Source organism: Tinamus guttatus, unplaced genomic scaffold, assembly GCF_059628265.1.
Source record: "Tinamus guttatus ecotype Peru unplaced genomic scaffold, ASM5962826v1 Tinamus_guttatus_pri_ptg000004l, whole genome shotgun sequence".
Lineage (NCBI taxonomy): Eukaryota > Metazoa > Chordata > Aves > Tinamiformes > Tinamidae > Tinamus > Tinamus guttatus.
Window position 1 is genome coordinate 1,201,183 of NW_028288538.1, and position 71,443 is coordinate 1,272,625.

Below are 71,443 nucleotides of genomic sequence, written 5' to 3' on the forward strand. Positions count from 1 at the left end.
AACTTCATAGGCAAAAGGTGGCCCTTGTCAATGCTCAAAGCAACTAGCTGCTATCAATAGTTTGGACATTAAAAATTCAGACAAGAATCTGCCTTTTTTTTTTTTTTGTATTCCTTACTATCTTTCCTGATAAACTTGTTACCTGCACTTTCAACCAGTTAAAAAAATATTTTTCACACCAGAGGAAATATTTACTCTCTCTGACATGGACTTTGGGACACAAGAGAATCACCTCCTTCTCTCCCCCTACTCTTAACTTTAAAGAATCTCCTGAAAAAATGCATTCCAGCTATTTACACAATTCACTCTTTAACAAGGATGGATCAGCCCAAATGACCCATCAGTTTAAAAAAAAAAAAAAAAAGAAGATTTTCCTATGTCATGCACAACTTCAAAAAATGAGAAAAGAAACCAGGAAGCAAGTATGACTCAAAGTTCAACATAAACATACTGCAAAACAGGGAAATCGATCAAAATACTTAAAAGGCCAAAAAGAAGAAACTGAATTTGAAACCCATTACTTCAGTAGGTAGAGATTCACCTCAGTGCATGGGCCCCGGCGCTGTTTTATCGGGTTGGTTTTTGGTTTAAGACACTCGCATTGAACACTAACTATTAACTTAGCTTTGATGAATGTGAAGTCAGGACCAGTAGTATCAGCTGCACAATCCATGCAATAGTACGTTGGCATCGCTATTTTCTTCCTTTTGTTGAACAAGTTCACTTTTAAGCAGAAATTGGATCTACTGCAACTAAAAGGAGGTTTTCCCAGACAGAAGAAGGAAGGCCTCAGTTCAATGGGCCGCTTACATACGCATGGCTAAATTTAAAGCACAAGCAGTTCCACAAATTTAAAACTGACACATGCTTAATATTTTGCTGATTAGGACCTTAAGTTATTTTAATAGGATTTCATAGTAAGTTATTAGAAACAAAAACCTACAGTCGAACGTGTCAATGCTTTTATTTGGGGCTAGAGCCTATAAAAATTCTCCGTCTTGTCTCGCACAAGTGCAGCCAAACAATTGCTCAGCCTAGGATTTTATTGAGTCTGGCCCACAAGGATAATTGGTGCACTAATGAGCTTACAACATGCTTGATTAAAGCATGTAATTAAAAAAAAAAAAAAGTCACTCCTGAAAGGGTATATGTCCTGCAAACAGAGGGAATGCTGTGGAACAGGGTAGGGTTTGTTCCACTTTAAGTGTAAAAAAAATCTGCACTAAAAATGGGATGGGGGAATTAGATTCCACCACCAAAGGTAAATGTCTCCGAGAGGAGAAAAAACCTCCTACAAGTTAGAACTTTAAAAGTTCAGTTCCTTTCCCATTTATGTTACACTGTGAAGAAAATAATGCCATTTGTGTCCACACTAAGGAAAGAAAAAAAAAGAAAAAAAAAAAAAAAAAGGAACTCACATGACAAATGCACAGGTGTAAAGTCTTCAGTGTCCATAAACTGAAGTTTCTTTTTTTGTTGTTTTTGTTATTTTTTGTTTTGTGATTTTTTTTTGTTATTTTTACCAGTGAGGCCATCTTAGGTTTATATACAAAAGTAAAACTGAAAATATAGTTTTGTTCTCTGTACACGTAAATTTTTTTCCCTAAAAAAGGAAAAAAACTTGTCTATGTTTCTAAACATAATAAGGTAAAACCAAGCACAAAGATCTCCTCTGACAAGTTCGTTCACTCCGAAACTCAGTCCAATGAAATAATGTCTGGTATGATACCAAAGATGGACGCGGTGTCCGTGCTGCTTCTACTTGCAACGGGGTGACCATGACTCTCTCGCAGGCTGTTGGAGGAAACAAGACTGCTGTTACTGCCACTATTGCTACCATTTGTGGCTGGCAGAGAACTGCTTCCTCCTGCATTTAGCTGATCGAGAAACATCTGAGATGAAGTGTAGGGGAAAAAACGAGAGTGTAAGAGTTCTTGATCATCTGATGCAGAAACTGCCGCAGCTGCAGCAGCAAGGAGGGAGGTGTTGTAATGCTGGGGGGGAAAAACAACATTTTCAAGTTACATTTGAGAAACCACCATTTTTCTTCAGAGCAGCACAAAGATATACTTGTAAGCTAAAGCTCTGCCAGCTTCTGGAGTTCACGCCAGCTTGTCTACTCAACCTTTCTGTAAGGTAAGCGACCGATGCAGTGAACTTTTACCTCTGCAGCCCCTGAGCTCTGAAGCCAAAAGAAATTGGAAATATTGGTATTAGTAAGAGCAAACACTAGAAAAGCAACAATATTGCAAGACATCCAAGTGGCAGGTAACAGTAACAAGCAGCATTCTTTTACCTCTTCAAAAAATTCCTTGGTGGAAAAATTCCCCCAAATTGAAAGCAACTTTCAGCTTTTCCTCTCCTCAAAAGTCACACAACCACCACAGCTGCTGAAGCTATGCGCTAATCACTGGTGGTGAAGGAAAGCATGATTTTGTAAAAAATGCATTTAGAAACAGCACGCTCGGTCCCATCGGGGGAAGCAAGGGTTGTCCCAAGTTATATTCTTTAAAGGACAGCCCCAAAAGGCAAGAACTGGCTCCCAAGAACCAGATTTTCTCCCTGTAATTTGTCTGCTATCACGAAACATCCGTGCAGGCTGGTTCTCTGTCTTACATGCACTAGCATAAAAATGCCCTCTCAGTGCAACACCACACTTGCATAACACTTGTTTCAGAGTATTCTCATACTTATGTTTTACTGAATATCAAGATAGCTTTTCTGAACCCAAATTCTACAGCACAGAGTCTGGGCTTAATTGTCACCTGAGAGTATCCTTCTGCACTCCGTGCAATTCTCCTACTTGAGACCGAGGAGCAGACACGAAGGGACACCGGGCAGACAAGCCACCCGGCTCCCTCTTTTCTTGGGGCACAGGAGGAGAAGGGATCAAGTGGGAGGGCTTGAGAACAACCAGTTTAGTTCATAGCATGGGAGAAGCCAGTAGCAAACTGGCCTCTTTCAGTAATTACTTACAAAAAAGTGGGAAGCATGGTATGAACAGGCACTTACTGATGCCAAGAAGAAACTGGGAAACTATGTTGGACAGGACCGAGCTTTCCTCCTCTTTGCAGCCTCAGAAAAAGAGCTTTCCCCGACTCTCAGAATTGCCCTGAGGTCTAGCAAGGGTCCCAGTGATGGGGCCCAGCACTGCTAGATGATCAAAGGTCGGAGCTCACCAAATTAAGGAGCTGGCAGCTGGACCTGTTGGGCCTTCTGCCGTGGCAAGGGATGCTCCCCAAGACTGAGCCTGGCCTTTGGAAATAAAGAGGTCATGCTCTGTTATACCCTTATCCTGCTCCCACATTTAGATAATGCTCCTGTTGGGTTACAGCGTTTTTATGTGTACAAACCAAGGCCGCAGCCTGCATTTACACCTGCACCGTATGTCCTTCCTTCCTTGCCCATACATCCAGGCCATTAAGTCTTTCTCAAAAAACAATTTCTGCCCTGTGCCTTGATTTGCTTTGACTTACCTGATTGTCTCCAGACAAGAAAGGGAAGAAGTCTAACCCTGCAAAAAGTCAAAGGAAAAAGTTAAGTTTTCAAAATAAACAAGCACCTCTTCATTCCTCCACCATTTTTTTAAATAAAAATTATTTTAACCAGCATGACTCTGATGAAATTTCAGATTCTCTTCACTGCTGGATTCTCTCACTTGAAAGGGAGATCAAGCTTTTAAAACATTAAGATACTAAGCTAAACTATTAAAAAAAATCTTAGCTTCCTATATCAAATATTTTGCATTGTTGCAGTGTCAAACAGCCGCACATTTAAATCTCTTTGTAGCAGTCATTACTGCTGTACTTAAAAATAAAATAAAATAAAATAAAATAAAATAAAATAAAATAAAATAAAATAAAATAAAATAAAATAAAATAAAATAAAATAAAATAAAATAGTTACCTTGCAAGTCATAAGGCATAGGTGTCATATGGAATGGATGCCTGTAGTCTTGAATAAGTGATGTATTGATGTAGCTTGTGTCAACAGCAGGAAGGCTTGGTGTTCTTGACACAGGAGATGCTTGGTGGGGTAAATTTAAAATGCTGAAAGAAACAAGGATCTGTTATAAGCTGCATAGCAAATTTCAGCCCAAAGAGCTAAAATTTATCAAAATTATAATCAAGGAGGAAAAAAATCTTAAACAATAGAAAATGATAGTTCTCCTTATAAATGTTATTAGGATCTCTGCTACATATATTTACAAATATTCTTAAGCAAGGACAAAATAATCCTAAAGGTATTTTATACAAAGAAAAAAAAATCCACAGAACAACAGATATTTGCATGTGCTCTACAAGGTAATTAGCAATGGAAGACAGCCAAAAAGGTCTTGAAGAGTTTTAAGTGATCACTGAGTAGTTTACATCCCTGAAGTAGTAATCAGTTCAACACGGGATCTCTAGCCTCAGTTTTCATCCTGGCGTGTTTATGTAAACAGGCTGCTATTAACAGCTTGGCTACTTATGTGTAATCAGGTTATTCTGGCATTCTTATTATCATGCTGCTGGCAGCAAGCACTGGCAAAGCCCACGCACTCCCACGCCACACCCAAGGATGTTTCTCATTGCTCTCCCTCCTGTGTGCTGCTGCTTTATTTTACTATGGAAAAAAACATTGCCAAAGCTACAAAAACATACTTTTAAGACACAGCTTCTGGCACTGCTTTGTACTTATTTCCACAAGATCCATTTTCAAAACCGTTTATAGAGTGTTACACATTTAGTACCCCCAAAATTTACTTTTCAAAAGCTATAAAACTATCATGGTCAGCTTTCTTTACATTTTGTATACATTTTATACATTAGTAACATATTTTGTATTCTGTCTAGTCATGCCTTGCAAGCTGAGATCAAACTAATTTGCTACAAACCATGCTACATTGGGATGTACTCTAAATACAGAACTTTCCAGATACAGTTTCTTCTGAAAGTCCTCAATACTCTCCCAAGTGAACATATTCTGTCTGCTTTGGATTACATGTTTTCTGTTTTTTTTTTTTTCTCCTCACCCCTTATTATTTAATGGTGACGCTGGCGATATGGAAGGACAGCTTCTCTTTGCAGATGGTTCCTCTTCCTCTTCATCTGACGAGCTGTCGATGGTTAAATCGATCACTTCTACTTTCTTATTTTTATTTGATTGTTGGTGAGAAGACACTTGGTGTTCCATGGAAGAGCTTATGCACCCTATACAAAGTCAGTCAACATTATAAGCTATAATTTGCAACACCAGAATCATATCACAGCTAGTATATGCGTTCATAAGCAATGCTTATAATTCAGAACAAAAGACAAAAAAAAAAAAATGGTTTCAAATAATCTTAAAAGCGCCATCAACCCCAAACAGGCACTTCTCAAGCCATCTTTTTTTGTAACTGATCAAAAAGGTATGAGCAACATGCAGACACGAGCACTTGCTATGGAGCAAGGAAGCTCCATAGGCAGCTCAGCATTCAGGCCAGGCATGGACTTACCATCAACTCCATTATAAGACGCAGTTACTTCCTGCACTTCCTTTTTCGATCTCATAGGAGCCCACAATCCATCCTCCTTAAACTGAATTTCATCACAATCTGTACAATACTTCAGGATTTCCATGAACAACCTGTCAATCAAAAACTTTTAGCATCAGTCCCCAGAAAGAGCTTAATTCAAACTTCTTTTCCAGTATCTTTGTTACTGGTCAATACAAGTTTAAATTATAGTGCTGAGAAAGACTTTAGTGAGAACTTTTGCTGTACTGCCCCTGCCTATCTTTTTCCTTACTAAGGAGGGGTTATTATCTAAAATAAAACCCTGCATATCCAGTTGAGAGGTAAAGATGTGGAATCATCTGGATCTTATGACATGAAATGGCCATTTCCCAAAACAAAGGAACAACACACATGAAAAATCCCTTATTTATCCACATTTACCTTTGGTAATAACTAATTGACAAAGGAAGCCCATACCCTAAAGGAGCTGACACATCTGAGCTGACACACTGAGACAAATAATTCCTGAAATCTCTTTTTTCCCCCCCATTTTCAACTAAAGCTTTGCCAAAGCTTTGCAATGCCAGTCTAAACTCAGAGCCTCTTCTCCTAAGACAAGGAACCTGGCACATCTCTCCCACTGGGAACTGCGGCTTTTGACCAAGACTATTCCTGTGGTTCTATGTAGGAAAGAGTTTTGCTTCAAAATAGTGAGAAAGTTCACTCTTTCCCAGACTGAAAGATTTTCTAGAAATAACTTTCTCTAAGAAATGCTTTAAATTTCTCACCTAATCTCTGACATCCACACCTGACAACACGGGAAGAAATAAGATTAATACGTTGTTTTGATTATTATCTCTGTTAGTCTATAATAATAATAGTTAGTTACTATTACTCTAATAATAGTTAGTTACTATTATTGACTGACACCTCAAACAAGCAAATGCAGTTCTTTATTCCAGCGCAAAGGACTTGTAAATCCATGAATCCAAAGTAACCTGTGCATACCCTAAGTATCTCCACCACAGATATTTTCTTAGGAGATCACAGAGAATTAGGACAATATCTTATACTTCACTGGCAGGTCACCAAAACGAAGCCCATATTCACTAAAAAAGACTAAGTGATTTATCTGAGGGAAACAGGGGGTGTTCTGACTCAGGTAAAATATTCTGGGCTCGTTCCCCTCCTTGATCAAGCTTTGGAGAGGAGGTTCCTATCTAAGGAACTAAAACACAAACACAGGAATTCAGACTTGACGTTTCTTCACAGAGACCAGTACTAGCTTTTTAAGTGCTCTGCAGGTAGGCAGTACCAGGGAATCAATCTCGCTGTCATCTCCTATATATAGAAACTCCCCAAGTGTGAAATTGTTCATGGAATTCAAAGTGCATCTGGGGGATGGCAATACTTATTTGATCTATCATGAGCATCCACTATAAAAACTAAGTCAGAGTTGTGCAGTAGTTCCTAGGGTTGGGATATGTGAGAGAAATGCTCCCGGGAGGATTAACTGGAATTTGAAGCAATACTTATTATTATTAATTCGCTTTATTACTATTAATTTTAACATCTGGAGATCACCACAACTCTTCCAGAATACAGAATGAACATGCACGTGGATTAAGAGTTTTTCCATCAACAAAACATCTAATGTCCAGGTAATTGAGATTTTAGAGGTATGCTCTGTATTCTCTACTGCACAAAACGGTAAGCAGAAAGGGTAAATTAGGTCTATCATTTAATTCAAACATTACTTACCCATCAATAATAAGATGCTCATAAGGAGCCTTCTTGTCACAGACAGGGCAAACCCAAGTTGGTTTCTTTTCATTCATTTGAATATATAAAGTGGCATCAAAACACTGCAGGTGTGAACAAGTCAGGGCCCTACATGGTATAGTTAGCCGCATTTTACCAAGCTTTAAAAGAAAAAAGAGAAAAAAAGGAAAAAGTTGGCATCATCTCAGTATTAAACAGGACTTTTGTGTCTGAAAAGAGACAGAGACGGGTCGTGTTCTACTCAGGAAAGAGCTAACAGAAACCCAAGTTTAGATTAGGCACAACATATACACAGTTCCACCCTTCCTCGTCTGTAGATGTGATCACAGTATTAACATGAGAGATGTTAACAACAGTCACATTCTGACTCCGTCCAATAAAGGGGAGCGTGGACAACACCCTTCGCTGCTCCCAAACCCAAACCAGAGCCTGCGGCCTCTCTCATGGGTCCGTTTCTGGGCCAGCCGGGAGGAAAAACGATCTCCTCCTGTGCTAGTATTTAAAAAGTTGATAAACACAGTTCATTCCTTTCCTAGCACTTAAACACACACTTACATCGTCTGTAAATGACTGTCCATGTTTCAGTCATCAGAACCGTTCTGTAACTGTTCAGTTGCTTAACTTGACCCTACAGACTGAGACACGTTTGCAAGACTCCGGCTCCTTTCCCGGTGTGCTTGCTTCTCCAGGATTTTCCCTGCTTTTCCCAAGGGGCCGTCAGGAAGTTACTCCTCAAGAAAAAGTCACATTTACCAACTGTGAAGACACTGAGCTATTCTCCTTTTGGTATACAGCTATGAGATGCCCTGAAATTCTGATTTTTTTTCCTTAGGTAAAATACAAATAGTTGGCTTTTCCCTGCAATACATGCTATCTTTTTAACCTTATAAAGAGCCAGCAAACGCTGCTGGAAGCTGGTGCAGGAGGGGAACACAGGGACCAGCCTCTCCAACGCTTGCAGAAGGGGCAAGGCAGCAGGTTTGGCAGGCCGAGAGTTTGACACAAATTGTAGCCAGGCTAATACAGACTTGGAGAGAATAAAAATCCTCGTGAGCACCTGGGCAGGGCAGCCCTGGACAGCTACATGGTGCAGTGTTTGGTCTGAGCTCTACCACGGGACTATCTTGATTTGGACTCGATAGCTCGGCACCGTAAAGCACTAACACACGATTATGGCAACTGCAAAATTGATTTTGACAGTCAAAAGCATTTTCATATGAACCTGCAGTAAGTGCGTTTCCTTTCCTCAAAAAACAAGGTTTTTCTGGCTAAGTACTTACGTTCTTATGCTGCAGTTTAGGAGGGGGGTTAATGACAGCAGCGAATGCACGAAGTAAGAGTTTCCTAAACAAGAACTTTCCCCCATAAAACCCAACCAAACAGGACAAACAGGAGGGGGAAAAAAAAGCACTTTATTGCTTTATTAGGAACAATTTGTACCAAGTATTTGAAGGGTGTTTTGGGTATTTTTCCCCCCCAAGTTGCATGTATTTAAACGAAAGCAGGTTGTGGGTCTGGCAGGAGGGCCCGTTTGCGGGCCGGCTGAGCAGGCGGTGCCGGTGCCGGTGCCGAGCGGCGGCAGTGTGGGCCGGGTGCCACAGGATGGCACTCACCTCGCAGCGTCACCAAACCAGAGCCGGGACCGGGAACAAAGGCTCCGCTCGGCCCGTGATGCCCTCGGCAACTTCCCGCTGTGGCACCGGGCGCCCTTCCCTATCCCCGGCCATCCGGGACTGTCCGGAATCCGCCAGCCAGCGGGATGGGAGCTCGGGACCTGGTGGAGATCAGTGGGCAGGAGGCGCTCCAGGCGTGTGGACACCCTGTTCCGCTCCCAAATCCATGCGGAGCAGGTTATTCCTGCCACACACGCAGCTCCCAGGCTGTGTCCTTTGGGCACAAGATGTGTCCCCGGCTCAGGTGGGATCAGGGGCACCCAAGGAGGCAAAATGAAACCAAGGGGCAGACACGGTGCAGGAACAACATCCACACCCCATCTCCTAAGCAAAAAAGCACATTCGAACCTCAAATGGTTCCACAAGCTGTTGGTATCAAAGCCATGCCTGTAATTTCCATGCAGCATTTGGATTTATGAGGACACAAGCAGACAGCATCAGCACACACAGTGTTAACAGGTCCGTGTCTCCTTCCCGTTTTTGGCACAGAACACCCTGGATCAGCCCTGCCACACTGGCCAAGTGTCAACATGGACAAAAGAAAAGGGCATAAAAGGAGGGATGTGCCCAACTTCTGGGGAACAGGCTTTCCCGGCACTGTCACTGCTCTCATTCCTGCCTTTGGCAGCCAAAGAAACACTGCATTAATTTATTTTACAAGCTTCTAAAACATAGCCATGTTCTCAAGTTAAAAAAATGCACCCAAAACAGGAGTTCAGAATTTGTAAATGAAACTGCAAGCCTACAGTAAATGTCAGATTTGCAATTTTTGTTCAGCAATGTATTCTGTCCAGCTGCAGAGCCTGAGGATTTATTTTTAATTAAAAAAAATCATAAATTCAAGTGTCTTCCTGAAATACATCTTCGCTACATCCCGTCTGCCTATTCACTTGGGCAGATTCGGCCAAGGGTTAGAGACAGCTTTTTCTCCTACCACTTACTTGGTGTGGTTTTCTCCTTCTCCTACCACTTGCTGTGCTTCTCACCACACTTTTTTGGGGGCAAAATAAAGCTTATAAGCTGTGTTATTAAACCCACTCTCCCGAGGTGCATCCATGAGACCATCGCACCCATTATGCATGAGACTGGGGGAACAGCATCTTCACAGCATTAGATAGAGTAGCCTTTAATTTCCGATTCTGCTGTTGGTGTCTGAATAATCATTTGTACTTTCAAAGCATACACTGGCCAAGCATTTGAAATGAGGCACAAAATATTTATTTCAAAAGTTCTCCCTGAGCCAGAAGCTGACAAATTAGCAAGGGAAAATAGGGAGTTTATAGCAAAATAGAAATCAGAACTGAGGGCTGAACCTTCCTAGCGGCCTCCCATCACTGTCCTCCTGCTTAGGGGACAGTTTGCAAGGGGCAGTCCCTGTCCCAGGAAGCTTTTGCAATGGGGGACTGTTCTAGGAGCTGCAGTGAAACCAGAGAGCATCAAATGCTCAAAGTACTGGGGGAAGAGGAGGAAAAAATAAATCAGTCAAGTACGTATATTTTGCAGACATTATCAAAAGGACAAAGAAGCAAATGTGCCCAAAATAACCTGCTGTAGACATTGTTCTGTGTATTGATTAGTAAAGAACTAATTTAAGAGGAAATCTGAAAAAAGGCAGGGCTTCCTAAGAGCTAGTCAGATGGGTATTTCATTTTCTTCCCTGAAAAAGTTTGAGAAAACAAAATAATTTGACCTCTTTAGGGGACTGCAAGTTTACAAGCACCTGAAGAGGCTTTTAGAGTATCTTCCTCCTCTAGTATCAACTCATCTGAATCAGTCAGCTAGGAAAAAAGATGCATTGAAAAGCAGAGCTGAACAACCTTTATTGATGAGGGACATGATTAGGACAAGCAGGAGTATTCTGCCAGAAAACTCGCCTGGAAGGACCTATGAAGAAACATAACTGCCTTAACTGACAGCTTTCCCAAATCAAGTATTGAATCAAACATCTATAACTCCAGAAGATACACAACGATTATTTCAAGATAACGAATTAATACATATGGACTTCTACATTCTTACAGTCATTTAACTCCTACTAACGGATTACTATATTTTTCCTTTATTGGAATCTATTTAATTTTAAGTGGTAGGAATATTGTGCCTAGGGAGTAAGGAAAAAAAAAAAACAAACAAACAACCCCCAATAACAAGACTGTCATTGTACTGTCTGGAATAATGAAGTACTAACAACACCATAAGAATTCAGCTAGAACAACTCAGCAAAATAAGCTGCCAAGCGTCGACCTGGAATTCCTAAGTATTTCAACACTGCATAACTCTTGATGCAAGACATAGATTCATAAGATTATAGATCACCGGGTTATAGTTTTAAAGATCAGTATTTCTTTCTTTTTTTTTTTTTAATGTAGCCTCTGTACCTTCCCTGTAAACAAATAACTTCCTTACAAAAGCAGTATTATTTACAGTCAATATCAATACTGTTGTGGAGAAAATCAGAGATTGAAGATCACAAAAATACCACATTTGAAGACTTACAATAACCTGAAAAATACATGTACTTCTATTTAAAAAAAAAACCTGCAATCTCAGCTGCATATTCTGCAAAACAGAACTTTCATATCTAGAAGTTTACCACTACATTGCTGGAGGTTAAGCAGATATTCAGTAACTTGAAAAATAAGCTCTGATTTTGCCAGAACAAAGTCAGCTCTTTTCTTTAGGTTTCGAAACTGAAAGTTTCTTGTCAAGCATGAGCAGATTGAGCTAGACCAGGAAACAGATGCATCCTTAATCTTAACAAGAGGTCAAAAAGTTACGCTGCAATAAAGGCACCATGTCAATCAATGCAGAAAGCAAGTATTTTAAAGCAGTGTGAAATTTTAAGAAGTCCAAAGAAATAAAGAGTGCATAAAATATTAATACTGTGCAGTCCAGCCAATGACAATGTAAAGCCTGATAGAAAATAGTGCTTATTCCTGCATCTACCTGGTCAACAACGGATCAAGATACAACCAGTCCCTACAACTTCCACATTGGGTGGATCTGTATCTCGCACGCTGTTTGTCAGATAGAGTATTTGTGCCCTGTTACATCAATTTTAGCAACTTTTCTGTGTTCAAATTCAGCAATAATTTTGCTTGAACATCTTCTAAAACATTGCTTCATTTTCAAGCTGAGACCATAAACCACCCAAACTGCATACATGCATATAATCACCTTCAATTAAAAGATGTTCAATTATTTGGCTCCAGACACCAACTTAACAGGTATTTTTAGTAGAGAGATTCACCTACCTTACTGCTGAGAGTGGTTTTATCACAACCAAGCACCAAGGACCCAAGCTGCACAGACACTCACATGATCTAGTGACAGATTTAAATGCACGCTTACATATAGTTTTGAATCGCGTTTTCAAGTTAATGGATACTCATCTGGTCGGGGTAAAATACATGCTTAAAACACTGCTAAAAGACTTCAGCAGCAGATCCTTTCCCCAAAGTTAACAAGCAAATAAACACAAGCTAACTGCTACTCAAAACTTGTCCCAGAACAGCCATGTTTTTGTCAGAATCCATTTTGAGGGAATTAAAAATACTTACTGGACAAAGAAGAGAAACTCTTAGGCTTGTTGTTGCTATTTCACTATCTGGATCTGCAGTCAGTTTCTCTTTAACTGTTATTTGAAAGAAGAAAGCATTAATTTTATAGTTAATTTATGACACAAATTGAATGACAGAAGTAATACAGGCCTGAAATTACACATGCCAAACTTTTGCCATGTCTAACGGAAGCAAACAGCAGTGAGTATCTTCACACCACACGCTTCCCCAGTAAACATGTAATCTAAGCAGTCTTTACTCTCTGGGAAGATCATAAATTACAACATTTAAGCAAGCTAGAAATAGGAAAAGTTCATCTTAAACCAGGATCCCTAGAAAAAAATATTCATACAGAGATGGCTCTTTTCATATACATGCAATTACATACTTGAAAATTATTTTAAATATGTCAAGAAGATCAGCTAATGGCCTGAAGTTAATGGCAGATGAGAGTAGCAGCCACCAGGAAACTCATGGTTAGATTTTTGTGCACTGAAATCACCACATTACATTAATACAAAGCAATTAATACACTGGCTTTGCAGCACTGCATTTATTGGTGAGCGAATTTCATGCATTCTGCAGAGGGTCCTGTGCAGTGCACAGTGCACATGACCCGAGCGTCTCCCAGTCAGACGTTAAAGAGCGTGACCAGCAGCTGCCAGGTGCTTGTTTTTACATCCTCTCCCTGGAAAAGCAATGCTTGTGAAAAGCAAGCAGTGTTTGTTTGGATTTTTATTACATAAACTTATACCAGTGCGTACGTGTCAGGGAAATAACAAAGAAGGAAAGCCAGCACTGGGATCTGGGGGAAGGGAGGTATTAGCTAGACTGTCTCTCCAGGAGCTCATCCCCAGCACGGTGCCACAGGAGCAAAAATAAGTGGCAATGAGGCCTTTTCTCCAGCATTTTGCTATCACGGTGCAGTATCAGCCATTTAGTTTAGGTTCTTCAAGCCCTGAGTTATCAGTTAACTACATAAATATCGTTGCTCTGCTTAAAGAAGCACACCCAGAAGAACTGCACTGAAAGAGCCTCTTGCATTTTTCCCTTTGCAGAGTCAACAGGGTTCCTGGACTGGCTCCTAACACAAACAAAGCCTCCGAGTCTCCGAATTTCAGCTGAATACAAAGAGCAGCACTATCAGATTCTCAAAACCCAGAGAATTGAAGGAAGTCCAAACCTTGGTTAGCACAGTGCTGTTTCAAATTGCTTTTTACAAAAGCTCTTTTTCCTTTTCCCTAACAAGGATATCAGACATACTTAGTGCTCGCGAGTGGTCAGGATTCCGGATCCCTTTTGCTCGCAACCTCTGCAGCAGGACCGAGGAGGAGAGCTGCTTCACCAGATAGACTGCCATGGAGTAGTTCTGGAAACAGAACAAGGAGCAAAACAACATCAAAGGGCTTCAGTCAAAACATCACTTATTTTATACAATGCTCGTGCAATCTGCGTGCGTGCAGGACCTTGTGTTTCTGCAGTGACTGCAAGATGCGAACTGGTAAAGTTTTCAGGCTACAATTAAAGAGTTCAGGAGTTTGGTGGGGTACATTCATACATTTTTAAATCCTTCCCCCACTCAGGAATGTTCCCACAAAACAAAAACACAACCAAAGAACCCTGTGCACTTGTGACATTTACCACTTGTTATTTAGGATGCCACCAGAAGAGGAAAACAGGATTTCGGTAATTTACCTTACCATAAAAATCACACAAATTGAAATAGAATCAGAAACACCACATTTTATATATTTTATTCTTAAAATGAATGCTTCTCACATCATTAAAAAACACTACTGCTTTACTTGTTTGTTTAATGCCTCAATTAGTATAGAAGTTAGAAAAATGCTAATTAACATTGTGAAATTATTTACTGACAGCTTGAATCTACAAAGCTAGAAACTTGCCCAAGGCATCTTGTACAGAAGGCTTTTGAAACAGATTGTGTAAAAATCATAATTATGACTTCAGGAAAGGTAGAGTACAGCAGTTGAGAAAAGCAATTGACTCTTAAGGGAAGGGGAGATAGGGAATTCAAATTTGGTACTTTATGGGCACATCCAAAAATAAAATAATTTCTCGCATTTAACTGTCAAGATCTCAAAGAGGCAGATTAGGAAGCATTAGTCTCATGAGCAGGGATGTTCTGACTGATGTATTTGCAAGAAATGCACAAGAATTTGCCACTATCTTCAGTTTTGTGCTGTAAGTTAAAAGGTATCCAAAGGTTTTATATCTAAGAAGCCTGAGCAAACAGCTAGTTTTGCTACAGGGTAGCTCAGAGTCCACACACATTTTTTCACCGTGACATTTCTTCTCCCTAACTACTTGTCTGTTCTAAAGCCAAAGTGTGACACCGTTTTCACAGTGATAACCAGGATTCATCAACTTGCGTGCAAGCACTTCTGCACTGCAAACCAAAGTCAGTGGATTTTTAAATGAGTGTTTCAGATACCCGTACTTCTTGTTACATAAAGGATGACTTAAAAAAAGGTATTTAATAATTAGTTTCATATCTGGCTGTTGAGCACATTTAGACTATAAGCATTTTCCCACTTTGTTTCAAGAACCATGGCCTTTGTACACAGGCAAGTTCTTGGAAAAAAGTTTCATTTCAGGATAATTCTCATGGCTTCAAAGAACAAGTTAGTTGCAATCACAAAGCCACAATTTTTCAAGCATGTATTGATTTTGTAATGTATATATGTAGTTGTTTGCCATCAATGACAGCCAACGCGCTGATTCAAGGAACAACTTAGAGTGACTTGTTGCAGGCTGTTCCAGATCTAATTAGTCCATTTTATAATCCACTCAGAGACAAAAACAGATTATAAAAAGAAGACTTCTTTAATATTAAGTATGCTTAATATATGTATTGTTTAATATTAAGAGGTCACACTATGAAAAAATCTGAGTGGTCCTGATCTAGGGAAGCATGTCCTATCTGCCTGGCACAATGTAACAGAAACGCAATCCAAGGAAGGAGCAGCCTCTTTCTAAACCATGAAGCATTTTCTACACCGTTTAATTTGCTTCTCTCTCAAATCTTTCAAATATATGTCAAAGCCAAAATTGATAAGCTTAGGCAGCATTATGTGCCACAGAGTTACTTACTCTTCCGATTTCCGCAGTCCACGAAACCACGATTGTGTTTGGTACCGTTGTGGATAATCTGACGAGTGAGGTAATGTTGATTGGTCGGCTAGGTCGCTTTGGTTCAACACCATTTTTGGTTGGTGGAAGATAGCCCTGAAAATAAAAGGTTTTTTTTTTTTCAAAATCTCATTAAAAAAGGGGAAAAAAAAAAAAAAAAAGAAAGAAAAAAAAAAAGTGCCTTCCCTCTTCCCTCTCCTCAAACGCCTGCCCCAATGACAGCTCTGTCTGAAACCTGACTGAGGTGCTCTCTGCAATTTAAAAATACACGACAGACAGTACAACCCCGTGTATTTCACAAGTCCTTTTCCTCACACAACACCCTCCCGCTCCCCACGGGAATGCCGAGGGGCACCTTTGCCATCCCCCCTTTCTCTGCTGGCAATATTCCTATTGAACCTGCCTGGCTAAACCCACCCCACGCAACCCCCTGCAACAACCCAGCACTATGAAGTCAGTGTCTCTCTCCCGTCAGTGGCTGCTTTTCCTGTACCCGCAACCTCCAAAACAGGGTCCGATTCCAGGCAGATTCACCGGATGTTTCCAGAACATAAAAGTTTACTGTCACTCTGCTAGAAAATGAATCTCCCGGAGCTGTGGCTGGTCTCATGAGAAACAATTTATTTTGCTTTCTCATTCGTCTATCCACCCTCATTCAAGCACTCAAAATGTGAGAACCAAAGTTAGGACAAATGCTCAGGCACGTCTCTGACAAATAGTTCCTAACGATGCTACTCGATTACATAAACCCAAATAATAGCTTACTTACTGGAAGGCTGCACGGTTTCCCATTTACTTTCACGCACAGATTGGGTGGGAAGTGATCTTCCTGTGGACAACTGGTCTCTGATAAACAAAACCTGAATGCAAAGAGCTTCCGTTACCTTTCACTTCTAAAATGACATAAACCCACCCATTCCTAGAAGGATTTTTCTCCCACCAAGCTGTGAGGACATGCCAAATCCTTCTAACACAGTCCTGGAATTAGCTGTATGGCTCAATAAGCAGCAAAGACCCCCAAAATTACAGGTGTGGGTTAAGGTGGCCACAGGTTCCTCCTAAGGGGTCTCAGATTCCTCAGGTTGGGTCTCTCAGCAGGACTGTTCAGACAGGCAGGTTGCTGCTCCAGAAGCCGTTTGTACGGGGCTGTCCTGCTGCCTTCCCCTCACTCCTCACACAAACCACAGGATGAACCATCTGCTCCGAACCTCAGCAAACGGGCCAGCTCCCGAGCTGCAGCAGTGGTGCTCCATCAAGCCTCCTGCTTCAGCTCCACCAGTTTTTGCTGTTTCAAAGGCTCATTTGCTACAGAAACCAAAATAAGGCTGAGCCTCCCTCACCTCACCAACTGCTGACAGGCCCAAGGCTGCAGTAATATGCACTCAAAGGGCAGAGCTAGGGGACCTCCCAAATGCCCTGGATTTCCTCCAGGGATATGGAGACATCCCTTCACATCAGAGCACAGCGATTCCTTGCAGCGCAGCCCAACAGGTTGCTGCTCTCAAGAAAGGGAGTTACCTTCTCTCCCCGTTTTCTCTCCTTCCTTGCCCTCACCTTTCCTTCACCTGACCCATTCCCAGCAGAAGAGCCCTTGGGTTTGCGCAGCAAATACAGTGTGACACCTCTGTTAGGAAAAACAACCCTCCCCGTGCATGGAGTCTGAAGGCCAGGGCACCTGGACCCTGGGGGATAGGGAGATAGGGAGAGGAGCCTTCACACAAGCTACAACACTGAACTGAAGCAGATCAGTTGGCTGGAGCAGGCAGTACATGCAGAGCTGACACACCAGATACGGGGCCACCAGGAGCTTCAGGAAAGCTGCACGTGACAGAGACACGCAGTTCAGTCTGCCCATTCCGAAGCAGCCAGCAGCTGAAATCTTTTTTCTCAAGATAACAGACAATAAGATGAAACTCTCCTCCACAAAGGTAAGACAGACTTTCTGAGGGAGCATACATTGCATTTCCAAAATATTTTTTAAAAGCAGCAGCAGCAAGAACAGACTATATGAACACATACCTTAGCTGGACCTGTACTGTGAAGTCACATTTGGTCCCAGAAATATCCCTGGCAAAGACAAAACACAGGTTGTGATGTGTTACTTATACAGTAAGATCATTAATGATTTTCAGAGTTTGCTATAAATTGACCCTTGTGTATGGCAACCCTTTAGCAAACCACACTACCTCTTAGGACACACTAAACAGAAAAGGACTTTGTATTGTATTATAATAATATATTGATAATAAATATTGTATTATCGATAAAACTCACTTACATTGAACTGCTGATTTGCTGCACTTGTTGTGGTGTCAGTGCGAACGCAAAGCAGGTTTCTCGAAATCGCTGACTATTATCTGAGGCTGGAAGAAAACAAGAGAGCATCATTTTTAAAAAACAGCAAATAGAAAATAATCAGAGCTATACCCTTTCACTAAAGTGTCCACAAATATGTACACATTATGCACATATATAATTTTATAGCAAACAACAATATGACACGTCTGTTTCTACAAACAATCCCAAAACCCACCATTTGAGCCTTCTGTAAATAAAAATAAAATAAACAAGCTATATATTTATACATAAAGTATATATTAAAAAGTGATACAGACAACAGTGAAGCAGAGACAAATCAGCTTAAGACTCTCCATCAGTCATGGCAACTTAACTGTAAATGTTCTATGATATTAAATTAAAAAATGCTTAGAGATCCTCATCAATAACTTTTTTTGCTTCCTTTAACACACAAGATCGTGGATTAGCCTGTAAAAGCAAACAGAGTGACTAGAGGTACAAACACCACTCCTCGAGGTGCTTCCAGAAGACAGTATTCTCTAGTCAAATGCAACAAGTATGCAAGGGCATGCAGCAGCTCATGAGATGCACACAACTGAGACAGAAACTTCATCTTGGTGCTACAGAACTTGAACAGATCAAACTGTACTTAACAATTATCGCATCTGCTGAAAGCCAAAAAAAATTAAAACATCCCCCAATTACCATGTTGTGTATTAAATAACAGGTTTATCATTTTTTGTTTTACTATAGTACACTTCCCAACTCAACCCTGAGTGACAGACGAGTGAATTCTTTGGTGTTTCACTAGAAAGCACTGTGTGATAGGTCAGAAACAACCACAGAACAGACACTGCCTGAGTGTAAATATTAGCAGCAGCAACTCCAAGTTACATATTCTTCTTATAAGCTAATGCTACAAGACATGTGAATGTTATTATACTGTATGCAGCAATCATATGCAGTTAATTTGTTAGTTACTGTGTGGAGCAATTCCTGCATGCAAAATAAACCAAGAGCCACTGGGTGATCTGCAGCTCCCTCTTGGTCATCCAGATTGTGGGCACGTCACCACTGGCATTACGTGGGCAAGAATAAACAACCTCAGCTGCATGACATCCTTGGCAAAAATACTGGCAGCAGTAAATATTTTTAAAAGAATTACAATTTCTTCATTGTTGTTTCTATTTCCTTCCCATGAATTGTTTGCTTGAGCTTAGAAATTTCAGTTCTGCTTTTGCTAGTGAAGTTTTGGGCAGGCTTGGGAATGTTTGCTGTGAACTCCAACACCTTTAATTGTAGGACAAGGCTGCCGAATGCTTAACCAAAGGTACCTTAATTAAGGGCTTAATCACTCAGACAAGTTTAATAGCAGTTAACAACCACAAGAACAATCTAAAACCAAGTCTCCCCAGTCATCTTCTCCCCTCTCAGCTGCTCAGAGTTTGAACAAAACAAGTAGCAAAAGAGACTCCACGCTCAGTTCCTCCCTGCGTTATTAATTCACCACTTACTTCTGCTATATAACAATCTGTGATCTTGGAAAACGAGTCTGAAGTTTCTACACTCAGTTTCATGGTGCTTTTGACACGGGCCGGATTAAAGGATTAGGTGCTGGTCAGGCAGGAAATGCCAGGGTGCATTCTCCAGTGCTGACCTGGAAGCCTTCATAATTCACGTTTCCTTCATGAGCTGTATTTCCAGCACATCAACAAGGCATTAAATATCCTCTGCTTGAACCAAGCTTTTTAGCAGCTGAAACTGCCAGTGCAAACTCACAACTTCAAAATAAATAAATAACCGCAGAAAGCCACGAATTAGTAAGAACTGGGTTGTGTGCTCTATAGCCAATGCATTTGTTCCTACCTAGAATTCACCTAGTCTGAAAAAGGGAAGCAGGAAGGCTGCGGTGGGGTTTTTTGCTTGTTTGTTTTCAAATATTGTCCATTTAACTCAAAAACTGAAGGCCTGCTCCATTTCTTCTTTTGTTTGACTATTAACTTCTTAGGAGCTCATCTTAATAACTGTAAGCAAAAGTCTCTGAGCTGACAGATCGATGGTCCCCAGTGATCACAGCTCCACTTCATCACACGCTGCTTGATCTCTTCTTAGCTGCAAAACAGCGTTAACACACCCAGGCAGCGTTTTCAACGCACTGCTTTTGTGTACAAGCAATCATCGTGATTACCCGTGGCAACACAGCCAAATTGCAGAGAGGGAATAACTTGTTAATTAGAGAAAGATGATGCAGAAGCCCGTCATAAGAAGATTTGAAAACTCTTGACGTGCTGAGCGGCGAAGAAAGAGGGAAAAGCTGCCCCAGCCCTCGCGAAGCCCCATTGCACCCAAGGGAGCTACGGCCAGACTCCAACTAGCCTGAGGATGCAATTCTGCCTCTGGAAGCAAACTGCCTGCCCCAAAAAGAGCAAATCTGAACCCAAAGTGCACGGCACAGCGTGTGCTACCACGAGGACGTGTAGCCTGTGCTTTTTTACCATATTCTAAAACCAACTGCCCATTTCTGTTGGGACTCCTGTCCCATTGCAAAGCAACTTGCATATATTCTTCTCACTGTCTTTCCACTCTCTGTGTGATATTTCTAGATGTACTTACCCTACAAATGATGCTGAACATGTTAAACTGAGCTAATTCAGCAGCTTCCCATTGAAGACTGGGCTTCTGAGCCCATCAAACTGCCTCAAACTCTCCCCTTTTGCAAGGAAGAGCTAGTGGAAGCCTGAAATTTAAGAGCAGGCAAAAGCAAACAGACTTTTCTTAATCCATCTGGCATTTCTGAGGGGTTTAGAAGCAGTGAATGGGTCCCGGTAAGCGAAACACAGTCTGCTTTTAAAGATCCAGAGTGTGATTAAAACCAGAATTATGCATATATAGAGATATAATTTTGCACAAGAAAATCATTTTGATGGCTCAAGATGGCAGCCATGCCCTGCAAACAACCATTATTATTTAACAAAGGAAAGGCAAAAATAGACCTCCAGCTGAAAACTGAGCAGATTAAAATAGAACATAGAATCTGATAAAGACGAGATCCAGCCAGGGCAGCAGGATTAATATGAACATTCCTAGGGAAGTTGCCAGGATCGTTTCTTCACAGCTATGAATTATTAAATTTTATACCCTTTCCTTTAGCAGCCTCTGAGAGGGGCAGAGTTTGGAGGATTAGTTAGGAGAGGTCTCCAAAGAAACTAGAGAAAACAAACAATGCACGAGTGTCTTGTCTATTGTTATTTTTTACATATAAAGACAAAGGCTGAGTAATTTTAAAATATCACTAACTAAAAGTACCATTTTACCTTCTTGCTAAAGTTTCCTGAATAATTGAAATATCTGAAAGGGCAGATTTTGGCAAGTGGATAACAAAAAGCTTTCCAGGTTGGCTGTTTAACTAAGCAGGGTCAACAAGGACAGTTTCAGACGAGCCACTGCTAATAAATCCTCTTGTCCTACGGTTTTTGGTCCCTGGTTTTTGTGGGGTCGGGAGGTGCTCGAGGGCAGGGAGGGAATACAAACTCATTCACCATTCATCCAAGTTAGATCCAGGAAAAGGGCTGAGCAAACTCTGTATTCTCTTGTGAATACAGAGGCTTATTAAAACGGGCACAAGTTCATTTGCAGGTTCCTACCACTAGTGCAACACACTAAAAAGCATAAAACGTGCAGAAATACTAGAGTGGAGTCCTCCTTACCAGCTCACCATCACCACAGCTCTCCTGAATTATTCACGTTCTGCTCGTTCAAGTAATGCTCCCAGCAGCATATAGGAGAGGCATATATTAAATGAGAGTGACCCAATTATGCTTTGCTGGTTGTAAATTTTAACAAACGTTTTTAATGAGTAATAAGTTTGCAAAACTGAGGGGAAAACAGTCTTAATACATTAGATTACCATTCACAGGTGCAAAATATTTAACTCAAACTCTATGCACGCATGTGTATATACGCACACAAATCCTCCTGATTTTATTTGTGATTTTAAAAAGCTCCTATAGCACTAGAGTGAGGGGAGGAAAAAAGAACCCAGCTTGAGTGGCTGAATTTTCAACAGCTCTAAAAATATTCTGTTCCACCTCACCAGTACCCACGGCTAAAAATAGCCGCACAATCTTCCTGCAGTAAAATACCTCTTGCTGACTTGAGAAGCAGCAATTCTTTAAATTTCCATTCAAGAACAGATACCTTGAAATCTTTAATGAATCTGGTACTATCACATCGTTGGGCTTGTGGGCTGCTTCCCAAGGCAGCCTCAGGCTGCCGATAGATGAGGTTTATCCTCCCCATCTCTCATCGCAAGGGGCAGCTTATTAAAGAGGTGACAGAATATATGACCTTCTACCACTGAAATGTACTTGCACTAATATAACTTACTTTTTACGCTGCAAAAACTACGTTGCATCAGGACAAGAGAAAAAACATAACTGGGCTGGCCTATTACCAATGATTTCTAATAATAGTATGTTTATTCCTGTAGACAGAAATAGTTATGTTAAGTAAGAGTATCAGGAACATGGCAAATTTCTGCTAAATGCTGCGATATAAACATATGCCTAGTTGCTTATTGATCAAGCTGATACAGTACATAATTTTGATCAGTTAAATTTATCAGAACATTAATCCCAAAAAACTAACCATCATAGAAATTGTCACCAAACACTTAGGTAATTCCTGTATAAACACATCTTCCCCCTTGTTTTGTTACGACAGAGCCATTTTGCTTTTTTCTTGTTTTAATGCAGCAGAAGATGCTGCACTGAGTCACATCCAGTCCTCTTCTAAGCATTGCTACTGAAATGTTAAGATGCAGGTTGCAAGTTAAGACCAAATTCCTGCATCCTTTTAAGAAGTTACAATTTCAGACAGGCTTTGAATGATGGTAAACTGCAAGAGAAGCCAGTGAACTCGCAGTACAGTCCTAGACACACAGAGCTCTCGGTAACGGGGAGCTCAGAGACGGGTTCCTTTGCACGATGGCAAAGGAACGACGAGGCCGGAGGCCCCCGCGAGAGCTGCCCGGGCAGAGAGCCGCTGCTCCGGAGCCAACGCCATCCCAGGAGGGCATCAGTGCCCTTTTAAAGCCACCACCATTTAGGAAGTTCCAAGGTAACAAGTATTTCAGTGTCAACGTCGCCTTCCCACCGCCCCGGCCTCGCAGCCCCTGTTGTCACCCGCTTCCCTTGCGGCGGTGACTGGCTCCCGAGCGCTTCCCGGGGTGCAGGGGCACCCTGCACTGCCAGGGCGGCCCTCGAGACAGCTGAAAACCTCCATTGAGGTTCTCATCAGCCTATTGCAATTAATAAATGAGTTACACAAACGGGCTTGAACAGTTAGCGCTCCCAACTAACTGCATAGCTCTGCTACGGGTGGAAAAGGCAGGGAGCAAGGAGAAGGAAAAACGCTTATCTGAAATGGTGCCTAAACGTATATATAGGAAAATACCTTGGAAATACTCCAAGGGCTACAATTAATTCATAAATATTACGTATTTTATTACTCTTCATGATACACTATATAAACAGATCAAGTGGAAACAGTGCAACTGGACAGAAATTTATGTACTTGTTAAAAAAAAAAAAAAACGGGCAGCAGATTAGGGCATTTTGGAGCTCTGACCGTTTCTGAAGACCTGCAGTAAGGGCCAGCTCCCGGCCAACCGTTCCGGCCCGGGCTCTCCTGCTCCCTCCCTGTCTCAAGGTCCTGCCGGGGCTGCTCCGCCACGGGCATTCCCAGGCCTTTCCGCTATTCCCACAGCCCACATGGGTATGTGCTACCCACCACCGGGTACGGATACACTCCACGCTTCCACCCAGCACCTTTCCAGGTTAAACCGGACCATGGCCCTTGCACGACTTGCTGGCGGGGTGCAGAAACGTGTCCCTTGCGCCGTGCCGGTGCCACCTCCGAGCACTGAGCAGCGGCGGCCGAATGATCCGTCTAAACCATCATCCACTCGGACTCCCCTCCCAAGACTGCTACGTAGCACAGGGGGAAAAAATCCAAACAGAAGTAATGCAGTTAGGATCCCCAAGTCTTTCTTCAGCATCTAAACTTAAATAGCTTGGTTTTCCAGGAGCAGGGAGCCATTAGGAACCTCACAGAATGAAAAGGACCTGCAGCTACCCAGCATCCTCAAGTGAGTTAAGAACCATTTAATTTATTTAGACACCCAACTACACATCACGTAACTCAAGTGTTGCCATCCGGGCTTGAGGATTTTCGCTTCCATTCCTCGAAGCACAGAAGCACCTTGCACGAACAGCACTGAAAAGCTACGTCTCTGCAGGGGCACTCTGATAATAAGGCCCACAGTCATTTTAGTCTGCAAAAAGCGACGGGTTTAAAAATAGCAATGGCATCTTAAAATTGAAGCAAAAAAAAGGTTTAAATGTGCGATTGGATGGCAGAGTCCATACGAAGATCACTCCTGTGATCAGCATAACCCACACCGTAAAGGAAGCTGAAAGGCTCTGAAGTTACGAGTCTTCCCCACCCCAGCAGCCTTTCCAACACCTACGTGATATGAACGTCTCGGTTACATTTGGAAATCTGAAAAACAGGTATCACAACAGCCCTGAGGCCAGGCAGACACTGCGGCCATCCCCATGGGAAAGGGACGGTGCTCTTGAGCGCAGAGCGGTTCACTGGTCGCTAACTGCTTTGAGCCAAACACATCATTTTCCATAATTCCTTCTACTAAGGGCTCCAATCCTACCCCAGCTGGGTCCTGGGAAGCAGAGCTGCTGTCCAGACCGTTCACCGGAGCAGCTCTGTCTGAAAACGTCCGGACACCGCCGTGTCCTGGGATGCAGGGGACCTCAGTTCCAAGCAGCGGCAGCCTGTGCAATCTGCTAAAGTGAGCGGTAATAAATTATACTTCTTTTCTCGTAGCAAAACAGCTGCAGAGTTGGTTAAAACTACCTCATACTTAAGAGAAACAGGCTCAGGCCTATGGAAAATTTCTTCTTTATATGTGAATTTGAGGCGTACCGCATGCAAATAAAAGCTGCAGCCAAGCAGAGCAGCTCAGTTGCAGCCCGGGGCCGGAGCGGAGCTGAGAGTTCAGCTCGGTGTTGCACAACCCAAAGCTGCACAAGCGGAAGTGGGGGAGCTGAGCCCGAGCCCAGAACAGGGTTTTGTTGAACTTCCTCCCACAAAGTGCATTTAGAAAAACAAACACACAGTAAAAGCCTGACTTCCATATAAACCAGGGGGGGGACTGCGCAGAGCAATAGATCAGCTTGCTGCTATATGAAAGGGGAAAAGACCTGCCAAGCAAAACTTTTATAACTTCCAAACTAGATTTCCAAGTGCGTTGAATTAACTGTTTAATCGTCGTAACTCGAACTACGGTCGCCCTAAGGATTTTGGTCAGATTTGCTGCAAGATCAGACCAGACACGCGGCACGTCCACGTAACCCTGATGGATCCTGCTCGAGAAGGAAGCCTCAGGGGAGGTGCAGATCAGAAGCACAAACGTGGATTTGCAAGTGCGGAATTCTCTCAACCGTTTTCTTCATGACAGGCCCCAGAAATGAAACTCGGCTTTACTGGACATACCATTATCAGGGCCCACAGACTAGGAAATTAAATAAAAAATGTAAGTAGATCAAGACAAGCCTCAGTAGAACCACTGTAGACATCGCTTGGTGGAGAAGGACCCGGGGCCCGGCAACGCTTTCCGTATAAACGGTATTCCAGCTTCTTGGAAAGCCTGACTTTCCCCTCCTCTTTCCAGGAGGCTGCAGCACGTAGGTAGAAATCCTGATTTCCACAGCTCAGATCTAAGTTCCAATGAAGCATTAAACATCTCTTAACAACTGAAGCACAGCAAATTGCAGGATGAATATCCCTGCGCTGCTCAGGCAATTTTAAAAGAGCAGCATAGCCCCCGGCCTCTTTAACCTTTTAAATTGAAAAGGAAAGTTTAATTTCCAGTTACTAACAGGTAACCAAAGACCCGTAACCTAGTTACAATGTTTTTTGTAACAACTACATAGCTAAAGCAATTACAAATGACATATGCTGCATAACAAGAAGTATTTTAAAGGATGTTGTTTGAGTATCTAATGTCTCTTCCTTAATAAGCTGGCAGAATTTTGGACCTCAGTTAATCATCTCATAGTAAACACATTTCGTCGCACAAAAGAGATCTTATCTCTGTGTCAGGACTTACTTTTAGAAAATTGGCCCCAAGTTTAACAACCAGCTTGCAGAGTCCATATGCTGAAGACTGAAAACGGGAAGACTTTAAATGAAAGTTGTGGTTTTACTCAAGAAGCCAACAAACAATAATTCTCCTATCCAAAGGTGATACTATTAATAATAATATTTTTTAAGCAGCATTAGTAAGGTGGCGTTCACACATTGTTCGGTTTTGTCAGTAAGGCCAAATAGGAGACATTTTCTTTCAAAGAAAAAACTGAAGTGCTTTTAATAAACACACCCGCACTTCAAGGCACCGCTTGTCGTCAGAGCTGTGCAGATTTACCCACCAACTTACACCGAGGACACACACAGAGCTCTCCCGACTGACTCGTGTGCAAGAACATCCAATGCTGGTGCTTTGCAAGGCAGAAAGGCCAATAAAACAGGGATCAAGCTTCACAGCTCCACGGAGCCGGGACAGATTTCCCCAATGTTGCAGCTTCACGTTTTCCAGCGAGCCAAAGCAAGGCTCCTCAACAGGAATGGATGGCCCAAGCTCTGCGTGGCTTTCACCACTGCGCAGAGCTGTGTTTTGGGGAAACAAGTGCGAGAAGGTAACATCCATTTCCTCCTTTTGTTCTTGCCATTCAAAATAAGAGTTAGCAAATTTGTTTTCCTCAGCTGTTTTTCACATTAGCTGGGTACTATCAGCCTATGGAAATGTTTGGGTACAGAAGGCATGATCAAGGGCCCTGCTGTGCAGCTCCCTTCCCCAGAGGGTTCTCAAATTATTGCTTTTCTCCCCGATTGCTTCTCCCTCTCCCAATTTAGCAATTCCAGAGCCCACCAACAGGTTCTGCTTTAAGCTGGGAGGTCATCATTAAAACTCCCAGACAAGGGCATCAAGTTGTTCTGTTGGAGGGAAAGAGCGAAGCCCAAGTTTTGCATCCTCTGCGAGGGATCCGGGGAGGAAACGCAAGCGGGAGCCCCTCCGGGGCGGCCAGATGCCACGGAGAGGCTTGGAGGGGCTGCAGGATGCTCCAGCCATTTGAAAACAAAGTCGGAGAACCTGGAAGCTCGACGTTTAAATGCCAAACCCACACTGTCTGCAGCACAGAGCAGAATGCCCAAACCGTCCCAGGCAAATATTCAGCAAGGCCTTCAACACTGTTTTCAGTTTGAGTACCAGTAACTGCATCAATGGATAAATTTAACCAAAGCTTTTTCTTTGTATTCTGTAATTAGAGAAATAAGTCCACATTATTTACATTTAAAACTGTTGACCTGTATACAAAATTTCTTTAAGTTCTTTTGAAAGTATATAAAAAACTGCGTATTGTTGACTATTAATCCAATGTTGGATTTTTTTTTGTCCTTTTTTCATTAGCATCTACATTAATCACTTTAAAATATCCTCATAACATTTGTGTTTAGTGATTTTATACCCTGTACCAACATTACTTACCACTACAAAAAGAAATCAATACAGATGTTTGACTTGCATGGACACGGATGCTCTCTCTCCCACAACAAGCATATGAAAAATATGGTTTCAATAGTACTGCTACAGATAAGCAAAGCAAAAGGACAGCACAGGACACACACGTAAACCACGAACCCAAACGTATCCCTAAGTTACTAGCTTAAAGGACAAGCAGTGCTTAAATGCACCTGGAATTTCAGCTGCTTCTATTTTCTTACCCTGACAGTCTGTGAGTCCACAAAGGGGAAAAATATCCCACTGTATATAAACTTCTTAAGCAATAAGACATGATGGAGAGTGAATTATGATCTCATCATTTAGGACTGGTTTGTCAGGCGTGAAGCTGACAGCGAAGTGTTCTGACCACATCGAGGAATAACTGCATACCGTATTCCTGCCCCGGAATGTCTTACTGAAATTATACCTTTTTTAAAAAGTATTTATATTATAAAAGTGATGAGACACATGCTGAGTACCTAATTATCCTGAACCACCAGCACCACCTGGAATGCTTATTAATCAATTAGATTTTAGACTAAAGCTAAATACACATACTATAGCTCTTAAAGGAGTATCTGAGCCATAAGGGAGCGCAGCTTACTCGGGAGATTACGAGCTGCTCTCTCTTTTCCTTTTAACATCTCAATCTTAACACGTTAAAACAAACAAACAAAAAATATGCAGCCAACTGCTCAGGGGATCCCACTTGTGAGGCCTGCAGACCACCACGCACCCGTCGGGCCTCCTTCACCCCGCAGCAGTCCAGGCTATTAATGGAAATTATTTGCTCGGTTCCGTTTACAAGGCTCCTCTTTCCCAAAGCCCCGTCTCCTCGTTCACCCACCCGTATCTGCCCTTAAAAATACCCTCCTCCTGCTAGTCTCAAAGTGGCTCTTTTCCAGGGTTTCGGAACAGCAGAACCATCCAATGCGCAGGCAGCCCCTCCAGAAATCAACGGCACTATTGTATTTAAGCAGCATTTAAGAGCATTAAAAGTTAGCCACGCTCTTAAGTGCTATGCGGACTCAGAGCCAGAAAGATCACACGTTATTATATAACACTCAGTAAGCAGCAGAATATTCTCAGCAGCTACGCAAGTTTTTTTTTTATTATTTGTTAATACAAAAAGATAATTTAAAAGAGGAAAAAAATAGCCAAAACAGCAAAGAACCAGAAACGTTCCTAAACTCGGGCCATAAAGGATCACAGCAGACATCCAGCCTGACATTCTTTCATAGCATAGACAAAATTTCTTGGGTTTGCTTTATTATTTTTTTTATCATTATTATCATTAAATGCTGTGGTTTAACTGCCTGCTTTCAATAGTTTCTATTTTCACTAAAGCCTCATTTTCTGAAGTTTGGTTTGCTCCTTGTCAAACTCACCCCTCGAATACAGTGGAACTTTGAACCATACTTAGTAGCTCAGCTAGAGCAACTAATGAGTGTTACGTAAGATGTCTCTCCATGTGCTGTAGAACAATCTGTTCCAAAAGTTACCAAAAATAGCAATTCTCTAAACACTGGTATGATGCAATATTTAACTGGATAATACCAGGCTGCTGAAATTTATCCACCGCTCCTAAAAAGTTTTCAAAAATTGTTATCACAGCGCTTGTTGCCTTACCTAGGCTGGTAGGCTTTATCAGCTCATCCAACAAGTCATAAAAAGGTAATTTTTGAAGTTTGATGTCGGGATGGACAGGGTGGAGCGCAGACGTGAGATGGGGGAGTTCCAGTTCATGTTTAGGTCCCAGAAGCGAAACGGGAAGCAGCGGCGACGTCGCGGGGTGCCCGTCGTAGCCGAGCTGTGGAATGGTAGACGGAGACAAGGTTGCTGGCATGGAGCTCGAGTGCACGGCGGGGAGGGACAGGTCTGCGGGCGTCATGATCTTCTGCGGGAACCTTCGCCTATAGAGTTCTTTGATTTTCATTTGGACGGCGGGGCTGCAGCCAGCCTTTAACAAGTGCAGTGCTTTCGTGAGAAGTTCGTGCTTTCGGCCGTGCTTGTTCCTCCCCGCGTAACCCAGAAGCACTTGCAGTTCAGAAACTCTAAGGCTCATAACCATTTGCTTTAAAAGAAACAAAACGGGAAAATTAGTATTCGAGTTACAGCATCGTGAACGCTGACATCAAAACGTAGCTTGATCCTGGGGTAAGCACACGGTTTTGAAGGGCAAAGAGAAGTTTCTGCTCTTCTCCCATAAATTACCTGAAATGCAACATAAAATGGGATTTGTTCATGGAGAGGTATATTGACTGAGAAAGTCTAATGAGCATTTTTTAAGGAATTCCTTTTGCAATAGGTAATTCAGGACAGCAATGCTGGGGTAAAAATTAGCGACGAGGGCAAGTTGCCAGTACAAGACAGAAAGCTTTTAATGCAACAACGTTCTTAATAGATGCTCCACTAACACCCACAGTGTTAACGAGGTTTTGGGCTTCCAGCTAGAGGAATAAAGTCCCACATGGGCACTGTTCAGCCCCGGTACCTGCACTCAGCCTCGCGCGGGCGCTACGCCACACAGCCAAGTCCGCCTCGCTGCGCAGTGCGACTGCTCTGCACGGGTCCAAGGGAAGGCAGGGAAGCGACTGATGTAAAAACACCTAGGAAAACTGCAATCTGATTTTATTTTGCAATGCTATATGATCATTACTGGGTTAACGGAAACTTCTTTGGATTCAGTGTCCTACATACTGAAGCACTTTCCTTACTGATCCTTCTCCTCTCAGCCGCTTGTTCTGCTGTGGGTGAGGGCGCTGGGCTCTGCCTTCCGCTCCGTCCCGTGCGTTTCACACAGGCTTTACTGCCTCCTAACGAACCAAACTCCGAGGCATCTGGACCGTTTCCCTCCTTGAGCGACTGAGGAAAACAGACCTGTGCAAAGCAGAGAGACCAGCAATACATCTGTGTGCACTAAGTCCTCCCCGTGCTGCGCAGCCGGCCGGAGGGCGAGCGCCCAAGTCGCCTTCCAAGCCTCTTGCCGGGCTCGACAGTGACTTATTAGGCCCAATGGAGCCGGGGACATCAGCCGGAGTCGTCTTACTGGGGAGTCTGGGATTCCCAAGGAGTCACAGAAAGGATAAAATGCCCAGATGCCTCCTACCCCCCACCACAACCGGCTACCTGGGACTTCTGCAGGAAGCCATTTAGAAATGCTGAATATTTCTAGGCAATTCCAAAACAAATCCACACTGTATTTGCAGTGTATATTTGGGACAAACATTATAATTAGGCATAGCCAGGGTCTGTAGCTTCCTTGACACGGAAAGCAGTCTAAAGATTACTGTCTTCTATTTGCTGAATAACCAAAGCAGCACTTACATTTGAAAAAATAATCTTTTTAGAAGAGTACACATGCTCTCCAGTTCTCCAAGCTGCCTGAAATATTCAAGCATGTACATTACCAAGTGCTTCTACCATTAATTCCAAAGCATATAGCAATAATATTGGGAAGGACACTACCTCTGCATTAGCAAAAAGGAAGCATAAGCTCTTATCAGTTCCTCAACCTGTCAGCACCAGCAGATCTTCTGCAAAGGGGAATCTGCAACAGTCATCTCCCTACCCTGGAACAGACCAAGTTACCAAAGAAACTCCCAAACTAAGTGATTTATATATTTAATAAAGGATATAGCAGATTATTTTAACCAAATTTGCCACAAAACTTCTGCTCTGCTGAGTGTGCCACATGAACAGAACCAAACAACCTTGCGGTGAGTTTTTGATAGTCTGGATATAACACAATTCTGCCGAAATTTTTCCTCCGCGTGCTTCACACCTCCAGCCACAGGACTGCCACGGACCTACCAGCTAGAACAGGTATTTCATAAGGCAAGGAGGTGTCCTAAAAGACGAAGACGACACCTCAGCTGTGCTCTGGAGTGATGAGAGCGGAAAAGGAAAGCGAAACAAACACATGTGAAGCACCAACAGCAATGTTTATAACGCTTTGCAAATGTTTCTTCACTGCAACGTGTAGGCACAGCTGAAGGGCTCAGTGCCTGCTACGACCCTGCTAAAAGGCATCTCAACAGCCACAGGTTCAGGGCTTTGCTACAGCCCTATAGGCCCGGCTTCCAAAAACACAAACGAGCAAGAAGTAAACGAGCTAACTGGGAAGCTCCTGCTACACGTTGGACATTTTCCATTGTGAAGTTCCGGGCAAGCACAGAGAAAATCAGGTCTCTTCTATAAGCCAGGCTGGGGAACCAAAATAAAAATCCTCAGATTTTTCCCCCACTCTGAAAAATTCCTTATAAGGAAGAACAAGAAAAAAAAATTATTTGCAACATTACGGGCACTGATGCATCAATTAAAAATGCAGTCCTGAGAAGACAAAAAAGGGGAAGAAAAGGCAATAAAGTCTTGCTGTTTTATGTCAGCCTCCTGTTTTACTGAGGAGCCCTTCCCGCGCGCAGGAGCCCCCGGTGCCCGCGGCGGCTCCAGGCCCTGCCGGTTCGGAGCGCGACGCACGATCCCGACGCATGATCCCGACGCACGGCCGGGCCGGCAAGACCCTCTCCCATTGCTGCAGTGGGAACAGGAAGATTCTCCTCTCCTCCTCCAACATAGCTGCGCTTTATTTGAGGACACAATGCGGCCGTATCTGCAGCTGCCAAACACACAAAATAAATAGAATTTAAGAAATTTGCCCCCTTTTCTATCACGTCTCATCTCATCGCAATTCAGATGCTCCCTGGGCTTAGCGACGCTAGCAACTAGCACAGAAAGTGCTTTGCACCAGGGAAACTTGCTGCTTTTTCCCCCCCGGTGACCAGGGTAATAAGATCATCACTGACACCGGTACCGCTGCACCTACAGTCAGCCACAGAAGTCACCACCCAACGTCAGCCCCCAAGGGACAGCACAACACGGTCCTCAGCAGGAGCCACCCCAACATCTGGCTCTATCAAAACTGGCAAAATGTGTTTGCCCTTTTCTTTAATGCAAAAGGAAATTTTTTAAAAAATAAGGTTGGTTCAAATTACACGTAGATACATAAGGACAGAGTAAAGGACTATTTGCTAGCTGCACTTGCAGGTAAACCAGGTGTTCAGTTTTGCTCTCAGGTGCCAGGAAACACATGGCCCTCCGCGCATCACTTAGTGCTCAAATACTGAAGTCAGCGAGCTCAGAAAAGGGTAAATTACCCGTCGGTCAAACAATTTTGGTGTGAGAAACAGGCTGTGAATAGCAGATAAAGTAGCTTGTTTGGAGGGTGACGCACCTTTTGGTATGCCCTGCCATTGAGGCAACATCCTAAACATCTCTTCACGCACCTACTGCTCTCCTGAGTATCAGAAGGAAAGGACGCTCTACCTACAGCTCCTTCAGTAAAATAACTTTTCCTCTGAGCATTTTTTTTTCTAAATAACAGATTAAAAAAAAAAGTTTAAGGTATCCCAAACAAAAAATAGTGCCTAGCTGCACTTGAGATGAGGAAGAGCAAGAGGTTTGCCCAAGACTTTCACAACGGGATGGTGAAACAGGAACCGCCCAGCGGCAGGGCCCGTCGTGCCGCCCCGGGCACGCAACGTCAGCAGTCGTTTCCTTGGATTCCCTCCGCACAGAAAATAGCCCACATTTATTTTTAAAGGATTATTTTCCGCAGAAGCCATTCGAGTAGCGGAGGCGACACGGCCAGGCCTGGCCCGGCCACTTCCCGGCTAAGGAAACTGGCCAGGAGCACCGATTAACGGGTGACACCGGACAGGACATCAGTCACGAGCCAGACCTTTCCCTGCTCATCTGCGACAGCTGGTAGGTAAGGCTAAAAACAAACAAAATCTAAGCATTCATGCTTATGGATAAGAAACTCTACTGATAATCCTGTGTAGCTGGTCTAACTGGTCTCATGCAGAAAAAAATAGCTAAAACATAGCTAGATTCAGGCAGAGAACACCATTTCTAGACTAGAAAATAAGAGAGGGCTAAAAGAAAATGGCTTGAAGTGTAGGAGGACAAGCTACAAGTCCCAGTGCCCTCAAAAGGGCCAAATGCAGGTTATTTTTGCTGAGATCCTGAACTAGAAATGGCAGCTCCACGGAGCAGCAAGATGAATAATGTGGCAGAATTGGTGACAAGCACCGACTGCACAAGACCCCGTCTCCAAAACATCGGTGGCAACACTAACAGTCCCCCAAAGTAGCTGACTGCTTTCTAGAAAGGGTGTTTCTACATCTCCAGTAATCAGCCAAGGAATTTATCTAGAGCATTTAACAAGTTATTTCCGGATGCTTATGATAAATAGAAGCTATGAATAAGCTCCAAAATACATTCAAAACCCTTGCCAGAACGACAAGAAGTATTTGGCGAGGTACCACACCATGCTGTGCCTAGAGCTACGCAACAGGTCTGCCGGAATCGTGTCCCATTAACACGGGAGCAGGGGGGAAAATCCATCCCAAGCGCTAGTTAGAAAGTGGGAGAAGACAGGGAGAAGCGGGAGGCATCGGGCTCGGGCTGCGCCGTGCGCTCACTGCTTGGGCACGTTTAGCACTGGTGGAATTCAAAGACAAAAATGAAAAATGTCCCCTTATAAAACAAGTAACAAGTTACTAATCCAGGAACGCCACAATGCACTTCTATAACAGGGCTTAAAGAAAAAAAGAAGCCTTCAAAGTTGTTCTTTGTTTTCTACAGAAGCCACAAGGAAGCATTAGATTAGTATGGAAATGGTCTTGAATTCATCTCGGTGTACCTCCAGCATCCAGCTGTAAAAATACAGAGTTTCGCTGGAAGTTCCTGCACGCTCTGAACAGGCTCCTTAAAACAGAGCTATAAATCTCCTCGAGGAGCAAGCTGTGCACAGGCTGCAGCTGAGCCGGCAGCCTGAACTGCTGGAATCCTGGACACGCTTGGGATACGGGAAAACAGGAGACCGGGAGGGTAAAAGTGCTCCCCTTTCTACAAAGCCACATTCCCTAGTCCTAAATTTCCATCTGCAAGATTTATGCGAGGAAGCTACCAAGGTAAACTGTAAAACTGAGATCAGCCTCCTGAAAATCTGCACGAGGGGGTAAAACCACCAGCTCATGGAAGCTCAAGCCCCTCTGTGACAGGTTATAACTTCGTTTGTCCAAGGCAGCCACAACACTAAGAGGTTGAAGCCTCAGTAATTCAGTACGCAAGGGAGGCAGAAGCATGAAGAACAGTGATATATATACTCCATACAGCAACCTTTGAGGAGGAGACTGGTTTTCACAATAAAAAACACTGATCTCTTCTGCTGTGATACGTCCAATCTTTTAATGCTGCTCTACCTGCCAAAATAACAGGTACAAACATGATTTGCCTTTTATTACAAACATAAAAAGATAGAGTATTTCTTAACCAAAACACCTTTTATTTACACAGTGTATTTGTTCTCATAAAGAACTCTCCACAGTCATAGCATCACCAAACCTATGCATTTATCTAGCTGGCAATAAAAATAGATATTAATCAATTAAAATGATTTTCCCTAACATACTTCTTCCCATTCCAGCAGGGAAAGTTCGCTTCCAAGCTCAAGTGAGGTGCTATTCACTCCAGCACGTTCACAGAGGATACATTTCCTTGTTAACGATATGGTTGCATATCTTTTAATGTAAACAGTATGATCCTTGAACCAGCCTACCCAAATTGTGAAGCTCGGTTTCAAGCAGCTTCCAGCGCTATTTAATAGGAATCTCTGAAAAGGCCACCTAAAAATGTCATATTTCACTCTGAAAGAATTGTGTACAAACAGTCCTGCAATTAGCTCCTGTGGTCCTTCCGCACGCAGCTCCTGTGATAACTCCACGCGTCTCATAACCGGTTAACTCTTCAGTGAAATTCACAGATCGACTAGCACAAACAAGGATATTTTCCTTAGATGCTGTTGGCAAATACTGCTTGTTATCTCTGCTGTGCTGGCTGCCAAATACAACTCGATGCAGTACTCAAATCGGGTAAGTTGGGTCGGGCAATTCTGCTCCATACATGGATGGTAACGAACCTCAGCATTTCCCTCCAGCCCAGCAGGCCTCCTCTAATCCTGTATCAAGGCTGTTATTAAATTCTTTGGAGATGCCTGCTGCTTACCAGAGACAAGAAAACCCGCAGTGTTGCAAGCCAAAACTCAATATTCACAAGAGGAGGGGAAGAAAAAAAAGCCACTGAGGAGAGAAACAATATTGCAAAGAAAACAAGGCAGATCTGTCCTCACTGAACAGCAAGTGTTAAAGGTTCAGAATTTCTAATACTGTCTCCATGCGTCAGAAGTTGCTTTATGGTTTTTACGGTGAGCTGTGGTGTGTGCTATGGCATCACGAACGCAGATCCCGAGAGCTTGGCCATGTCCAGCCTGGCAAATGAGCACAAGTGACCAAGGCTTTAGTTACCACCCCCTCCACTGCCCCTCTGCACGGGGAATCAGCTGGGACTGCCCCTAACCCAGAAACCCCAGCTCTGCGCTTGAACCCTTCAATTACCAACCTCTTTCCTTCCTTTTTTGCTGCCTTTTTTTCCTCTTTTTTCCCCTTTTCTCACAGTCCAGAGCAGCGAGGTAGCAGCCCTCCCCGTGCCCTGCATTCCCGGCCCCACGTGCCCAGCTCGGCTGCAGGCTCTGCCGGAGACTTCAGCGAGCCCTGAATTGGGCTTGATTTAACGTAAGTCACATTTTATCTTAATCTGTAACAAAAGTTTCATGGTTCTCAAGAGATTTTATTCACTAGGTGAACTATATTATTGCTTTTGGTATTAAACAAGGCTGCTGACACACTAGTTATTATCTTTATTTTACTCCTTTAGGTGACTCCAATTTTTTTTAGCCATGCTCAGACTTAATTGCCCCTCGTGTATTTAGTTATGCAGATGGGAATCATTTTTGCACAGCTATCCGCTAGCATAATTTCCATGAAAAGTAATTGCAAAAATACTAATTTAGACGATCTCTGGACACAAAACAATGTGCCTCTGTAAAGACAAACAGCTAATAACGAAGACAATTATTTTCAGCTATTTGGGAGAGGGTCATTGCCACGCAAATTTACTTTTTATTAAGAATCTTCTTATCCTTAACTAAGCCTTTCAGCTAGCTGACAGAAAGCTTGATTCCTGCAGCCCAGGCAAGCACCAACAGCTGTGCAAAGAGCCCTCTAAATACACTGTGCTTTATTGTAATCTCTCTAATGCAGAATACTGAAAGTCTACATCAACAGAGCAAAATACTGAATGCTGCATAAGTTACGGTATTAGTCCGTAAGACTTCCCCTTACTACAAAAATTTTTTAAAAAATAAAACAAAACTAAGACATCTCTGCTTTGGGAAGCCACACAGGATGACAAACACGAATTTTTTTCCCCCCAGGTGATGTTAGGTTTTACAAAAAGAAAAAATGGATATGCCTTCACATGCAACTAAAACACAAAAACAACGATTACATAAATGTTTTGACTGATTTGGGACTTGCAAATAGTCCTTTTAGCCATATTTTTTCAGCAGCAGACTGGAGAATTAAGCTCCAGCCACTCTCTGAATATCTGAAGTATCTCAGTGAAGCAAAGCAACTTGCAAAAGCCGAATTTAAAGGGAAGCTGGACAAGAACGCACCTGGAATTCAATGAATGCACCCGTAGCACAACAAGGACAAAGAGAAGGCTTAAAGAACCTCTCCACAGCAGGCAATTCAAAGATTATTCCTACAATCAGTTCTGATGGTTGCCCGTAACAGTAAGTTAAATCCCCACTATGTCAACAGACATTATTTCTTCATATTTCTAGGCCAACTTAGGCAGCATTTGATTAATACATATATATATGTGTGTGTTGCCATAATATTAATGCTTGTCCTCTTCAGAAATAATAAGAAATAAAAAATAAAAGCACACACGCCAAGCCCACCCCCTCCCACCTTTCTCCTCCTGCACATCAGGGCGCTGCAAAGGGATCTGTTCTCCACATTCCACAGGTTCTCGTCAAGCACTGAAGTGTTTACATATCTGCCCTTCGCAAATAAACAGAGTTTTGCTATTTGCTTAGCTTCAAATGAGATAACACTTTAGGATACAAAATTATACAAGAAGATCAAAGTATTTTAGAATACATGCAGACTTTTTTCTTTCCTTGTTTGTCCTATTTTCTTAGGAAGAACAGGAGACAGACTGCATCATCATTGACTACCACTACTATCTAAAAATGTTTTAACTATTAAATTCACGTTAAATCCAAATCCTGATTTGTAAAGTACCGAACAGCAGGTTTAAGGCAGTGTATGATTAATTCTCTGTCTCTCAAAAGTAACCAATTGCTGCATTAATGCCTCAAGAGCAGGAAAACCAGAAAAAAAGTGAAATATTTGTTTGCAATTCTCTTGGGGAAAAAGAAAAAAAAAAAGAAAATAAGAAACAAAAAGGCAAGAGCCTTTGCAGAGGGTACCACTTCACGTGTCACCTGCACCGGCTCACGAGATGCAACACGATGATGACATCTGGCACTTTTATCTCTAACCACAAGCCTATAGAAAGGGCTGAAACAATAGTTAAAAAAAACACCTACAACAACAAGGGAGGAAAGTGGGGAGAGGAAAGGAGGGAGGAAGGGAGATGGACTGAAAGATTAAGAGATTTGGGCAAAACATCAGGTATGGGAAAAGCTCAATAATTTACTGTTAAAAGATTTCCCTTTTCCAAGCCAGAAATGCAACCCAAATGAAATAAATCTGCTGACAAGAAATACTTATGAAATACACTGGCCAAACACCCTGTTCCCTTCTAATGCTTATCCACTGAGAATAATAATTTATTACTACTAACAATTAGCCTTAATTGTTATGGCAGAAATACTTGATGGAGACAAAAGTTCCCACTGTGTCAATAAGCTGAAGAACAGTTTTCCATTAAGCAGTCATACTGACATCCCTATAGCCCTTTTTAAAAGGCCAGTCACTTGCTTATAACTTCTTTCTTTTAGAACGTTTCCATTACGAACCCCAGATTCTCTTAAACGTGCATAAGGAAGCCAAAGCACAGCGTTCTCTTAAAATGGTCATAAAGCAGAAACCCTTCAAAACGAACTAGAAGTTTGAACAATACCAAGAATTTTTCCTTTGCGTTACTGCCCCTCGGAGCATCAGGTAGGATGCACCACACAAATGAAATGTCACCTCTCCGGTTCCGCATAACACGGCGTGAAATCAAGGTAAGCCTCAAGTCACACGCATCAGCCCTCTTATAGCACCAATTAGCATCAAGTTTCCCTCTGTTCTTGGGATAAATAATGATTTCAAGCACTCAAAGCTCTAGAAACATTCCTTTAATACACTTTTCCATAAGTCTTTCTAAGTAAGGAGACCAGCAAGCGTTTTGTCCATTCAAGTCTTCCTCTTCTTTCAGCACGACACCCATTCTCTTGCCTTTCCTCTACTAATTTTTGAAACAAAGCCATTTTTAATGAAGCAGGGGAGATGGTCCAAGTTCTTTTCGTTCTGCTTGGTTAGCCCTAACCCTTCCTAGAAACAAAAACACAGACCTGGATATTTGCTGGAGACCAGAGCCAGCCAAACAGCCTTTTATCTGCTCTTTAGCGATTAAATATTTTCTTGTTTAAGCATCACCAGTTAGGAATCCCTCCTAGGAATGTGAATCCTAAGAGAGGAGCGGCTAGGAATCATTCCTCTGCTTTCCATGTTTCACCTATCAATAACGTAGCGACCATGACAACCTGAGGATGCAGGAGACAAGATTTGGAGAGCAGTAATACTTTTTATTACACTTAGAGAAAGAACTTGCCTATCTGAAACTTTCTTCAACCGTATTAGAGTTGGAATTATTATCCTTTGGTATTTTATAGAAACATCTGCACATGAACGAGTTCCAACTAAAAGCAAGTCCAAGAAACAGCATTCCCCTGTTTACACGACTAGCCCATGAACTTCAACAGGTTAGGAGGTAACTGCATGTGAAATTTCAAGTTACTAAACACAAAGCAGCAAGACACGGAGAAAAGCTGAATTTCTAATGTGTTTTACTATGCTGCCAATACATCAGTTCAGGAGAAAAACCTCAGGCATCACTACAGGCAGCTCTTCGTGCAGCTACAGTCAAATAAACAGATCTGCAGATAACCAGTAGGCTGAAAAACAGAGTGTTTTTCAGAACTGAAGGAGGAGCCGAAGATGGGAATCCAGAACCAAGAGCAATACGTATATCTCATCCTTTGGCTGTTCCAGAAAGTTTAAAAAAACAAAAACAGAAAACAGAATCAAAACACAAACTGCAAACCTCCGAAACCTGGGCAGAGGTGCAGATGTGGGCATAAATCCGGGAACCGTTCCTCGGGAGCACATGACAACCCACACCTATACGCACCTTGGGTTACAAACGCCACTAGATGGGAAAGCTCCCGAGCCAAATCCCGCTCATCCATCCCAACTCGTTTTATCCCTCAACAAGGTATGTGCAATGCAAGGAAGACACATTAACAGCACAGCACCAGCAAGAAAGCTACGCTTGAACCACATGTGGCCTTCTAATAACTCAAGAGTAGTTGATTTTTCAGACTTTGAAGAGCTTATCGTCTGTCAGAGCGCGCACAGTGGGGAGCCCTAATTATAGCTATGACCTCTGTTTATACAGATTAACGTACAACAAAACCTGATTTATTCCTAACTGAACAGACACAATAAAAATGGAATTACTCATCACACGCAACGATATGACATAGAATTCACATTCACATCAGATCTTGAGCTAGACTGATTTTAGAGGACCAAAATGCATTTATTAATACAGAAGAGGAGTCAGCAGCTGGGTACAAAATCCGCATTCTCAGATCTCACGGTCAGTATCAGGTGGGAACACTTGCAGTCGGGAGCCTGTCTCCTCTCTCCAAATCTCCCTGTGTTGCTACTCAATCCAGTTCCCACTGAGAAGGTCTCAGGATCCCAGGTCAGGCAAGTTAATGAGACATTGATGACTCCTTTGGCTGCTATTCAGGACACCAGAACCAAGATCGCTAAGAATCACACTGATTTCATTCCAAGTATCAGCGCAGCCTGGAAAAGGGAGCAGCGGGCGGCAGCAGTGCCAAGCACTGAATGCACATCCTGGGAAAGACATCTAAAAAGCAGCACGGGGACAAAGAAAGAGAAGGCAGGAAGCTAAGTTTTTCATATCGCCCACAATGATTGGTTTCTGCTTCCCACTATGTAAAAACAAAAGATGATGATGGAATAATAGGAGAGGAAGCCGACCTTCCTGCTTTTCTTCGGTATTCAAAGGAGGATAAAGACAAGGGTCTCAAATGACACGGGCCAGCAGAAGCAGCCACAGAAGGTGCCCATTATGCGAGGCCCAGAGTCAGGACAAAACAGTTCCCCAGCTCCCACTCCCACCCTCAGAATTTAGGCCACCCTTCCCAGGGCTGCCGGTGCCACCAAAACTAACCGCCTTGGGTCACCTGCAGGCCCAAGAGACAAGCGCTCAGTGCTTAGGAACCCCCAGGTTAGCAACGCTTAATCCCAGGACAAAACATTCAACCATGTGGTAGAAAGCTAATAATACATCCCCTGGGCTATATTTCCCGGGCTTGTGTAGAGCATAGGCCAGGCCTACAGAAAAAATTCCTTTAAAGTCACGACACACTCCAGGGAAGCTGCCTCTGTGGGAAGAGGCACATTGAATTTCCCAGTCCCCTCAGCCTGGCACCCCGTCCCCTTCCCCTGCAAGCCCACACTTCCAGCACTGCATTTAGCTTATAATCCAAATAAATCTGAATTTAATTAATGCACTCACCCTAGAACCCCTGCCTTGCATGGAAACAAATCGCTTGATGGAATCTAGATTTTACAGGCCAAGTTGCAGCCACACCTATGATTCAAAAAATATTAAAACCATTGCAAGTAAACCGCAAAAAAGATACTGCATTTAACTTGGCTTTAGTCACAAGAACAACTAGAATCGAAAGAGTTGCCTAAAAAAACTTAGATAGAAAAAGTCACAGCTTTCTATGGAAACGTTGACCAAGTGAAAAAGCAGCGAGCGTGAAATGTTTCTGCAGCAAAGTAAGCAACGCTCACACACGCTCCCCTAGTTTCCTTGCACTACGGAAAGGAAACGGCCCTCCGGATTCCCATCCCACTCGGAGGGCAGAAGGGAAGACGCTGTTTCAATCCCTGCTCCTTTTCATCTCTACTGACCAAACTATTGTCCCACCTCATTAACTGCCCTCCCAAATCTCGCTCTGAAGAGGGACATGCAAGGCTTTTGTCACCCAGTAATGTCACCCGAATGACTCTCGCATGTTTGTGGGTTTATCTTCCGCCTGTCCCTTTTTACACGTGCAGACAACAGCACTAAAGGCTCTTGCAATGAGGGGATTCGTTTCCTGGGTTTCAGTCCAGCATTTCAGAAGTCAAGTATCCCCCTCGCTGGTGTCTCTCGGTGTGTTCCACATACTCATCAATACATATACACGTCGTGTATACATACACCAACCATGCACAGGCCCAAGGAGCAAAGAAGCCAGTGCAGTTAATCACCTTTACTAAGCAATGTGAACATACTCTGAAACACAGGGGCACATTAAGAAAAAGAGAGAGAAAGAAAAACCGCACACAAAAAAATCTTTTCTAGTCAACTGAACCTAGGAAACGAGCCTCAGTACATGACTGCTTTCCCTGAAAACAGCTTGGCTCCACCTCAGAGCTCTAAGTACGTTTAAAAACTACAGAATAGCACAGGTTGGAGAAACTATGAAGTCCAGGCTGTACAAGCAAAACGATTATTCTGAAAAGATTAATAAACATTAAAAAAAAAAGTCCAGATACCCTTAACTTGCTGCTCAGTTAAAGTTCTCTTCTTATCAATCTGTCTGAACTGCCAAAACACCAAGCAGCAGAGGAAGGTCACGGTTGGGTTCTGCGGGACCTGTGCCAACACAGGCAGCTTTTTACCTATCCGTTAATGACCTCAAGAAGGATGCAAGCAGCAGGGTGACAAAGTTTGCTGACAATATGGCAAGGTTTTAAGGATGAGGACAGACTGAAGAATTGCAGACAGACCTCATTACGCTGAGTGACAAAGCAATTTGATATATGTAAGTGTAAAGTGATGCCCATGGGGAAAGGCAGACCTGGCTCCACATACAAAACGATGGGCTCTAGGATGACCTTCACCACCGCAGAGCGAGCTCGTGGCCGAGGATAAATAGATGCATGAAAACATCACCTCAGTAGCAGTAAAACATATAAACTAGCATCAGAAATTAAGGGAAAAGGATCAGAAAACAAATGAGAAATTGTTATATGCTGTATAAATAATCTCTGGTTCACACAGATCTGGAAGAACGGGTGATTTGGATCATCTTAAACAGAAAGATGCATGAGAGAGAGGTTCACAGAAGGATGCCAGAAATACAGCACAACTTCCCTGTTAAACAATGGCAATGGCTAGGACTCCTCTGCCTAGAAAATCGAGAATTTGGGAAGGATAAAACAGCAATATATAAAACTATGAACAGTGTAAAGAGAGCAGATAGAGATCACTGTTTCTTCTCACAAAAATGCAGCGATCATCATATGATGCTGGTAGGTGTCAGCCAGGTTCAAAACAAAATGAGGAGGCTCTTCATGCAGCAAACATCAGAAAACAGAAATCCCTAGGAAAACACGGTGAACAAAAGAAGTTCACAGAGGATCAAGCGGACCCTGGACAAGTGCTTGGCACAGGGATTCATTATGGCTTGTCTGGCTAGTAGCCCCTATCAGGTTCTGGGGACCTTTCAAGGGACTGAGCTGAAAATAGCTGGAGGCTGGGAGGGTGTCACAAGGAGGCCACCGTGTTTTTCATGCTTGTTTTTACTCTTCCCTGTGCACTCACTTCTAGGAGCTGTTGGAGACAGAACTGGGCCAATGTACTCTTGGCCTGGACCAGTATAGCTGCTCTCGTATTCTTAAGCTTCACTTTATAATACACATTGTTTATTTTTTTTTGCCATTTCCTCAAGCCCGGTGATTTTCTCAAGAGCGCTAATAAAAGCACTGCTTCTCAACTGAGCGTGTCAAATTTTATCAACAAAGCAGTGAAAGTGAAAATTAAAACCCAAATGAAAAAAATGGGTGTGCACCCTTTGGAAAAATATTATCTAAAATACTTATAATTCAAACTGACAGCACTTCTGATATTAGATTTTAAAAATTTGAAGTCCTGCCATCAAGCGGCCTCAGCAGATTCACTGATGAGATGCTGCTAAGTCAACATGGGTGCTAAGAACAGAACAGTTTTGTTTCTGCATCACTGCTGAAGTTTCTGCTGTTCTGAATTTGGAGCAATATACTTACAGGTGCACTAGTAACTTCAATAGCTTGAGCAGAGCTGTCTGCTCTCTTTCTGATACGCTGAAAATCTACCCAAATACTGGGGCTGTTTTGCAGATTCTTATTTCGCACCAGGGAAACAAGATACAACATCTGCACAAAAGTGAGATCATTTTGTCAAGGGAGCCTCAAGAAACAGTATTAGGAATGAATCTATTTGAAAACATTCTCATCCACACAATTTTCTACAACACACTCTCGTGTCTCAGATAATAAGAGTATTGCCTTACTGGATTTGATCTCTGTTTATCTATATTAAAAAAAAAAAAAGAAAAGCAAGAGAGAGAGCACAAGAGTTGCACCCATACTTAACTGCCAAGCAAAACTAGGTTTGCTACTTCCGTTTCCATCCTACGTTCTATTTTGCATGCTAACTAATTAGATCTTCTGTTCCAAAGCTGAACAAAGTGGCCTTGTCTAGTCCAGATTCCACCAAAGAAGGCAGGAAGAACATGGTGCAGGAGATTATAAACGGAGTAAGCAAGAAATTGCAGCTCTGAACGATTCTCAAGTGACTGTCCCACCTTAAAGAACACGAAGCGTCTTCATGTGGCTGGAAGTGAAATTAATCTACTTACAGAGCAAGCAGGCCGGGATGCGATTCCTTCTCCGGAGGAAGTTATCCGGGGTCACGTGCCCAAGACCAAGGCTGCAGGAACCCAGCTACTCACACCACAAACGTGCTCATGGACCGAAACAGCACTGGAAAGTTGGGGTAAAACTCAGACTATCACTTATTTGAAAAGATACATGTAGCTGCTTTCAATCCCAGAGGCAAATAGGGATAAATTCTTTTGCTATACTCTGTCTTTTGGCTCAGCTCCCAAAACCTGATCCCCTTTGTGAGCCTCCTTAAGAGCAGAGCAACGCCATCAAGCAAACGCGCTCAGAAGAGCCTCGATGAAGCTCGGTGCACCCAGCACACCCAATTTCAAACTGCCCCCCATCTCTGCAGCTCCACGTGGCAGATACAAGGAGAAGCGGCCCCAGAGCTGCTAGAAGTGAGTTCTAGGACACGGTGAGGCCGCTGCCTCAGCATGTGCCTCCTGGCAGACCTGCTCCAAATGCAACCCTTGGTGAGCAGCTCTGGCATAGCTAGAGCATTATGGAATTTTGCACTCGGTAATCGCTTAGAAGAGAATTCCTTTCCTCTCCTAGCCTATAGGCCTAGCCTAATAGCTTAGAAAATGAGTCCTCTAGGCTCAGCTCTGCCCAAAGATGATGACTCAATTCCCACCCAATGTGGGCTTCTGGAAACATCTATGATGTGTATCTGCACACTGAGAAAAAGCTGTGGCCACAAAAGATGCATCTCTAGAAAGTGAGGGCAGTATTGCAAAGGGGCAGGAGTTAGGCTGAGCTCAGCATTTTATCATACCTCTCACTGGGTTGTACAGCCTCCCTTCTTGGAGGTTTTCAAGATCAGACAGGAAAAAAAAAAAAAAAAAAAAAAAAAGGAAAAAAAAACCTGAATAACCAGGACAGAGCTCAGAGCTGACTGGGCTTTTCCTCTGCCCAGGTCTTGAACTTCGTGCTTGTTGACGGAGCGCTCCAGGATCCCTCCAGGATCCCTCAGGAGACAGGACACACCAGCAGACAGGGCAGCACATTACAGTCATCCCAAGCAGCAGAACAAGCAGATTGCTGAGAAAGTCCTGGACCAATAAAACTGCCTCCGATACAGGAATGTTGGCAAAAGAATAGGAAGAGAAACAGGAGCAAGGTCTTCAGCACAGCACACCAGGAACAAGATCGCGTTACCTACACTCTAGTTTGATTCTCATTCCCACTGACAACTTGGAAGATCTGAGCTTCAAGGCTTTACGTGTTCCCTCCCATGCACCCTCAACTCCATATAGTTTCTTTTTCAAATATTTAACATCTTCCGCTTTGTTGTAGCCCCAAAGCTACAGTGTTGATTTACTCTGAATTAGTCAAGTTCTACAGCAATTAGTGTAGGTGTTAAAAGCGGGCTTTTATAGACAGCATTGAGTAAAATTATGGAAGTAAACGCACTCTCGTAAGCCATGGAAGAAGCCTGGTTCTCCTCACTTCCCAGTACCTCAACTAGGAAGAGGCTCTGCTTTTAAAAAAGCATTTATTTTCATGAACAGATTCCACCTACGGTACAATTTCTGCATTAAAAAAAATCATCTTTATTTAAAGCAAACAAACCAGCATTCCCAGTACTTACTGGTCCACAAGGAGCTGGGATAGCAACAGGTAGCCCTGACAGGTCAGTCACACCAGTGGAAAAAAAAACTGATTAAGGGGACTTCGAAATTCAGCTGCTCAAACTTGTATCACCTGAAAAACTCATTTTCCCACTTCGCCCCTCAGGAACAGGAGCAACATTTCTGTGCGATTCTTGAGGCATATTTTTGTGTTAACCAGAAGAGAAATTCCTGTTTACAGAGGACAGCATTAGCTGCAGCATCAGGCCTGCAAAAGGCACACAAAGTACGTATTGACAGCTTCTTGACAAAAATAAAACATGTTTACATTCGCCACTGAACTCGTGACTTTCCCAAGACTTTTATTGAGGGCAGTAAACTAGAGTTTTCCATTAGAGGGGAAGCACCTGTAACATCTTTACTTGAAGTAAAAGTTCTAAAGGTTTCTAAACTGGAAGCATAGCATGAAAAGTAGAGAGATGTTTCTGAGACAACTTAATGTCTGTAGGCAGAATTCTCTCCTCAAGGAGCCAGGGGGCCAAGTGCACTCTGCAAGGTCAAAGGAAAGCAGCAAGAGACCCCGTTCATGTCCGGACCCGAGTCACAAATCCTCTAGGAGGCTGAGCAATATCGACACCCCATAAAATAACGCCTTTAAGAAAGGTACGATTACCCCAAATCCAGTATTTTCAGCACAGACCATGAGCCAAATGCCAGCGGAGTTCAGCAGTTGATTAACCTTGTGTTAGCCATGGATTCCCTCATAAGCATCACTGCAATCAACAGAGATTACAAGAGATGCTTAAGAGAAACACCGAGAACAGCACTCAGAGGAGAGGAGAGGGCTGGGGGTATCTCAGCACAATTACAGGGAGCACTTCAGCCTCAAGTGCCTGGAAGTTCTATTTTGTTTTTCACTATAATGGCACTACAGAGAGAAAAAAAAAAAGATGTTGAGTTCCACAAGAAGAGGGTACTGCAACTGAACCCCCCATGCCAAGCACACCACATTAGTGACAAGTTTGCACTTATCTCTGTGCTCTGTATGAATGCAGGTCAGAGCACAAAGCACGCTGAACAACTCCAATGTTATAAATAATCTCAGGACCTGAAGATATCTGAAATGCCTACAGCCTGTTTCAAGGGACATTTTTAACCATTTCTTTTACATATCTGATCCAGAGCCATTTTTAATCAATGGCCAAGCAGTCCTGAATATCTCTCCTCTCTAGGGTGATTTTTTTTTTGGTAGTGTTCCTAAGGAGTAAACCCAAATAAGATACAGCATCTACCTATTCATTTCTTAGCATCTCAGCTTTTTAGCAGTCATTTATAAACAACCTTGTAACAATAGAGAAATAGGCTGGAAACTCAGGAAGAATATGAAGAACTGGTTCTTACATCTTTCTTGCTCCTCACGAGCGGCCGTGAATAGAATTCCACTTGCACATACCTACAGATACTCCCAGGACGGTCCCTAATGTTTGTGTAGGGTTTATCCTCAAACTCTGCTGACACTACATTTATGTGTACACAACACACAATCTGTTCTTTATTGGCAATAAAAAAGTGTTATGGATTGGGACTTCGACAGTTAAACAGTGATGCACAGCTGCCAATTTTATTCATCTGATCTCTGCAATTCCAGTGCTGAAGACTAAAAGCTCCAAGAAAGATAGTCCAAAGTACAGTTTAAAATACTATTATCTTGGTATGCGCCAAATTACAGACATGAAAATAATGGGATCCATAGACTTGGACAACAATGAAAAATGGATCATGCTGACTTTAATCACAGAAACCGCAGCAACTTATAAAAGGATTAAGTAAAAATAGCTCATAGTACAGAAGAGTAAAAATTCTAATTGAACACTGAAATAGGTGGCTTATGCTCATTAGCATTGAGGATGCAATTTAACACAACTGCATTTCCATACCAGAGACCCACTTCTCACTATTATCAGCACCACCTGAAAGCCGTGCTACAAGCCTCTCCTTCTCCCAAAAAAAAGCTTCCCCCCATTTAGGAAAAGGGCATTTCCCAACTGATTTTTAATAGTTTGTTTTCATCATCATTGTGTGGAAATGCTATTATGTATTTTCATTCAAACTCCTACTTCACTTTTTTTTTTTTTTTTTTTTTGGTATAAATTGTGTCTAACAAGAAACACACCAGGGATCTCTTCAATCCCCAAAGGCACTTTCTTAAAAGCAGAGAGAACAAAGCAGAAAATCTCCCAGCATGTGCTTTCCAAACCAGCTTCTTAGGACAGTATCAAGAATGACAATACCAGAACATAAGCTTTTCTTTTTTATTCTTTGATCCATGTATAATTGAATTGATTATTGCAAACTATGTAATGATTTCCAGAAGACTTGAGTAGAAGGCAAAGATCACAACAATCTAATAACCAATTTAAAGAGATGTAAGAAATATTGAAGGAAAGATTTAATCACTCAAGTATACTCCTTCCAATTAGGAAGAGCTTTAAATAGCTTACCTTGAGATAAATTAGAGTCTGTATGCAATTATACAGGAATAGTAATTAAGATCAGGAAAATTCACATATGCCTTAGCCTACAGAGCTAGAGAAGCAATCCATAGAGTAAGAGTTTTAAGTTACCTTGTTTAATCAATAGAAATGAAAACATCCTACTTCAATTTATCAAAAATTGTGAGAGTACCTAAGAATTCAGTAACCTCACAAGCCTAGAATCTCCAAAGCATGTTTTACCTGAACTGATTTCCCCCCCGCAGTAGCACCTATATGAGGCTCCTATATGAGGCAGAAGAGCAAAATAATTCGATCAAAGTGAGAAAACACCTTACAAGGAGCTCTGATTCAAGATGTGGAAAAAAAAATAGCGACCACCAGTTTTCTTGGGGAAACAAAATCCTTAATCTTACTCTGCACATTTACTGCACATTTATTTTAATCTTACTCTGCACACTTGTGTCAAATCACCTACCCCATCTTCCCTGTTAACCCTGCAGGTCTCTGCATAGAAAGAAAAGAAAGTTTTAGACACAGAATAACATGGCCAAAGTTCTCTGCCAAACTTTTTTCTTACAAAGGCAGCAAGTAAATTACCCACCATGCAGCTCTTTGGTTTGATTTTAGTTTTTACAAGTCGCTAGTTCTGAAATCAATGCCACTTGTTAATTAATCAGAGGAGATGTAGAAAGATTTTACTTAAGAAAAAAATAAAAGGAATTCACTGTTTATTTTTCAAATAGCAGTGTCTGAGTCACAGATTCTCCCTCAGTTAAGTCTCCTTTCAACTTTCAAAAACAACAAAAAAAGTATGAATGTAAAAGTATGTTTTCTTGGAATGTATTCCTACTTAAAAATACCCACTGCACCCACCTTCGATATAAAACCTTTGGTTTTCCAAGGATTGCTCGCCTCACCCTGTCCCTAATAATCGAGTTGTACTACTTCTAGAAAAAAAAACAATGTGCGACACAGCTAAAACCTTAGGCAGAAATTTCACCCTCCCTCTTCTCTCTCCCTTCTTCCCAACAGACACACATACCCCTTTTGCTTTACATGATCTGGAGAGAAAAAAAAGAAAGATTTTTTTTTAAAAAAAGAGTATTCAAGCCCCTATATTGAAGGTTTCAAGGTATCAGTTAGAGAAGTAACTATTTTTTGTTCCTGAAGTTACATTGCCAAGCCTCCTTGCTCCCACAAAACCTCATTTTCAGAGGGGCTCCATCACCCGTCCCGGCTCACAGGTACCACGAGCGACCCCGAGCAGCAAAGGGAAATTGAAAACAGCCACTTTGACATTTTCCCTTCAGCTCCCTAAGGCAACAACAGCACTTAGAAGAAGGCGGGGGGGAAAGCATCATTTCTCTCTACTGATTCTGAAAAAAGAAACGCAGGTTTAAGAGGAGATCAATAAGAGACAGTCGGGATGACAAGCGGACGCAAATATATTTCTCCCTAATCCCTAACTGCGAAGCTGTGGGGAAGGGCAGGAGAGGCAGCTCCGACACGGAGGAGCACACGGAGCCGGGGGATCCGCAGCCCAGGGCGGGATCACTTCCCACTGCGGAGCTCCCAACATCAATAAGTTGTCAGTTTTAACAGTAAAGTCTCACCTTTTAATGCTGTCCTTTGACCACCATACTTAGCACACACGGAGAGGGAAGAAACTTTATTCCCTAGTTCTTTCTCTCCACATGAGTCAGTTTTGCTTACGTATATAAACACACCGCTGATTTTCAACTGCACATCCAAAAATCCTCGAGTCTGTTACCGAAACACACTAGGCCGTTTACTATGCTGAGATGAAGAGTTTAGCACTGGAATCAAATCCCAAGCAAAAGCTTGTGGGAAGCATAATATGATAAAATAAAATAAAATAAAAATAAAAGACTTGGGGGCAATATTGCTTGAACAATACCCCAAGCAAGATATCCTCGCAAACACGGGGCAGGGGAGGATTTAAAACACTGTTTGTCCTGACCTGGCAGACACAGACCCGAAGGGTTTGAAAACGCACAAAACACCGGAACTGTTCTGCATCCCGACAGCATCTCAAAACGAAAGCATGCAAAACGCTTGATGCGCGGGAGAGAAAAAACGGGGAAAAAGAAAAAAAAAAAAAAAAGATAAAGACAAAGGATTTCCCTAAACGCGCTTCACATATTTTATACTGCACACACTTGGGAGCTGGACACTTTCGGCGCTTCCTTGCCGACGGGCCGACCCTGCAGCAGCCGAGTTCCCAAAGTTTGGAGCGCGCGGCCGGGCTGGCACCTTCCACCCTGGCCCTGGCCAAGCTGCAGCGAGGGGCAGCGGGGGCTGCCCCAGGGCCCGGGGGGCTGCCCTGGGGTCCGGGGGGCTGCTCTGGGGTCCAGGGGGCTGCCCCGGGGCCGCCCTGGCACCGCCTGGGCTCTGTCACCCCCCAGACGCACCGCGAGGCTGAAGCTTCGCCCCCTCCTCCTCCCGAAACGCCACCAGCGCCCACCTGGAGAGGGGGGGAAAAACTTCCCTCCCCGCAGCCCGAAGGGCTGTTTTGGGGGTTGTTTTCGTGTTTTATTCCACAGGGCTCTGACAGCAGCGCCCTGGCGGAGGCCCGCGGCGGGGGCTGCCTCCCTCCCCCGCTGCCCCGGCCGGGGCGGCTCCGCGGCGCCTGTCACCGCGGCCGGGACCGGCCACGGGCTCCCCCCGCTGGAAACTCGCCGGGGCGGCGGAGAGGGGAGGGGAAAGAACCGGTAACGGCGGCGGCTCCCAGCGCAGCCGGCGCCGAGGGGAACCGCGGCCGCCCCCGACGCCGCGACAGCGCGGCCGCCACCCGCGGCGGCTCCGCGGGGAGGAAGAGGAGGGAGCCGAGCCCGGCGGAGCGCAGGGGAGGGAGGACAGCTCCGCTCCGCTCCGCGCCCCGTCCCGCTGCCCCCGCCGCCGCCGCGCAGGGGCTGGCGGAGCGCCGCGTCCCCGCTGCCCGCGGGGCTGGCGCCGCGGAGGAGGAGGAGGTAGAGGGGGAGGAGGAACGGGGGGAGGAAGGCGCGGGCCCCGCCGCGCGGCGCCGCGGAGGGAATTGGCGCTGCGCTGTACCTTTAGTTCCGCACTGTCCGCCATCTTGCGAGCCCGCGCGCAGGCGCAGTGAGCCCCGCCGCGGCGCCGCCTCCCCCGCCGCTCCCTCCCGCCCGGCGCGCGCAGCGTCTGAGGCGCGGCGCCATCTTGTCCCTCCCCTGGGCGCCGCTCCCGGGCGGCCCCCGCGGCTCCCCGGCGGCGCGGGAGGCCCCAGCCCGCCCCGCATCGCCGCCCTGCTCGGCCCGGCTCCCTCCGTGCGGGCAGCGGGAGGGAGGCGGCGGCTGCGGCGGCGGCAGCGCCCACCCGGTGCCGCCTGCTCCCTCCGGGGCCCCCTAGACGCGAGAGGAGGAGGCGGCCGCGCAGTTTCTCTGGGCATAAGTTGGCTAAAATACGAATTTATCGCCTGCTTCCTCATGCTTAAGTGGGCTCTGTGCTGAGGGACCCTGAAACCACTAGGAACTTCCCACTGGGTGCCTTTGGCTGCACCCCTCTTTCCCTGCCTCGCAAAAAGGGAGAAATAACCTTTTAATTACTATTCCTGAACTGCAGAGGCAACTCAATTCATTAACAAAATACCTTGCCTGTGTTCTTTTTTTTTGCCTTCCCATATACAGGCACAAAAGGCAAGATAAACGGCCCCATGTCTGTGTTCTGAGGGCCTGCAGAACCAGAGTGGAGCTCTTAGACCTCAAATTGCCCACTGCAGACCAGATCATGCAGAAGAGAGGAAAAAACATACCAAAAACACTAGGTGATAAGATTAGCATGTGGTGGTGAAGTTGTTGTCTGAAAAGTGAATTTGAAACAAGCCAATAGTCACACACACAGGAGAGAGGTTTGCTGGATTATTTCGGGAATGCGGAAATCTGGATGCTTGGTGGCATCCCACAATTGGAGCACATGGTCCCAACTTTCCAAACCATATTTATGCACTCAGTAGCTTCCCAAGTACATTCATCTTACGCTGGTTGGTTGGTAATTTACATAGAATTATAATATTGCTCACTTCATATGTCCACTATTAGGCATGCTCAGGGGAAGGGTCTTCACCTGGGCTGGAGGCTTCTTGAACTATGAGCATAAATTTTAGTATTCTAATAAAGACAGTTCACTTAAGGAGGATACACATGGATCCCAGGTTCTCTTTGCCAAGTTTGCAATGTGTGGGAAAAAAAAAAAAAAAAGATTTTAATGAGCAGCTCCAGGTTGTCCTTGGTTAAAGAACAGTGTCTATTCTACTTATAAGTTTCTCCCCATCCTACCAAGATGCGGGGACATCTGATCTACTTAATTTAAACAAGGTGAATCATCCTTCAGCAATGTCAGTCAACTTAAACATTAGTGTTTAAGTCATGCACCTTATCTTGATTCAGCCTCCTTGTACCTGTGAATTATTGTATAATTACAGATTTCCGTGGCACCTCTTCCACTTTTCCATTAAGGAAGGTGAGTATAGTACATCCTTTAAAGAGAGATAAAAAAATTGTCTTTTTTTTCTCCATGACCTTTCTATGGAATTCATCCATCATGGCACTTGCAGAAATGTTTGTAAAGCGCCTGCATTAGCTGCACTGCAAGATAAAATATCATTAATATCCCCACTCTCCCAATTAAAGAAAGCGTGCTTGAGGCCACACAGGGAATCGGCGGTAAAGAGATTACCGCTCATTATTATTACTGAATTACAATTTATGCCTCCCATGTGACCTGAAGAGTTTGCCACAATTTAGAATTAGATAGTTTCCATTGAGAGAAAAATGTGACGGCACCATCTAATATCTTTCCAGGAAGCAGCTTTTTGCTGCCAGCCCCGTTATTGGTAGGAATATGTATGAGGTCTTGTTTTCTGAGTGAACCAAACAGTCTGTTTCTCTTTCCCAACAGGGTTTCATTCAAAAAAAATTATCTATTTTCAGGCCAAATTGACAGAAAAACCCAGGTGTGCTTTTCAAGTCCTCTCTGTTCCCCCGCTTCTTCTCCAGGTCCTGGAAACATCCCGTTTCCATTGCAGAGATGCCGCGGATCCACTGTTCTCATTGATTCCTGTGACAGTTCTGAGCGCTCAGCCTCTGCGTATCAAATCGAGCGCTCAGAAAATGAGGAACAATTAGAAAAGACCGATAAGTAATATTAAGGCACTCCGGCTTAATACTGCGTGTAATGAAGAGTTATCACTGTGCCTAAAACACTGGGTGAGGAGGGAGGCGAGGCTGTAGGCAAGATGTCTAAAAAAAAAAAGTCAGATGACTACTCAGTCCACCCACATGTGCCATAATTAGCTCATCTATTTCGGTGGTCTGAACCAGCCCACTTTAGAATACTTTATTTTCAATGAGAAAATGTTTAATAGCCGTGATATAATACAATCTATTAGTTTGTTTCTATCAATTTTAAGTACTGGACAAAAAGATCTAAAATCAGATTAATGCATATATTTTATTTCAATGCCTCTTTTTTTTTTCCCCCTGAAAACAGCTTGCTGCACAGCGCAGAGGGTTTTTTTGCTTCTTCGCTTCCCTCCAAACTCAGTGGGATGTGGACATGTGTTTAAGTGCTTTGCTAAATCATGACATAACACTATCAAACCTGACACACGGCCATAAACCACAGCATCCCCTTGCAAAACTTGCTTTAAATAAAAAGCAGGCTGAAATTGTCTTCAAATACACTAAAATAAGGGAGCAAATTTAGTCAAAGGGTACAGAATATTCAGCTCAAAATGCTTCTCCCCCGATACTGTAAATATATTAAAGGTTGAGCTCGTGATAAAAGTAATCTTATGTTGCTGCTTTACTAATATGAGTTAATAAACCAAGAACTTTGCAAACCTTTCAGGACTATTGTAGCAATGGCAAAAAATAAATTGCAGCAGAGACTTTATCCTAGACAATGAAAATTTTTCGTTATTATACAGTGTCAAATTAAAGCACAACCCTTTGTAAGAAGACATGCAGCTGAACCATTAACATAACAAATCCCTGCTAGCACCAGTGTGTTCAGATTTGACATTTTTTTTTGGCTATGTGTACTTTTGCAGACAAAGCTAATACAGGCCCTCTGTTTTTCATTCCGGACTTCTGATAGTCCCTTCCTTTTTTAATGCAATATATACTTAAGAATGAAGCAGGAACTTAATGTGAAAAACAATCCGAGCATCTATTTTTAGACAAATATTTACATGTAATTAAATTTTGCTCCTGTCTGCTCCTCAGGCTTAGATGATGGTTTCATTGGCAAGAAAAGACTTTGTCAACACACAGTAATTTTCAAAGCTGCTCTCAGCTGCTCCAGCTCTGCTGCAGTTCTGTCCATGATAGCAACACTGAGACTTCTTTGTCAGACCTCTCCCTTCATTTCGGAAAGACACGGCCCTCCGGTAGCGCGATGGGCCTCTAAACGGAGCAGGAGAGAGCACCTCAGAAACAGCCTTCCAGGTGTTGCCTTCTCTGGGGTTTTTCTGAGCTAAAAATTCGATCTTTTTTTTTGTTTGTTTGTATTATAACGTTTTGTGGAGGAGCAGGAGGAAGGGAAAGAGAAATAAAAATAAAGATTAGGGATTTTCCTCAAACGTTGAAGTTTATGATATTTTCAATTCCCAGTTTTCTAGGGTTCATTTCTCCTTTTTTGCCAGATTGCAATAAAATAAATGACTTCCAGAATCTACCTTCCACCCTGATTTCTTCCATTTTCCTATTTTGTAACCATCCAAAAAAGCTATCGTGTCACGTAACTCATTTTCTGAAAACTGTGTTCAGACACAATAACATTTTTTAGCCCAGATATGCAGTTTTCACACTGACATGTTGTTTTCATTAGTTTTAAGACTTTCTCCTCTTTTTCTAGTAGTCCAAAGTTACTCTCTGCTCAAAAGCAAGCAGGGGGCAGGGCACTTTTGGTCCTGAGGATAAATATAAAGTTATTTAAAAATCTCATTCTCTCTCAATGAATCCATTTCCTGTTAGGAAAAAAAAAATCAAGCTGTTAAAAACATCTCTATTCTTGAGCTTATTGGAGGCATACAAAACATTTAGATGTTTTGAAATAGCTTTTCCTGGAACGTTTTAGTGAAAACTGTTTGGATGCATAGGAAGAAAATGGAGCAGCCGGTATGTTAGATAAACTAAGCCCATTCAATTCTTTATAGGCAATATACGTGTAATTGCTCAATATGATTTATAGTAAGCTTAATAATGTAGAATACCACTGAAGCCAGGCTAGTACATACAACTCCCCCTAAATTCACTTTCAAGTGCAACGTTATATTATATTACCATCATCTCTCAGACTGGGCCCGGAACAAAGCCTGCTACATATTTAGAGAAGGAATATTTATTGCGTTTTTGTTGCTTGTGTTATTAAAATTTACCGCAAGTGAGTTTATGAAATAAAACTCTAAATTGGGAAGAAATACTGGGCTATATTGTTAATGCCGCCTCTTTTACATCCTCACATCTCTTGGTATAACCACGTTATTGCAAACTGGAAAGTACATGTAAATGACTTACTATAATCTTTAATCACATATGCAGTGTTACATTCACGTAGTTCCTGGGTTCTCTGTTCCCAGACACCAACTTCTTTTATTCCTGAACACATTTGGGTGCAGTTTGTAACACCAAGCCCTCGAAACCTGCCTGTCTCACCGTGCAAACCCTTTCCTTCCCTACAGCCATTTCGATAACTCTTTTAAAGTGTTAGTTGTACTCGCTGCTATTTGAAGGACCTGTATGTTGTATTTCTTGCTTGGAATAACACATTCCAAGTGGAGCCCGGCTCCCTGTGTGCTCTGCTGCTAGACAAAGAGTTGCAGCTGCAAGACAATAGTAACGGGAACAACAATTAGCCCATTCTTCAGAACTATTTGCTTAGCCTTTTCCACCCTAATGTCAACGCACGACATGCGCTTGCTCATGTTGCTCCGATGTTCTTAAGGCCTCTCCTTCATAACTGAGCTCTTTTACATTTGGATTGTGTCAAAGGAAGCATCAGTTGTGTCAAGGTGAGACCCAGTTTGACAGTGAGGACAGGCACACTGAGGTCCCTGCATCTGGCCCCCCAGGGACCTCCGCGCTCATCCTGTTCTCGGCTGCTCCCAGCCATCGCTTTGTCCCATTCCTTTAGGTTTTGTACCTTTATGGAGCTCAGGGGCAAGAAAATGGAAGTGGTTGGTTTATCTGTGTTCAAATGAGAAGTATTTTGTGCAGAGCATGTTCATATGGCCTTAATTTGATACCTAATGACAGCAGTAAGGCAAAGCTGCTTTGCACCTGATCGATTTGATGTGGAATTGGGGCTGCTTTCTTTACCAAACCAATGTGGGTTGCGTAGAGATAGCGCTAGCTGGTACCAGGTAGCATCCTGCTGCTCTTACAGCTTCTAGATAACTTTTATCGCAGCAAAGCTGCCACTGTTGAATGGTTTTAGTTCTGTATGTGCCTTTGTTCATTTTTCTCTGCACTTTTATTTGAATTGTCACGTTCTTCTTTTGTTAATCGAGGCTAGAATAGTTTTTTTTTTCTTTCACCGAGAAGAAATAGCCATTCCTGAGATATTCATCTACACTTGTAAAACCATTTCCTTTGGCTGAGCTGAATCCAGATTTTTGTCAACAAAATTCCATTTCACTGAGTCGTAATTGTGATTTTTTTTATCATTAGCACCCATTTTCATAAAATGTAGATGCAGATCAAGCAGAAAAAGCAAAGCAACTGCAATAGGCCGTAGCCGATTCCTAGTGAGATGTGAAGTCCGAGGCGCTGTTTCAAAACCAAGTGACACCTCGAGCGCCGAATGGTTCAGAAGCTTGAAATGGGCCAAGGACAATGGAAACACAGGGACAGAAAACTACACAAAGTCACCTCTATCTTCAAACCATCTTCAGGGAAGTGAGGTGGGTTTTTAATGAAGTCATATGGACTTAAAACAGCAACAGAAGCAAGTTTTGTATGCGGCAAACTCATCTTGATTAATGAGTGATTTTACATAGCAGGAAAAGGTATAATGCTTGCTGCCTTCTGTAGATACTGAATAAATTCCTTCTACGGCAGAGCAATAAAATAAAATCAAGATACTACATTTTGCAGAACTGTGGTTCGGCACGAGTCCCTGATGTGACGTTATATGAAGGTCTCATATTCCCCATCCCTCTGTGCTCACGTGGTGGGCGGAAAATGCTGCCATTTTCACATGGCCCTATTTTGTGCAGATTTTCCTTGAGGTGTTAGTCCTATGCAGTGATCTAGAAGAAGGTGCAGAGTCCTCTTGCAGTTGGAATCTCTTTCCTCTTCCCTGTCCCTCAGCAACTTTTCCATGTTGCTGCTTCCATTAAGGACCACACACGTGAGTAATGCAGCATATATCGGAGCAGAGCGGGCATCGCGCCTCCCATTCCCGGGATTTCGGTGCCGTGTTGTCCCAAATGATTCAGAGCAGAGGTGGCTGTAACACTGGATAAAAAGCCAGCAGTGAAGCTCTGCCTATTGCTCAGAGCTGGTGTCTGCTACGGGAAACTCACTCTTCATTTTTAACATAACCCCTGTTTTTAAAGAATCACTTTACCCCTGGGAACGCTGTAAATAAAGCCGAGTTACAGTAGCAAGCAGGGCTGATTTCAGATGGCTCATATGAAAACAACAGAGCTAATTATACTCTAGTAATTACCTGAAAATTATATGTATGTTGTTGTTTTTCCACCAGTCAATACTGCTATTTCGGAGCTGTGCACTGGCTCATGGCTCGCAGGAGTCTCCCTGCCCCGGACGTCTCCGAGCTGCATCCAAGGCTTGGGAAGAGCGTTTCCAAAGGAGAGGAGCTGCAGAACAGGCACCCAGCGCAGCCTGGCCCGGCCCTCCTTTGAGGGAATAAAGCCTTTGGAAGGAATAAAGCCATTTGAATTAATAAAGCCCCAAACACGTGGCATTTTTGTTCCTGTTAGCAGCCCCTTTCCCACCGGCCATCACTGCAACGGCCACATTCCTAATGGACAGCTCAAACTTGTGGATCGCAGCGTCCCACCACGCTGACCTTGCGCCGAGGTGACGGATGGGACCCCAGCCCCGTCCTTCACGGGGCCACAAGCCAAATTCACCCTTCCTGCTCCACAGCACTAGCAACCGGGATAATTCCTCTTGGGAAGAGCTGGGTTTCCTCGCCCGTTCGGGTGTGCCGGGCTTGTTGTTGTCTATTTTTGTTTTGGGAGCGACCAAGCAAAGCACCTGACACAGGGAAGCCGAGCGCCGGCACACTCCCCATGCGGGAATGCTGTCTGGCAGCAAGAGCAGGGGAGCCAGGAATTTTTGGATCATTCCCAAGGAGACTCCCGCCTCCTTCCCTGATTTTGACCCAGCATGGAGTAAAACGCACTTAAAATGACTCCTTTATGAAATGGGGATAACAACAGGTATTTCCCTGGGCTCCTGAAAGAAAGTTAATCAGCATTTGGAAAGTGCTTTGAGATTCTGGGATGAAAGGCGATGGAGCTTGAATGGCAGGACCACTAAATAGTTGAAATAATCTTCATATTTATTGTGTACTCTGCTTTCATCTTCAAAGCACTTTACTAACATTAATGAATTAACAAAAACAAATATTAATAAAGACCATATTTATCCATAAAAGCTATTCTCTCAAAGCATACATGAATAGGTCTGCCTCCAGTTTAAAAAAATATATATTATTCTTAGAAAAGCTAAACACCTACTCTAGTATCAAGCCCCAGAGGTGCAGTCTGCAGCAAACCTGTTTTGAACTATGAGTTAGTTTATACTTTTAATGAGGATAACAGGACCCTGGGCCTAACCCAGAAGCACTGAAATTATCACCGATTTTCAGGGGTGCAAAAGGAGGATGCTGAGGACAAAGGGTGAGCGGTGGCTACAAGGGACCACTGCTGGTCCTCAGGCTTTGCCCTGCACCACGGGAGGGTGTCACATGTGAGCAGAGTTTGTAGCATCTCTGCAAGGAGCTGTGGAGAGGTGAGAAACACCCTGGATCACCCGGAGCAATAGCAGGAAACCTGGGCATTTCGGTGCTATACACACATTCAAAAAGCTTGTGGAGGAGCAGGTTAAGCCTTGCAAGCTTTGTTTGCAAGAAACTGCACCTTTAAATATATATATATATATTTATTGGTGCAAATGTGACTATCACGTTGGCGCTGGGAAGCACAACCCAGCAATTTACTGAAAAGCAGTAAATGAGACGGTCCTTCCGAGTGCATTATCCGCATCGATTTCAAGCCTGTACTCAAAGAACAGCAAGGGACCTCTCCTTTTGTGTTTTATTTTCCAGCCACCTTCTGCAGCTCAGTCTTTTCAATTGTAAAGATAAATAAAACCAGAGGGAAGGAAAAAAAGAAAAAACACGTTCTCTCATTATTTCCCCCTCTCTATCTTGAATCAAGCACATTTCCATCAATTCCATAGGTCTCCTTTACTGCAGCAGATACAGGGAGTGACCAGCGTTCTCCACCCTGATGTGCACCAGGACACATTCCAGAGCATAATGGGCTATAATAGATTTTTTTTTTTTAATCTATGCTGTGCTTCATAGACTCTGGAGGTCATTTTGGGCAGCCCATCGATGTCCAATATCAATATTTCTGCTCGGAGGGCTCTCTGCACACAGCTGCAGGCGCTCGCCAGATGTGCAGAGCACAAAACCAGAGCAGATCCCCAGACCTGCTGTGGAAAAAAACACTTTATCCAAGAAGTGTTTTTGTAGCCCAGCCTTGTCAAGTCTGCGTTGCTGTTTCTTCAGAGCTGGCTGAAGGCTTTACAAACTTATTCGCAGATTAAAACATCCCAGTTAATCTGCTATACAATGATTTTCAGGCAAAGCTTCAAATAAGTTCAGGTTTGGATAGAAATCAAATGCTACCTTTGGGAAATATGCTTATTATTAGCATTAGACATAGCTTTTGGGTTACTTCCAACAACTTGGCTGAACTACAGGGGGGTTGCTATTAGGTTGGGTGAGTTTTTCTGGGTTTGTTTGTTTTTGTATCTTGTATTCAGGATGCCAAACACATGAGACTTGATCATTTAGGGTTATTTGGAGAGCATATTGAAAACTTCTCACCCTTTAATTGCTGCTTCTTCCTACCCGTTGCACAAACCCTCCTGTGGAAGTAGCTCCAGCACCAAATTTCTCCTCACCTCTTTCGGACCGTGCATCTTTGTCCAGTCTGCCCCATCCCACAACGTGGTTTTGCTGGAGGTAAAACTGCCGTAGCCTGGACCCTCAATGGTGTATCCTGAAGAGACATGGGTTGCGAAGAGGAGCCGACTTTGTTCTATTGCTTTATATATATATGGTGGGATTACATATTTTAAAGTTTCATGTCTTCCACCAAAACTTTGAATTTCATCGCATCTGCTATCCATAGAGCAGGGCTGCACGTGAGCCCCTGGGTTTGGCAGGGGCTGCTCCGGGCACCGAACCCAGGTTGGGGGATTTCGTAAGCGGAGCCGCTGCAGAGGAGGGAGGAGAAGCAGAGGGCTCCTTATCTCCCCCAGCCCTTATCTGGGCAGGACACCCGGGCGGCAGAACCTAGGGGAAAGCGAGCACAAAGCGATGTTTTATAACAGGAACAAAGTTTTGGGGCAAAAACATGGTGGCAGAATGTTTATCAGAACATACTGCGCTCAGCTGAGCACTGAACCTTTTAATTTAGCCCAGAATTTCTCCCTGAAAGGAGAGATGTGTACGTTGTTCAGAACTGGGTGGATGACAGGGAAATTGGGCCTCCGGTTGCCGCTCCACTTGCTGAATGTGGTAAAACTTGGCACTTACAGAGCACTTGGAGGGCAGGAAGAGCAGCAAAAAGGCCCATTCTGCAGGCAAGGAGGCATCAAGAAACAGAGATGACCCTGGAAGATGCTCCATCCTCACAGCAAGGCCAGAAATTCATCTTATCCTTACTAAGCTATTTTCCTGGGGTATAACAGTAGAATAAATGGGTGAATTTACTATTGGACTTAAAAAGCTGATGGAGTGGCACAAGATCTCCTTTCGGTTTACTGTCTCCATCCAACACAGCCTTTCAAAACAGCAAGTTCTCTCTTCCATGTGGAATTTTGAAGTTGAAAATCTTTGAACTGAAGAGGTTTTTTTTTTTTTCCCCGGGGATTTTAGGGGATTTTGTTTGTTTTTGCTTTTGTACTAATAAAAAAGAGTTTGCCTTTAATATCCAATTGATACTATTTTCCCTTTTTTTATTAGTAATGCTGGTCACATCAGCAATGGGGGTACAACTTGAATTTGCCCTCACCAGATACCTTGCTTAACCCACGGCAGTGATATAAACTCCATGCTACTAAAAGCTAAAAAGGGTCCCAATTCCATCGCTGTGCTTTTTTGGCTATTATTCTTTGGGAAATCCACTGAGTGCAACCACTGATGCCAAATGCAAGGCCTACTCATTCCCTATTTATCCCAGGGGACACAGGAGCAGGGCTTGACCCTCTGTGTGTTGGCAAATACTTGTACTTTGAACCTTTTTACCTTTTCTCTCAAACATTACTTTCCCCATGGACATTAAAAAAGGACAAAACCCCAAAGCTCAGTTTAAATTAGCTCCATTGTTTTTGCTGAGCTACGGGAATGTTTCAGAGTGGGGCTGTGATTTGCCACATCTGTTATTTTTATGCATTGTTTTATTGCCAGGAATTTCATAAAAGGTGTTACATAACTTCGCATCAACTCATGTAATCCAATGTGCTTCCACAATTAGGAGCCCACGTGAGCGTTTAAGCAGTGATGCTGCCCAGGGCTTTATATTCCTGGGCATCTTTTAGCACTGCCAACATGAGATGCAAAGATAAACAGGGAGCCTGATTCCCTCACCACTCCTGCAAGCTACCCCAGCATTTACCAATTGCCAAGTTCAACTACGGCTTGTACTACATGGATCATCTGCATTTAAAAAATAAATACACATTTCTTGAAGTCTGTGGCCTGTTCAACAGAACAGGTGAATATTTATCAAATGGATATGTATAACTGGAGCATCTCTCTTCAAAACACTAGTAGGTTTCTTCCTTATGAAATAAGGTGAGATAAGAAGTTATCACATTGAAAGAAAAATATGGTTGCACCGAAAGCTACAGAGGGACGGATGGATTTAAGACCGGAGAAAAAAAGGCTTTTACATATATATGTATATATATTTACATATATATGTATGTGTGTATATATATATATATATATAGACACACACACACACACATATATATATATATATATATATAAAAAATGGCTCCTGCTGGTCATGCAATGAGCAGATCTCTTATAGCACTTAATGTTTTGCACAAGACCCAGCGTCGAGTCCACATAATCCCATTGGGAGAGGGCACCAGGTTTTGGAAGTCTCCCTCCTGCAAAGGCCAAGACACGTGTGGCTGCAGCTTGGTTACTTTCCCCCAATTCAAGGAAACGCTAAAATTAGCCCCAAAATGACTCCAGAAGTACCCGCAGGGCCGCAAAGGGAGCCTGCGTTTCTGGAGGGTTTGTCAAGACCTTCCCTCCAGTTGTGCTGTGCGTGAACCATGGAGAACTTTGGAAATTTCCAGCCTGGCACCTCTTGAAATGAAAGGCTCCATCTTGCTCTCCGGGGTCAGGTATTCTGCATGCAGTCTCTAATTTGGGCCGCAGCTCTGGAAAACTTGATTAGAGCTGTGAAAATGGAATTTTTATTAGGGAGAATGGAGCTATTGCCAAGGTTTATTTTTCAAGGGAGTAAAACCTAATCCTAGAAGTAGTTCCAGGACTGTGCTAGTCTGGATGCCCTTGCAATGGTTTATGGCAATTCTGCAGCCAGACCTGGCCGGACGGGTAGTGTTTGCTTTGGACGAGTCGCTGCACATGGCAAGCGACTGCAAAAGTACTTTTCAGCTTGATGTGTGCATCACTGAAAACACGTTTTCTCTAAGCTCCCCCTGCCCCTTTTTGTTCATTTTACACATTATTAATATTCCCAAATCCATACTACCTAACGGCTAGGCATTTAAAGGCAGGCAGAGAATACAAAGCATCATCCCCCGTTCAGACAGAAGCCTCTTACATGTAATCACTGGGTAGGCAAATCCATTTGCCAGCTTTCAAAACTCAAATCTCTGCAAAATCATACACAAAATCCCTCCTTCAGTGGATGCTTTTCAGGGAACAGCACATCCCTCTTCCCCAGGGAAGCCCTGGAGCTCCTAGCACGGAGCAACCCTCTGGAAGGGGCTTTTTGTCTATGTTGCAAGCACTAACCAGACTAAATCGAGCCATAAATCCAGGAATGCCTGGGAAAAGAACAAATTAAAACGTGCTACACTTGGCAGCCTCCTTGGCAAGCAGAGTGCTCGTGAAAGGTGACATTAACAGCTCCGGCAGCCAAAGGCGACTCTTTATTCCAGAGCTGGGGAGCGGGAGCAGCAAAGGCTTCCCAGGAAAGCGTCCCCATCCTCACCACGGGGGCAGGAGCTTCCGCCATCCGTGTCCTCCCTATGGGGACAGCTTGGGGACAACCCCCAGGACAGGACAGATCTGTGGCACATGGGCTGGAAAGACACACGCAGGCGCCTTGGCTCCTTCGCTTTGCAAAACCAGCAAGGTGGACAGCCAGGAAAGGGGACAAAGCCACCACCGGGCGCAGGTCCCCTCTCTGCTGGTCCCTCTGGGGGCCCGGTACAAGGCTCAGAGCGAGAATCAATTTATCCATGCGGGATGGAGCCTTTGGATGCGCGCTCAGCTCCACGCGCTTCCAGGAGCTCGCGGCTCCCAGGGTGCTCGGGAAGCGGCACCAACAGGCACGAGGCAGAGGGCACCTCCTGCAGCTCCATTAGATCAAAGGAAATCATTTTCTGCTAAAAAAATAAAATAAGCACATTTTAAGCTCCCAAGAAAATCACGGAGTTCACTTTGCTACATGAATATAAATAAGTGATTTTTGTAAGCGTACAGAGTTGCCTTTTGTTGCCTTTTCATACGCCATGCTCTGCTCCACGCAACGCAGAAAGCCTCGTTCGTACCCAAACCTGCATCAATTCAGTCAAACCCATGTGTTTAACTGGACATGCAGACACTGCAGTCGGTTCACATGTAGCCTGCTGCACTCACGCTCAAATGTGTCACCAACCCGTTCAAACCCAAAGGAAAACAGCCACGGAGCTCACTGCACAAGTAAAACTAAATGGATTTAAGCAAAACATAAAAAGACAACACTACTATGGAGCCACTCTCTGTTACCTTCAGGCAGTCCTGGCCACACTGGTGACTGGAAGGACCAAATGTCACCTCTATCTGCAAGAGGGGGGTGAGGACAAGCATCCAGAAAGCTGCCGGGATAACTACCCTCTGGGAGGTGGTGGAGCTGATTTCCATCTGATGAGGGTGGTGATTGGAAACAGGCAGTGGAGGGTTCCCAGGCGCAGATCACACCTGATCACACTGATCACCTTGAGGGGCTGGCTCAGGAGAAGAGGGGAAAGCAATGGATTGTATTTACCTTGACTTTGGGGAAGCTTTTAGCCTGGCTACCCATAGCATCCTGGTAGCCAAACTGGCAAGAGATGGGCCGGGTGGAAAATTGTCCGAATGGCCAGGCTCGAAGCACTGCAATCAGTGGTACAAAGCCCAAGGGGCAGCCAGATACCAGCCCTGCCGCTCGGGATCATCCCTGCTCCGAGCACGGTGGGAGATGACACCAAACCGGGAGGAGCTGTCGATGTCCTGGAGGCCAAGACAGGAGAGAGCCGAGACACGGGCTGACCTCGTTCCGAATCAGAGGGGTCTGACAGACCCCTCTTCCACCAAGTATGAAATGCTGGTCCCAATTAAGCCTGCCTGCTCCACAACGAGCAATTGGGTGAATATTCTTCCTCCCTGGCACCAATGGCAAATAATATCTTGAACTCTGAGAGCCTTATAAAAGTTAACACCTTTTAGCTGCACACTGACAACTTCTTTTCACTTAATCATTAGTCTTTCCAAGGAAATACATGTTTGGATGATACAGTTGCTAGAATAATCATCCTCAAGGAAGCAAATAAAGGTCTCTTCTCCACTTTTCACTGAGTGTTAGCCTTCCTCGTGTTCACCTGAGTACAGCACTATTTATTTGGTACCACTCCATAAGTCTGGTGAGACCCTAATGGATTTACTAAAGAAGAGCCTCTTCTCACTTAGGAAGAGAACATTTTAAATTATCCTTAATGCTGCTGCTGGGCTGGTCCCTAGTAGCAGCTCCGTGATCCTGACCACGGCCCGTGCTCCTCCTGACACCGGTACCTCGTGGGGAAGCTGCTTGTCCATCTCCTCTGGGGTTTTGCGGCCAGCGGAGCTGCTGGGGACACACGAGGCCCCGAGGACTAGAGATGGGGCTGCTGCTCACAGGGGACGGGGCACAGGGAAGGGCTGGCACCCATTCCACATTCCCCTGCTTGCGCTGAAGTCCCTGGGGATGGGGACGCACCGACGGCTCCGCAACACCCTAAAATCGCCCCCTTGCTCCCCCTCCTGCTGCTCAGGATGGGCTCAGCAGCCTCCCCGCTGCTCCTGCCCCCTCAGCACGGGCTGAGCTGCCCTCCAAAACCAGGCAAATCCCAGTGGGAAAGGAAGGGGCTGCTGCCAGGCGCACACACCAGGCTCAGGCTCCAGCCAGGAACAGGCTCAGGGAAGTGCTGGGAACGCCATCTCCTGGATGCTGGTCCGGGAGATCGTGCCAGGCCATCCTGCTTTACACGGGACAGGGTCTGGGGTCTGTGACACAGCAATGGACCCGACACCCTGCTGGTCCCCTCTGCACCGGGCACCCGGTGCGAGCTGTGCGGCCCTAAGCCTAAGTCCCTGCCTGCATCCATGGAAATAGCCCGGTGCCATTTAAGAACCTTAAACCTGACAGTTCACATTTTGGGGATTTGGGAGTGCAGGGATAGATCCCCTAGAGAGCATCCAGGCCCAGGGAAGAGCATCCACCAGCCTCCCATTGCCCGCACTGCAGGCAATTCCCTCGCCTGCAGAAACTCCTGCAATTAAATCCCAGTGAAAGTGCTCGGGATGGCTGCAAACCCTTCCCAAAAAGAGCTGCCAGGCCCCAACACCCAGGGTGACCTTAACCTGGGTGTCCCCCGAGCGCTTGCAGCCCCCGTGTGCCACAAGCTGCTCTGCGAGGGGGATTTTTGGACAAGGAGCAAAGCAGAGCCAGCACCGGGGCAAGCGAGCGCGACTGCTCTCCCCCAAAGCAGCACCTTGTGTGCAAGAGAAAGGAGCATATGGGAAGAAGAACTAGGGAACTGCTCTGCTGCCGGCCGGGAAAACAGCTCCCACAGCCGCTGCCAGCAGCCCTTCTGCTTCCCCCATTCCGAATCCATCACGGGCTCAACTGCAGACACGCCAGGCTTTCTCCAGCTTTAATTATTTAGAAATCCTAACTCTGGCTGTTTGTTTTCAGGGTCTGTTACCATGTTCATCTATTTTAGGACCAAAAGGAAAAAAAAAAAAAAAAAAGGAAAAAAGAATTGAAGCCTTTCCCTCATTCTGCCAGGGAAGTTTAATTCACTCTAATTATTTCGTATTACTTAGACTATAATAGTTTCATAATTTCTAGTATATTAAGCACTTAATACATTGTGTCATTTGAAGTCGCATATTAAATTCGGCAAAGCACATTTTAATGAGAGCTAAGTAGTGTGAAAATATTAATACAGAGCAATAGTTCCTTTTTGTCCTGGCGCGGGCGGGCGCTGCCGCCTGGCGCGGGCCACAGGTTCCTTGAGCATCGGCTGAGAGGGGTCGTGTCTGTGGGGCCACAGCTCCAAAGACCTGGGAAAAACGGGAGCTGAGAGCGCGGAGATACCCACAGAGAGCCGGCTCTGTCCTTGGAGGCCTCTCCCTTTCCCAGGAAGCCGCAGGAGAGTCGGGACTCGTTTCATCCCTCGAGTTTTGCAGCCTCCAGGCCCGCGAGTCTAGGAAAGCAGTCCTGGGCACTCACAGCAGCTTCGGTTCCCATGCCCTGGGCACTCCCCCTTTCCAAACCTTCCCATCAGGAAAAGCTCTGGGAAGCTGCTGAGCAGCACAAGGGCCTTGGCTTTGGGCGGCACGAAACCTGCAGGTTTTGGTGCAGGGATGCTGGAGCGGTCCAGGCTGGTGTCAGGGACCTGCACGGAGCCACACAGGGCTGCTGGGCACACGGGGACACGGTGGCTGCATGGCACCGCAGCTCCCGTATGGAGACAGAGATGGGACACCCCCCTTCCCGTGTCCTCCCGCCGGGGTTTAAGGCCACTCTTGGTGGCTCCTGGTGGCAGCGGGACAAACCCCGGCGGCTGCGGGGCCCAAACTCCCCGCAAAGGCCGGGCCGGGCGGAACCGGAGCCTGGGCCAGGGCTGCAGCGCCGCCCGCGCCCGCGCGGTGGCGGCCCAGGCCGCGGAACCTGCGCCCGCCGCGGCTCCCCCGCCCGGCCCCGGGACCGGCCGCCCGCGGCCCCGCTCCCGAAACCTCCCCCGGAGCCGCGCGCCCCGCGGTGCCGCCAGCTGCACCCGCGGCCCCAGCGCGGCGGGACCCCCCCCCCGGGGCGAGAAGCACCGCGGTCCCGGGGCCCGGGCTGCACCGGGTCCCGCAGAGCCCCCCCGCGATGCGGCGAGCACCCCCCGGCAGCACCGGCAGCCCCCGGGGCGCATTGGGGACCCCCGCCCGCCCCGCCGCCGCCGAGCTGTCGTGCTAGGTTAATCCCGGGCTGAAAACAGGTATTTAGGGCTAATAGATGCACGAGGCACCTCGCAAGCCGCGCTCGGAGCTCATTAATGTAATACTTTCATGTGTGAAACGAGCATATAAATGGGCACTAATGAGCTCCGGCTGCGGCGCGGAGGAGGAGGAGGAGGAGCGGGGAACTTCGCAGGGGAGCGGGCGGCCCCCTCGGCCACCGAGACCCCCCCGACGGCGCCCGCGGCACCGGGACACGGCGACCCCCTCCCGCCACAGCCCCCGGACCAGGCGGCTTCTTAAAGTCGGCTTTTATTAAAGAACAAAAATCACGTACAGAGGTTTCTCTCCCCAACCCGGGCGAGCGTTTTGTTGTCTCTGGCTCCGGCGTCGCGAACCGCCCGTTAAAGTGCTGTTACATCCATAAATTTACAGGGGGTGGGTGAGGGAGGAGGGGGCCCGAGGGGAGCGTGGAGGGGTGGGGGGAAATAAATATACATCATAAATAAATAAAAATCCAACAAATACTGTACCAAGAGAATCACAGTACATTTATATCCATTGCACATCGCCACTTTTGTTTCCAGTCTGGACAAGGGTGGAAGAAGCGGACGGACACACAGGGATGGGGGGGAAGACGCGGAGCGGGGCGCCCCGGCCCGCGGGCGGGGACCCCCCCGGGGCCGCTCCCCGCCCCGTTGCCAGGCCGAGCTCCGAGTCCTCTCTGTACAAAGTCTCCTCGTGGAAATGGCTTGTGTGGGCTCTGCCCGCGGCTGCGGGGCGCATGGCTTCGGGGGGGCGGCCTGGGGGGGTCCGGAGGGGGGGCTCACTGGGGCAGCAGCGGCGGCTTGAAGGAGCAGTTCCCCGTGCAGTGCCGCGGGGTCAGCATTTTGCAGGAGAAATGGTGCAGCGCGTCGTGGGCTTCTGCAAAAAACACGCGGCGGTCACCCCCGCGGCCCCGACCCCCGCGTTAAACCGCTGCGCCCCCCTCTCCGGCCCCGGTACCTTTCAACTTCTGCTGGATGGCGTAGCGCGCCTTCCTCTCCTGGTCCAGCTCGTTGCAGAGCGTGTCTGCGATGGGGACAAAACGCACCACGTCGCGCCGGGGGCGACCCGCAGCGCGGGCACCACGTCGGGGGGGACACCCACGCGGTGCGCGGCCCGGCGGCGACGCGCGCGATTTGCGGCGCCGGGAGGGATGCAGCGAATTTGGGCATCGCCTCCCAGGTAATTTTACGCCTCGATTTTTTTTTTTTTAATTCAGGCACCGTGGAAAATCGCGGCGAGAGGCAGGTTCGTAATGATGCCTCGCAGCCGTTCGCGAGGCGGCTCGCGGTGCCGGGGCTAATCGGAGTGCACAAAAGGATAGTGAATAAAATAAAAAAGGACGGGAAAAAAAAAGAAAATAAAATAAAAGAAAATAAAAGAAAAAGAGAGGCAAAGAAAAGGCACAGCGGTAATTGCCGGTCGCCTCGGCCGTACCTCGGACGATCTGCAGCTGCTGCACCATCTCCTCGCGGTACGCGAGCTCCCGCTTCATCTGGTCCTGGAAGTTATCTGCGGGACAGGGGGTGAGCGCGGAGCCGCGCGGAGCTGCGCGGAGCTGCGCGGCTCCCGGGCTCCGGTACCTTTCAGGCTTTGGAAGTCCCTCTCCAGCTTCTTCCTCAGCTCCATTTGCTCCAGGACCAGTTTTTGCAACTCGTCTGTTTAAAAATACATCGCGGGATAGAGGGGAGCGCGCACTTTTCCATATGGAGGCGGCTCAGCGCGGTGCTAATCGCATTACATTACATTAATCACAGGAGTTAATCACTCCTGCAGAAAGAAAAACATAAATACCTCGAGCCGCGGCTCCTCCCGCGCACCCCCCGTCGGGCCGGGCGCCCCCTCCCCAGCGCGCCCCGCCGCGGGCCTCACCTCGGGCCAGGTTCTCGATGTCTTTTTCCACGAGCTGCGAGGCCGAGACGTCGAGGCCGAGGCCGAGGCCGTCGTCGGCTGCGGGGCAGAGCGCGCTGAGCAGCCGCGGGGGCTCCGCGGCCGGCGGCCCCGTCGGGGAAGCGGCGGCGGCGGCGCCCGGCGCGCGGCGCGGAGCGGCTCTTACCTCTGTCAGTATTTACAGGGCTCGGATGCGAGACATTCCTTTGGTCCTGATAGGATTTTCTGGTCTCTAAATCCTCCGCTGTCGAGTGATTGTCTTCTTTATCTTGCTCTTAAAGTTAATAAACCGATTTTCAACCGTAAGCAATGAAAGTATGGTCCTGATATATCCTTAATTACATAATTAAGGACAAAGCCCTCGTTAAAACCTTCTTAGCGAACATCCTAATCGCTTTGCTATTGGAAAGGAGCTTTGCCCCGAGGTGCCGCGCGGGGCCCGCGCTCGCCGGGCCCAGCCGGGCCCCGAGGGCACCTTCCCGTCTCGGCGAAGGGAGCCCCGACCCCCTCCCTCCCCGACGGCTGCGGAGGCAGCTCCCTCGCACACTCCCCATAGCAGAAACCGTTTGAGCCGCTTTTTGCCCCAAAACGCCGCAAAACGAAAGCGGCGCCAAGGGTGCCCCTGCCCCTGCACCGAGCGACCGGCGGACGCGCCCCGCCGCTTCTTCCCCCGATTGATACCGGTTTCTCCCCCTCCCCAGCCGCTTAACCGGAGCCGGGGGCCCCGCGCTTTACCCTTGGCCTCGGTGAGGCAGAGGAAGGAGGCCGGGGCTCCGAGGGAGGCTGCGCTCTTCAGCGGCGGCGGCTGCTCGCCCCTGTCCTGCGCGTAAACCTGCAAAACAGCGAGTCAGCGCCCGGGGGGGCGGCCCCGGCACCCCCCGTCCCGGCACCGGCCCCGGCCCCGCACCTCGTAGGCGCCGCGGCTGCTGCTCCGCTCGGGGCTGCCGTCGGGCCGCTCGCTGCCGTCCTCGCCCGCCGCCTCTCCCGCCGCCTCCTCGGGCCCCTCGGTCGCGGCGGGCGGCGGCGGGGGCGGCTCGTCCGCTCCGGGCAGCAGCTGAGGCGGCGGCTCCGGCTCCTCCAAGGGGGCGGCGGCCACGGCGTCCTCGTCGTCGTCCTCGGGGAAGCGGTTGGACTCGACGTCCACCTCGGGCTCCTCGGCCGTGTCCCCCCC

General features: G+C 45.0%; 2 protein-coding genes across 3 annotated transcripts in view; both read right to left on the minus strand.

Annotated features, from left to right (window-relative positions):
* Positions 1–819: 819 nt before the first annotated feature.
* On the minus strand, positions 820–51,733 carry PIAS1 (protein inhibitor of activated STAT 1). 2 transcript variants are annotated; one of them, XM_088533817.1, is made up of 14 exons: positions 51,670–51,733; positions 29,215–29,659; positions 17,926–18,010; positions 17,667–17,714; positions 16,417–16,507; positions 15,609–15,743; positions 13,758–13,863; positions 12,495–12,568; positions 7,241–7,401; positions 5,480–5,610; positions 5,015–5,192; positions 3,907–4,049; positions 3,477–3,514; positions 820–1,994 (listed from the first exon to the last, which is right to left on the minus strand). In XM_088533817.1, exons 1-14 carry the CDS (start codon positions 51,691–51,693, stop codon positions 1,698–1,700), a joined length of 1,956 nt encoding a protein of 651 aa, XP_088389943.1. In that variant the 5' UTR covers positions 51,694–51,733; the 3' UTR covers positions 820–1,697. The 2 variants fall into 2 exon arrangements, with proteins under 2 accessions (XP_088389943.1, XP_088390008.1); XM_088533882.1 differs by having other exon boundaries at positions 820–1,794; positions 51,670–51,713.
* Positions 51,734–69,154: 17,421 nt separating this feature from the next.
* The window catches only part of SKOR1 (SKI family transcriptional corepressor 1), a 4,013-nt gene continuing 1,724 nt past the window's right edge, over positions 69,155–71,443 (minus strand). The window contains exons 1-8 of the mRNA XM_088523688.1: positions 71,180–71,443; positions 71,008–71,104; positions 70,439–70,546; positions 70,255–70,332; positions 69,966–70,040; positions 69,820–69,894; positions 69,343–69,408; positions 69,155–69,261 (exon numbers count right to left, since the gene is read on the minus strand). The exon at positions 71,180–71,443 is cut by the window's right edge and continues 1,724 nt beyond it. Of these exons, the coding sequence (XP_088379814.1) occupies positions 69,164–69,261; positions 69,343–69,408; positions 69,820–69,894; positions 69,966–70,040; positions 70,255–70,332; positions 70,439–70,546; positions 71,008–71,104; positions 71,180–71,443 (861 nt within the window). The 3' untranslated portion in view covers positions 69,155–69,163. The remainder of the gene's footprint in view (positions 69,262–69,342; positions 69,409–69,819; positions 69,895–69,965; positions 70,041–70,254; positions 70,333–70,438; positions 70,547–71,007; positions 71,105–71,179) is intronic.

Coding starts and splice junctions, on each gene's coding strand:
- PIAS1 (XM_088533817.1), bottom strand. CDS start 51,693: ATGGCGGACAGTGCGGAACTAAAG. Junction 7,402..12,494: donor GAGTTTCTCTTCTTTGTCCA/GTAAGTATTTTT, acceptor TTTCTTTTAAAG/CTTGGTAAAATGCGGCTAAC. Junction 5,193..5,479: donor GTCTTATAATGGAGTTGATG/GTAAGTCCATGC, acceptor GACTTTGTATAG/GGTGCATAAGCTCTTCCATG.